The 63,961-nt window shown below is 43.4% G+C and overlaps 3 protein-coding genes across 7 annotated transcripts; 1 reads left to right on the top strand and 2 right to left on the bottom strand.

Moving 5' to 3' along the window:
• Positions 1-3,423: 3,423 nt before the first annotated feature.
• Positions 3,424-21,457, bottom strand: mtch2 (mitochondrial carrier 2). 2 transcript variants are annotated; one of them, XM_018092957.2, is made up of 13 exons: positions 21,380-21,457; positions 10,463-10,547; positions 9,734-9,840; positions 9,599-9,625; positions 8,812-8,862; positions 8,008-8,065; positions 7,425-7,476; positions 6,345-6,404; positions 6,140-6,233; positions 5,960-6,004; positions 5,081-5,148; positions 4,924-4,999; positions 3,424-4,011 (listed from the first exon to the last, which is right to left on the bottom strand). In XM_018092957.2, exons 1-13 carry the CDS (start codon positions 21,413-21,415, stop codon positions 3,925-3,927), a joined length of 846 nt encoding a protein of 281 aa, XP_017948446.2. In that variant the 5' UTR covers positions 21,416-21,457; the 3' UTR covers positions 3,424-3,924. The 2 variants fall into 2 exon arrangements, with proteins under 2 accessions (XP_017948446.2, NP_989114.1); NM_203783.1 differs by lacking the exon at positions 21,380-21,457 and adding an exon at positions 21,207-21,315.
• Positions 21,348-43,362, top strand: agbl2 (ATP/GTP binding protein-like 2). 3 transcript variants are annotated; one of them, XM_031900207.1, is made up of 21 exons: positions 21,348-21,446; positions 23,299-23,366; positions 23,877-23,940; positions 24,059-24,169; positions 24,830-25,018; positions 26,706-26,813; positions 27,200-27,341; positions 28,168-28,950; positions 29,440-29,599; positions 30,609-30,735; positions 30,926-31,026; positions 31,267-31,397; positions 31,598-31,664; positions 32,793-32,894; positions 33,373-33,459; positions 33,909-33,975; positions 34,202-34,288; positions 37,358-37,585; positions 39,283-39,334; positions 40,576-40,712; positions 42,337-42,681. In XM_031900207.1, exons 2-21 carry the CDS (start codon positions 23,331-23,333, stop codon positions 42,462-42,464), a joined length of 2,907 nt encoding a protein of 968 aa, XP_031756067.1. In that variant the 5' UTR covers positions 21,348-21,446; positions 23,299-23,330; the 3' UTR covers positions 42,465-42,681.
• A 1,590-nt stretch (positions 43,363-44,952) lies between these two features.
• fnbp4 (formin binding protein 4) lies at positions 44,953-59,472 on the bottom strand. Of its 2 annotated transcripts, XM_031900498.1 has the most exons (17): positions 59,167-59,472; positions 56,720-56,797; positions 56,403-56,539; positions 55,386-55,575; positions 55,075-55,222; positions 54,887-54,995; positions 53,643-53,978; positions 53,339-53,528; positions 52,333-52,445; positions 52,147-52,251; positions 51,510-51,643; positions 50,476-50,642; positions 49,802-50,091; positions 49,345-49,474; positions 49,009-49,259; positions 48,765-48,922; positions 44,953-46,393 (listed from the first exon to the last, which is right to left on the bottom strand). In XM_031900498.1, exons 1-17 carry the CDS (start codon positions 59,270-59,272, stop codon positions 46,303-46,305), a joined length of 2,733 nt encoding a protein of 910 aa, XP_031756358.1. In that variant the 5' UTR covers positions 59,273-59,472; the 3' UTR covers positions 44,953-46,302. The 2 variants fall into 2 exon arrangements, with proteins under 2 accessions (XP_031756358.1, XP_031756359.1); XM_031900499.1 differs by lacking the exons at positions 56,403-56,539; positions 56,720-56,797; positions 59,167-59,472 and having other exon boundaries at positions 55,075-55,211; positions 55,386-55,541.
• Between the last annotated feature and the right edge of the window lie 4,489 nt (positions 59,473-63,961).

Genomic DNA, 63,961 nt, shown 5'->3' with positions numbered 1-63,961 from the left:
GACAGATGAGAGAGTAGGAGAGATAGAGCGATAGATGATAGACAGATGATATAGAATGATAGGATAGATATTAAAGTAGATTGGAAGGAAGATCTAGAAAAATAGATATGACATAGATAGACAGATAGATAAATCATAGAGATAGATCGATAGATTATAGACAGATGATTTAGAAAGATAGGATAGATATGAGTAGATTGGAAGGAAGATGCAAGGGAGATACATATAGATTATAGTCAGATGATATAGACAGAGGGATAGGGTGAGAATAGATGATAAGTAAATAGAAACATTATAGATGATATAGACAGACAGATAGATAGATGGATGATATAGACAGACAGACAGATAGATAGATAGATGATATAGACAGACAGATAGATGATAGATGGATGATATAGACAGACAGACAGATAGATGATAGATGATATAGACAGACAGACAGATAGATGATGATAGATAGATAGATGATATAGACAGACAGACAGACAGACAGATAGATGATAGATGGATGATATAGACAGACAGACAGATAGATGATAGATAGATGATATAGACAGACAGACAGATAGATAGATGATGATAGATAGATGATATAGACAGACAGACAGATAGATAGATGATGATAGATAGATGGATGATATAGACAGACAGACAGATAGATGATATAGACAGACAGACAGATAGATAGATGATAGATAGATGATATAGACAGACAGACAGATAGATAGATGATATAGACAGACAGACAGATAGATAGATAGATGATAGATAGATGATATAGACCAGCGGTTCTCAACCTGTGGGTCGGGACCCCTTTGGGGGTCGAACTACCCTTTCACAGGGGTCAACTTAGACAATCGGAAAACACATATTTCCAATGGTCTTAGGAATAATTTTATGGTTGGGGGTCACTACAACATGAGGAACTGTATTAAAGGGTCACGCCATTAGGAAGGTTGAGAACCAGTGATATAGACAGACAGAGAGATGGGCCTATAATTAACTTTGAGTTTTATTGCTGTTTAGCACAGAGTGGGGGGCTGGAGCAGTTAGGCAGGGGCCCCCAATCATATTTTTTTTACACCATAAATAGAAATATTTAGAGAGGGAATGATCTGTGTGAGCCACAGCCCTGGGCTGGCAATCTATGGATGCTGGCAAATGCCAGAGGGGCTGTTGTAAGGTACCTTAGTCAATCACTATTTATTGGGCTGGGGGGGGGCTGTTTGGGTCTCTGTGCATTTGATATGACAGGGCCTATTTTGTATCCTAGTCCAGGCCTGTATAAAATGTGTGTCTGTCATGCTAAGCCTATGGCAGGACTCTGTGTAAGTAATGTTAACCCCCCCCCCCCCCAGGGTCAGACACTACAGGGGGGGCAGTGACCTGACTATCACTCAGTACAGCAACAGAGATAACAAAGGGCACTTTCCCAGCACTCTGCAACTCCCAAAGCCCAAGCTGAGAAGCCAAAAGACAAGGGAAGCTTTTATTATAGCAGCTCTGGAAACACACCGTAACCATGGCAACTGAACAGCGCACTCTTGCTCAGGCAAAATAGCCATTTATATGACAGGTACAAGGCAGAAGAGGAAAAATATCCTGTGAGGGTGTCCCAGGAGGAATTCGGAGAGCGCGGCCAATCACCAACAGGAATCACAGGGAGCAAAGAACAAGAAGAAAACTAGAAATATCTGCCCCAGTGAGAAAAATGTAACTGTTGGGGAAGCAAACCCTGTAACTGCTGGGGGGCATGGAGAAATAGGGGGCCCACTGGGGCACTGATTGATAAGCAGCTTCAATACATGTTAACGAAAAATAGCTGCCCCCCAACAATTAGCAAATAAGGGTTCAGGGGGTGTTTGGCCAAATCCTTTGTGGGGGTTAAGGAGGCCATACACGGGCAGATTTCAGCTGCCAATTTGAGCCCTTAATTCAAAAAATTGCCCAGATATCAATCAGACCGGCTTTTCGTTGGATTGGGGGCCACATCGGCTCATTGATGCAATCCTCGCTCTGACTTTTCCTATTCCCCCCACCGCAATCACATTAGCACAATATTGCGCCCCCCAAAAGGTAGCAGCCTCGCCCAATGAGCAAATCTTACCTTTACACATTACACTTATAGATGTATTACATTTTGTTAGGACCACCATTGTTAATCATGGGGCCCCATACTGAATTAGTAGGGCCCTCCAGTTACTTGGGTCCCAGGCTAATGGGCCCTGCCTGCAAGTACAATGAAACAAATGTATAAACATGCCCGGATCTGCTCATGAAATGCCCCAATTATATCACACCTGCGCTGGATCCACCTAAAGTCCCACAACCCCGCCCACTGGGGTATAAGGGCTGTGACTTTTGGTCATAATTCAGCTGGGGCCACAAGGTGGTGACACAGTCCTATCGGACCCCAGTTGTTCTGCGTAGAGGCGGCTGCTGGAAGCTTGGGCAGTACTGCATGATAGAAATAATGGGTTGCAGCAGCGCCCCCAAATACAGCCAGTTTTGCCCGACAGTCAGACAAGCATATCATTGGCTCGTTTGGCAACATGTCAGGTGGCCCCCAATACCAACCCATTACAGATCTTTTAGAAGTTACCCAAAATGCCATCACTGGCCATTTCCACTTACCAACAAGTCCAACCTGGATCCAGCTTGATGCCAGAACACCTTCTTCTGATACCACACCCCCCTTACCCACCTTTAGAGGGTGCTGAAGGGCCAGGGCAGCTAATAAGTGGTTCAACAGTATTGGGGGCCCTGTGATTTAGGAGACACCCAAATGTTACTGGACTATAACTCCCAGCATACCCAAAGATATAATAAAGGGGATGAATCATTAAAGAGTGGTGTAATTCCAACCCCAAGCTCTCTAAAGGCTCAAATAAACTGCTGTACAACAGGATTTTTAAATTTGTCCTACGTATATGTGGACAATTGTAACCAGATACCTGCAGCAGGTCAGGCTTGGTCAGGAGTGGCCGAGTTAGTAGGCACTATGTGCCATGTATGACCACCAACTCAATCTATTTGCAATTAGCAGAACAGGTCCAGTCAGTGGAAATCAGTGCTAATTTATGTAATGTTTCTGGTCCCATGTAATGTGTCAGTTAATGCAAAATCACAACAAATCTAGGGTCTGGATTCGGCTCTAAGAATCTTGGTATTGGATGAAATGCCTATAAACAATGGGTATACATGGGCGGAGAACGCCACCTAGTGGCCGCCCTAGAACTATTGCCTGTTCCTCTGCACATCTCCCCAGATTGAACCAGTGGAAGCAATTGCCATCAGTCCCATATAACCTATATACAATCTGGCATTCTCTCATCTAAATGTGGGCCCTGGAGGTCAGCTTCTCTGGTGGCCCTAAGAGCCCCTAGTCCAACACTGTAGCTCCCAACAACCACAGGCAGCTTTTTTTTTTTCTCCAAAGTTTATTCTCTGTACTTTTCTATGCATTCTTAAAAACAAGGGGCACAATTATCCCCCCCACCCCACCCCAAAGCGGCCTGTCGAGGCTGAGCAGAGAAATCAGCTTGGGAGTCGGAACCTAGCAGAGTCTGCAGCATTTACTCCACAAACAGACTTTTGGTATAAAGGTACAAACTGGAGATTTAGATGCATAGACAGATAATAGATCATAATTGACACTGTATTGTTAACCCTTTAGCTGCTTAATACATTCCTGGGGAAAGGTACGCTCCTCTCTGGCAGAGACAGGTTTAAAGGAGGAATGGCGCGACTCAAACACCTCATACAGATTTTACAATGCCTTGAGTTCTCGAGAATGAAGGGTCGTTTAAAAAAAAATATATTGTAAACCATCTGTGAACTTATTAAACGACTTTCCGCCCCGTCGGCCCCTCCCAGGCGGAACAAGCAGATCTGGTTGGCTGGATCAAGCGCCTTCTACCTTCAATAAAACCTCTTGTGTTCTACCACGTAACTCTTCCCTGCAGGCACCTTGCGGAAAAACAGGCTGTTCCCCCGATTCATGTTTCCCTGCAATTAGAAAGAGGAACATGGAGGGTTAAATAAATGTCTGTCGCCAGTATTATGTCTCGGTGAGCAGTCACTTGGCTTATTTAGCCCTACCTTACACAGGGCTGCCTACCTGCCCCCTTCCCCCACCATATGTTTCCCCACTAGCAATTGGCTAATGACAGAAGCTTACTGGCCATGTATGAGTCCCTCCAAACTGTTTGCTTGACCAATGTCTGGCTGTAGACCCCACTGTATATTTTTATTATTTGCCTGGAGACCTGAACAATCAGATCAGTCTGAACTGTCCGGTGCCTGTGTGGCCTAGTTGGGCACGATCTGCTCCTTAGCTGACCTCACCAAACGACTGAACCTTCAGGTGCATAACCAGCTTAATATCAGCAGCCATTACTCCTACCGAGTGATAACTATAAACAGGTTGAGAGAGCTTGTCAGTTCTTTATAAGTTAATGTAAAATTGATGAGAGTGCCTTTCTAAGCAAGTATGCAATTTACAAATTTTTTTTTAATTCTGAGATATTAGGGGTTAAAAGTACTGTTAATATGAATGCATTTTGTCACATTAGCCCCCCCTGCTGGTCACTTTCTGACCATGCTGTTGTGGAAGAAGTTGTCAGGAGAAAGAAAGAGGGCTGATCTGATGTTCTTCTGGTTAGGGAAACATTAGAAACCTCAGATAACTTTTCTCACATCTTTCCTACCCAGAAGAATATCAGAAAAAAATGAATGAATGTGCAAAAGTGTGTGGAAGAGCCCTCTCATCAATTTTACATCAACTTATTTAAAAGGCTTACTTATCCTTTGAAATGGGAAAAGCAGTGCTCTGAATGATATCCTCTCCAGCTAAAGAAAAATGAGATGTGTCTCTAGGCAAGCCCTGTACTGGATTTCCCCTAGTTGAGTTCAGCATACCTCTTTGCTAAGTTGTGTCCAGCAGTCTATCCAAGAGGTATATGGAGCAGCATAAGGGGGCAGCCCCCCGGCCAACCTGTAACACAAAGACAATTCTCAGGCACAGTGTGGTTGCTAGGTGCAAAGCTCTGTGTGGCCTCCTGTATGAAATACTCACCCGCAGTTATTCACAGCCATGATATTGGAAACCAGGACAAATGGGTATGTCAGGATACTGGCCAGGAACTACAGAACAAAACAGGAGAATATAGAAGGAATATTTGGAGATACAAAGCAGTTTCCGGGGGATGAAAGGACACCATGGAAGTCAGCTGCCTGCTACACAAGCATTCTTCTATTTGCAACAATATGGCTGCTCTCGTCTCTGCACTATCCAGCTTCAATCTATTCATGGCAACCATTAAATGGGGATATATTCACTATTCAAGTCCGCTCCTATTCATATATTTTAGTCTTTTTATTCAAATGACACCCTGGTTGCTAAGGTAATTTGGATCAAAGCAACCAAGTAGCTGCTGAAACTCCAAACTGCAGAGCTGCCAAACAAAAAGTGAACTAATTAACTATATAAAAAAAATGAAGACCAATTACATATTGTCTTAGAATATTACTCTCTACATCATAACGTTAATTCAAATAAGTTAAATTTTAGTATGTTAGAGAATGGTCAATTCTAAGCAACTGGTCTTCATATATTTTTTTTAATAGTATTTGTTCCTTCTTCTGCCCTTTCCATCTTTCAAATTGGATGGGGGGGGGGGGGGGTGCTTTACTGGGACTTTACTTTAGCTCCTGTTATTGGAAAGAATATGCAGACACTAGAGCTCCCACCCTTCCACCTGAAGTCTGCAGCTCACTGATAGCAGGGGGGTCCCGCTAATCAAGTAAATGCAGCACAGTCAGGGTTGAGTTGTGGGGAAAGTCTATTTATATCATTTGGTTTCGATAAAGAATTGCAACTGGCTTTCACCATAGCATTATAAGACAGGAGAAGATCAGGGCTGTGAATGGCCACAGACAGTGCAAATGAACTCACCCCAGTGAATGCCCGAGAATAACTCTTCATCTCTCCTCCGCTGGCCTACAGAGAAATAACACAGACACAATATGGTTTAGCAGCAATGGGAATACAGGCAGCGTACAGGGCCCCAGGGACCTCTGGGGTATAAGAACACTTTTACACATGTGAAAAGTTTAGGAACAGAGCAGCTCTTACCCCATTTTCCAGAGCATACTTGTTTATGAGATAAGCCGCCATGTTGCAGATCCACAGGGAAAAGATGTCCCCTAAAAGCCTTGGTATAAATCCCCTGGAGATGAACATGACATAATACACTCAGATATGTAAAATTGAGATGGAATGGGATGGGGGGGGAAAGAACTGGAAAAAATATTTGCAACAAATGAGAAATCAAACATACGCAAAAAAGCCGAGGATGCCTTCTTCTCTGTATATCGTCACGATGGATCCAAACACCCCGCTGTCGGAAGATGGAGATAAAGCGTTAACGTATAGGAAATTTAAAGTGAAAGGGTGTTACAGTACAAAATACGTGTAAATCAGTGTGCCTATTGAAGGGGACGACTGTGCTCCTGTTCATATGCCACTGGGGGGCACTCAGCTCTGGCAGGATGCACTTCTATGGCAACACAGCAGAGCTTTCTGTCTGTCACTGCAGAGTGCCGCCCACAGGCAAAGCACCTTGGGAACTGCACTGAAAGCTAGAAATCAGGAAAGCACGTCACAGGAATACTACTACTACTGCTACTACTACTACAGGTACCTGACTGCCGGTACTTTTCTGGGTTGTTCCTTGATCCATGTCTGGCACAGCATCCAGCAGCAAAACAAGTTAAGGCCTTACTGTTTCCTTTATTTCATTTATGCATTCAGTGTAGGCTGAGTTCTAATAATATGTCATGGATTTCATGTAGTGATGTGCGGGTATATCGGATATCTGCAGGACCCACTGGTAAACCTGTTGGGTGGGTAGTTGGTCCAGTTTTTGGTATTGCCACACCTGCTACCCTAAAGGTGGCCATACACAGACCCATAAAAGCTTTGTTAGCTTATTGGCCTGTGTATGGGGCCCTCTGAAGGACCTATCTGAAAACCAGCCAATGTTGATTGGGCAGGTTTAAAAATTCTGTTGGGATGAGGAGCACATGGGCACATTGATGTGGCTCCTGCCCTGGCAGACTACATCCTGTCAATCCTATATCGCCCACCTCAAGGTGGGCATATGGGGGGTAAGAGCTGCTCATCTGGCAACCTTGGCAAACCAACAGATCTTTCAGTGTATGGGCAGCTTAAGCTGTAGCAACATTAGTGGCAGGCCCATTCTAAGTAAGGGTCTGTGGGTTCCGGTAGGTTAGGGTCAGGTGTGGCCATAGTGTTTGGGGCCCACACATCCCTAATTTGATGCTTAGTTAGCTGGAAACTTTCAGCGCCGCATAAAAAAAAGGAAAAGAGGTTTAACCCTGGAAACAAAAACACTTACCTATATTTGGTCTCTCTTCCTATAAACTGCACCATACAGCGTAGTGTGATCACTGCCAACAAATAGCATATATACTGATCTGTTATACAGATGTTATTTAGCTATGCACCCTGCAACATTAGCTAACAACATAAGCCCATATTTTATATTAGAGAGAGAGACAGATGATAAAGATAGGCGATAGATAGATATATAGATGATAGATAGATAGATAGATAGATAGATAGATAGATAGATATGCAACTACAACATTATTGCTCTGAAGATGACATATATAAATAGTTTACATTAGACATTCTCTGTATATTTCCATATAAGTATACAGGTCTGGACTGGCATTCAAAATAGGCCCTGGCATTTCAAGTACACAGAGACCCAAACAGCCCCCCAGCAGCCCAGTCAATATTGAGGGTCTATGGGATCTTACAGCGGCCCCTCTGGCATTTGCCAGAACCCCCAGATTGCCAGTCCGGGCCTGTATGTATATGACCCGTAAAGGCTTGCCTCTACTAGGTATTCTCTGTACTCTATACTAATTACACAAAGCAGAGGTGCTGCGTCAGGTTAAAGCTGGGCAACCTACCATGTAAGGGATGTGTAACAAGGGCAGCTGCGGAACGAGCGACCATCTCCTGAGTTGTCTGCAAGAGAAGGACATTTGGTCAGTGGCAAATCAGTGCTTTGAGGTTTCGCAGGTTGCCTTAGAAGTCCAGGGAGCTAGAAGCAGTGAATCGCTTAACAACAGGGGAGTTCAAATGATTCTGTCTGCCATTTAAACTTTTATTCTTGAACCAACAAATGTATTTTTTAGCTGTAATATTGGTGTGTAGGCGCCATCTCAGTGCCTTGTGCCTGAGTCTGAGCTTTCAGAAGGAGCCAGCGCTACACATTAGAACTGCTTTCAGCTAACCTATTGTTTCTCCTACTCCCATGTAACTGGAGGAGTCCCAAGCCAGACTTGGATTTCTTACTATTGAGTGCTATTCTGATACCTACTGGGAGCTGCTATCTTGCTCCCTTCCCATTGTTCTGCTGATTGGCTGCTGGGAGTGGGGCGGAGATATCACTCCAACAGTAAAGTGTGACTGAAGTTTATCAGAGCACAGGTCACATGGCTGTGGCACCCTGGGAAAAGAAGAACATAGCTAGCCCCATGTGAAATTTCTAAATTAAATCAGATTACAATGCAGGATTCTGCTGGAAAAGCTCTATTAACTGATGGATTTTGAAAACATGTTTCCCAAGACAGTATTCCTTTAAGTACCCAAGGCAACCTTTTTTGTTTTATCAGCCCACAGCCCTGTAGCTAGACAGCCCCAGCTGCTGCGTCAACCAGCCCACAGTGCCACACACAGAAACACACACACCACCTATGATGCACACTTACCTCTTTGACAATAAGGTCCAGTGAGGCTGAACTATCTTTCTGTTCACTTTCCTAAAGACAAATACAATAAAAAGGAAATAAATATACAGGAATACAAGAAACAATACATACGATATGCACGTGTGTGCCAAAGAACTGGTCGACTGCATCCCCAACCTTATTTTCCACACATGCACATAATGAGCTAGCTGGGAGACTCATTAGCACGTGTAACCATACATGGCCCCCTGCCCTGGGACAAAACAGGGAGCTTTGTCGCGGCTGACTAATCTCCCCGTGTGCCAGAGCCCTAAGGGTGAAGACACACAGAGCTTCTAGTAGCAGCTACTTATCACAGCTACTAAAATAGACAATGCTAATAATTTACTGATAATTGTTTCTATGTGTGTTTTAGCAGAGGCAATTCTCAGTATTGTCTATGGCACGTAGAGACAGTTATCAGTAAATGATCAGCATTGTCTATTTTTGTAGCCGTGACAAGTAGCTGCTACTAGTAGCTCTGTGTGTCCCTTTGAATCAAATTCTCGAGTCTTCTTGGCAAAAAAAATTCAGGAGCTCAAACCTGTCAAAACCCACTCAAACCAATGGGCACACATGTGTTTGATTCACACAAAAATTTGACCAATTTAATGTTTTTTTCTAAATCCCCCCCACTGTTTCTGTAGATGCACATGAACCTGTGTGGCTTAAGGGTCTTAAGAATAATACTGCTAGGCGGAACCATATACACATACATGCAGGAAAATAACAATTGCTAAGGTGTCCAGACAATTAAAGGGCAACTTACTTCGCTAGAATTTGGGTCCTGATAGTTCTGCAGAAACAATGAGGAACAAAGATGAGGCAGTTGAGCACAAATCAAAGAGCAGTGAACACATGACTATACGGGCAGTTATAGTTCTGCTGTTACAGAGTAACTTACCTGCAAGACATGACTGTGAACAACAGTCCCAATGGCCCCCGCGCACAGTCTGGGAACCAAGCCCTTGAACAGGCCGCTCTTCCCATCTATACTAATGATGTGTTTGGCTGCAAATGATAAAGGCAGAAGATGTTCCATCAGAAATGACACAAATGACAGATAGTGATATATTCAAGAACAGGGATCCTTAGCTCTGGCTCGGGCAACCTGCAGCTTCCGGATGTCACCCTACCTTCAGAATGGGCTTCCAGAAACATCTAGGAGAGCAAACAGCCATTCTGCTCATATCTTCCAAACTGGCACCTTCCAGATTTTGTATTACAACTCCCTATACTCCCTATGAGTTATATATCCCGTGCAACAGGCATATTTTATAGAAACAGGCATATTTTAAAGAGATATAGTTATGCCGAACACATTCCTGCTTAGGTTTATAAGGCACTGATTGTTCATGGCCAGCGGTTAAAGTTTGGGGCTGCCCCCGCTTGGCAGAGTCCATTGAAGTGCCAGGGGAATCAGCTTAAAGGCCTTCTAAAGATATTTGGGAAGAATTCCCATTTGCTCTCCTATATTTTTCTGGAAGCCCACCCTGCACAAAAGAAGGCTCAGGTAAGGTAGCTTCTGTTTGAGAGATATTACACTTTCCCAGCAATTTCATACTGGCAACTATTGGCATTAAAATGCCAGAAAGTCGAAATTGTATATCAACAGTGAATTATCTGAACTCACCGTATGAGAAAAGACCTGGAAGTTGGTAGACCTGACGTCCAAAAAGGTTTCTTCCTAAAGTCGGTGGTAGAGGCTCATGTCCGACCTGAAACAATAGGATAAATTTGTCACTTGTTAACCAGAACTTCACCTGTACTTCCTTCTCTGTGCTACAGCAAACCCTATTCATTGCAAAAATAAACATTGGCAAGTCAAGGCCACAGTTTAGACCCTAAAGGCTGTAAGGACACTAAAGTCTAAAAATAAGGCTTATTGTACAGTGAATTTTTCCCTTGAAGGTCCCTATCGGGCATCTGTAGGTGCTTAATGGGCATGCTTCATTGCCGATTGGTCCAAGCAGTCATGGGGCACAGAGGTAGAGGCAGGGATTCCCACTGTGAAATGGTTCCTGTATCTAATGCTCAGTACATCAGCCTTATAAAGAGCATCAATTATTCAGTTAGGAAACCAACTACAATCCAGATTTAGACTTTTCCACCTACCGACTCAACCACAACATCTCCCATATTGGGACAACTGCTGGGCAATGCGTCAAACATTGGAAATCACGCACACGTAAGATATTTACTGCTGCCTTGTGATAAGGATGTACCCGGCAGTAAGTGGCCCTAAAACAGGCATTCAGGATCCTGAGGAGAAACTGAAACGCAGAGGTGCTGCTGCAAAGTAACAGCACAGAGACCCAGGAGCTCCACAATAGGATTTCACACCTAACTGTGCCAACACAACTCAAGACGTCACAAGGGAGACTTTATGGACTTTGCGGAGACCCTCTGGTGCAATAGGGAGAGAGTTCTTGTCCTACTTTTAGGCAGTAACCTGTTCAGCTGTCTAACAGGGAGCTGGGCTACCCGCTGGATGAAATAGATTGATGCTGCTTTCTCCATGAGTGCTGCTACCAATTTACCAATATGACTTAACTGCAATACCCCATTCCCCATTCTTCGATCTTGTTTTACAAGACACACAATTTCAAAAGGTCCAGTAAAATTTGCCCTCCCATCTATCCAAGCATGGCAGATATTGCTCCACAGGCCCACAATTACATAAGAGATAAATAACAACCCTGGTTTAAATGCCTTAGGATAAAACACAGAGGAAACAGCAACTTGGTTTTTGTTTGACATTGCTGCCAGTGGAAAAGCATTTGAAGAACATGCCTGCAGTGGAGGAGATTAATAGTGGGCGACCAATCTCCTCATTGCCCTCAGCCTCCAATGCAACCTACTCTTCGCAGGCATCCCTTTATACAACCTTTTTACCACTTCAGTTGGGCCCCCATGATATCCCTTCACAGGCTCCCAATGCCTTCTTAAATTAAATTCAAAATTCTAAAACTCGCTCACCTCCAAGGCCCTTACCAATGCTGCCAGGACCCTACTGGTCAATTGGAAAGCCTATACCACCAGTGCAGCTTAGAGTTCAAATTACGGGTGTGTGGTGAAGGTATTCTCTCGGGCCCTACCAATGAAACCCATCCCTAGATCTCTGCTACAAACTCATAACACTAATTTATGCAACCCATTCTCTGCTTCTCCCCTTCATCTCATTCCCAATAGACTTCTCTTGACCTTCTGCCTGTCTCTGGGACTCTCTACTACCCCCACCAAACACTCCCTACAGTCCCAAGTGTTGAGACTCATATTTAATGCAACTACAGGTATGGGAACCGTTATCTGGAAACCTGTTATCCAGAAAGTTCAAAATTGCAGGAAGACCATGTCCCATAGAGTCCATTTTAATGAAATAATTCAAACATTTTGCAATGATCATTTTTCTCTGTAGCAGTACCTTATACTTGATCCCAACTAAGGTAGAAATATTCTAGACTCAAGATATGGAGATCCAAATTAAATAAAGATCCCATATCTGGAAAGCTCCATGTCCTTAGCATTCTTACCTATACATTTCCATATACATATCCAGATACAAGCACCTCCAAAGGTGACTCTTGGCCTGGGGTAAAAGGGAGGGTTTTAAACAATGGAGAGAATCTTTTATCGCCTTTTTAAATCTATTTTTTTTTGTTAAGTTGAATTTAGTTTGGAAACCAACTGCAATACAGATTTAGACTCCTTTTCCCTGCCAACTGCACCCTCTATTGACTCCCTGATGGGTGCAGCACCCCGGGCACTGCTGTAAACACTAGGAATCACGCCAAGCCTCAAACTCAATATATATCCTGCTGCCTTGTGATAAAAACAAATAACAGCACTAAAAGAAGAAGAAATCATTTAGAATCATATGGACTAAGCAGTAAAACAGAACCAGAGAGGCACTGGGGCAGAATTACAGCACAGAGACCCAGGGGTTGCGGAACAGAAGCCATCCCTCACCAGAACACATACTAAAGAAAACACGTGGCACAGGTACAGCATAACCAAGTGTATATATGTTATATATCTTACAGACAGCTCCATATTCATATATATATATATATATATATATATATATATATATATATATATATATAGGCCCATAGGTGGGACCAGACCTAGAAATATGTTAAGGACTAGTGTATTTGTCTCTTAAAGTGGCCATACACTAAAGTGGGCAATACTGGAGTAATCCAATCGTTTGGCCCGAATTAAGACGATGGGAATAGGAGCCATTGCAGTGAGGACTGCATCAACGAGCTGATCAACATCTGTCTGATTTTCAGGCCCCATACACAGGCAGATAAGATGCCGAATAGGTCTGAAAGACCCGAATCTAAAGTCCTGAAATTTGCCCTTTAGGATTAAGATTTAGCCTCATCTGGTTGCTAGGGATTAATTAGTATTCATTGTCAAATGGAAGATTAAAAAAAAAAAAAAATTGCTCGATTGGTCGCGGCAACGCAGTTGACCGCTATGGGTGGTAAGTCGCCGCAACTCAGTTAATTAAAAGTCGCGCCGACTAAACATCCCATGTGTCTTCACCCTTAAGCTTCACAGTCTGCTCTTGTTGCGGGGTCAGTGACCCTGACAACAGGCTGTGTTTTCAAGTTGCAGACTGCAAAGTACTTTGTTTTAATGCCATTGTCGTTAGGTGTAGAAACAATATATGTATGAATATATATATATTTATTAGGGATGCAAAAATTTTGCACATGCAAATTAGGATAAGGAAGGCTTAAAGAGAACCACGCACTGAAGAACATTTCCAAATTCTGTGTTTATGTGACAAAAAGTCATGTGATGTTAAGGATTTGGATCGGCCAGGAGCGTAGATTCTGCCAAATCTAAATCCTGCTGAAAAAGCACGAATCTTGGCTGAATCCCGAACTGAATCTATAGAACATATATACTATTATTTGTGGCCTAGTTAGTGTTATAGTTCATCTGTGCACGTATCCTACATTGCAGTGACAGTTACATTTGCCTCTGCAGAAGGTTCCGTCCCATCAGCGCCAGTGCCGGAGTAGAAATGAGAAGCAATACAGGGATATGGCTGGTCAGCGTGCTGTCCCTCCTATACGCACACATGTACCACTGCCAACGCAACTTGAGACGTCACAAGCGAGATTTTGTGGACATGTCCAAAACCCTCTGGTGCTACAGGGATAAAGTGCAAATCTCTCTGTTTGCCATTAACCTGTACGGCTGTTTCTGTGGGATTGGTGGGTCGGGACACCCGCAGGACGAGGTGGATCGATGCTGCTTTCTTCACGACTGTTGCTATCAATTCACCAACGTGACTTTCAACTGTGACTCCACGTTCCAGGCCTACGAGTACGAATGCGCACGCTCTCGGATAAAGTGCAAATCGAGCAGCGTGTGTGACCAGATGACTTGCGAATGTGACAAAAAGTTTGCCGAATGCCTGACAGCTGCCAAACCTGTGGATGAACATGTTCTCTTTAACAGGGACCCCGCATGCAATAAGCCCACCGATCTGTGCCCTCCTGTCCATCCAAGCGTGGCAGCCATCGCTCAACAGTTAGGCAACTATGTAGGCGCAGAAAAGTTGAAAGTTTCTCTAGATTAAGCTAAATAAACACATAACAACCCCAGCACAAACCACTTGGGAACTGCCCCTGGGGGAAGGATTTAGAGAGAAAACTAAAGCCCTTAAACCTTTAAATTAACTTTTAGTATGATGTAGATAGTGGGGCTCATTTATTAACACCGGGCAAATTTGCCCATGGGCAGTAACCCATAGCAACCAATCAGTAATTGGCTTTTTTCAGCCAGCTGCATGTAGAACAATGAATGCAACAATTTGATTAGTTGCCATAGGTTACTGCCCATGGGCAAATTTGCCCAGTGTTGATAAATGACCCCCACTGAGTCAACTTGTGATTGGTATTCATTTTTTATTTTTGTGGCTATTCACTTAGTAAACGTTTTGTTCAGCAGCTCTCCAGTTTGGCAATTCCACAGCTATGTGGTTGCTAGGGTCTTATTTACCTTAGCAACCAGGCAGTTGTTTGAATGAAACACTAGAATATGAATAGCTGAGGGACCGAATAGCAAGATAAGCGATAAAAACGTAACAATAACAATATAACTGTAGCCTCACAGAGCAAAAGTATTGGCTGCCGAGGTCAGTGACCCCCATTTAAAAGCTAGAAAGAGGCAGAAGGGGAAGGCAAATAATTAACTATAAAAACGAATAATGACAACCCACTGCAAAGTTGCCGGGGATAGGACATTCTATGATATACTAAAAGTTAACTTAAAGGTGACCCACCCCTTTAAAGAAACAGTAACATCAAAAAATGAAAGTGTGTTCAAGTAATGGAAATATAATGTACTGTTGCCCTGCTCTGGCTACACTGGTGCGTTTGCTTCAGAAACACTACTATAGGTTATAATTATACACGAACTGCTGTGTAGCCATGGGGGCAACCATTCAAGCACAGGATACATAGTAGATAACAGATAAGCTATAAAGAATTATAGCTACATAGCTTATCTGTTATTAGCTATGTAACCTGTGCCTTTTCTCCTTCTTTCCAGCTTAAAATGGCTGCCCCCATGGCTACATATCAGCTTATTTATATAAACCAGGGGTCCCCAACTTTTATCACTCGTGAGCCACTATCAAATGTAAAAAGACTTGGAGAGCAACACAAGCACCATAAAAGTTCATGGAGGAGCCAAATAAGGGCTAAGATTGGCTATTAGGCAGCCTCTATGCACCCTTTCAGCTTACAGGGGCTTTATTTGGTAGGAAATCTTGTTTTTATTCAACCAAAACTTACAACCTGGTTTGGGGGCACTGGAAGCAACATCCAAGGGGTTGGGAAGCAACATGCTGCCCCCGAGCCACTGGTTGGGGATCACTGATATAAACTATAGTAGATTTTCTGAAGAAAACACACCAGTAGCTCGTACCTCGGGCTGGTGCCCCTATTAGGAGAAAACCGCAACTCTGTTAAAGTTCCACTATTCACTCTACTGCGCATGCGTGCGCGGCGAAGAAGGAAGGAGGAAGCGCTGCAGTTACCCCGGGCTGGGGCTGTTCTCTCCGTACAGGGGCACCAGCCCGGGTACGGGGTAAGCGATTCAAGTCACTTGGAGGTGCCTAACATTTTGGCACCCCCAAGTGACTTAGCTTTTCCTTCTCCTTTAAAGCTGTTCCTCCATTTGTGAAATAACTTTAGGGATCGGCCCCTGGGGCCACAATGTTTAAAGTTCAAACTCTTAAGTTGTTATTGCACTACAATTCCAAGCAACAGTCACGTCCTGACAGCATCATGCTTTACTATACTAGCTTCCATATATTTACATGGCAAGGAAATTCCGCTGTTCTTTTTGATTCAATTATGGCAAGATCAAAAGGCTGTATATTTTACAAAACCTGAATAAAATAATGCTTGTGACACCTATTAAAGATGATCTTTATACCATATAACACATAAGAATTTTCACCTCTCCACTCAACCTGTGCAAAGGAACAGCATTAGGGGGTTGTTTCCTCCAGGAGTCAGAATCAGCAGTGCAGAGAATGCAAACAGCCAGACAGACAGACATGCCTACCTGGCCGATTTATGGCCAATACTCGGGGACAATATGGATATATGGCCAACACTCAGGGACAATATGGATATATGGCCAACACTCAGGGACAATATGGATATATGGCCAACACTCAGGGACAATATGGATACATGGCCAACACTCAGGGACAATATGGATATATGGCCAACACTCAGGGACAATATGGATATATGGCCAATACTCAGGGACAATAAGGATATATGGCCAATACTCAGGGACAATATGGATATATGGCCAATACTCAGGGACAATATGGATATATGGCCAATACTCGAGGGAAAGGTTCACTCATTTGGCGACCTCACCAAATGAGCGCATCTTTCAATGTATGGCCAGCTTTAGGCTTGTTGAACTGTGCCCAGGCAATGCTAAGCAAATAATTGACTTCTGAGTGGCAGTGAGCTTTGGCTTTGGACTTTCATCCTCACATTGCTACTGAGTGCATCCTGCAGTGTAATCATTAGCCCAGTACTACAGTACAGTAAGGCTCAGTTCAGCTCCTGATCTCGTCTACAGTTATAAAACTATGTTTTTATCCATGTATCTTTATAAAGGTCAATGATTTCCGAGGGGACTTCTAATATCCTCTGATTATAATGGATGACATCACTAAGTAATTAGTACAATTTATAAGGATATGATTTACATGACATTCATTGCTCTTGTGTATTATATATAAATACACACACAACTGATACATGGGTAAACAAAGACAAATCACGGCCTTATAGAGCTTGAAATAACCCAGTATATTGCAAATATAGTCCATTCTTCCATTCTGGGAAGTCTTGGCACTGAAAAGAACTGTACAGAGTTATTTATAGGCAATCTAAGGAATGAATCCCATCACACTGTGCAACAGTAACAACCACCAACCCTACATGGCATCTATATGCAGCAGCAGCTTGGCACACTTCCCTACATAGAATCTGTACTAAAATGACAGCCCCTATTGCTTATACAGCACAACCTCAGAAAAAGGGAACGTGTCCATTCTCTTGTTTCTCTCTCTACAACAAAAGCTGCATTACGACGGTTAAGCGCATAAGTTGTAGGGCAATTTAATCCCACACAGAAACAATATTTCCAATTGATTTGTAAGCGGCTCCTCTGTTCCATTAGCTGTGTGACTCGGTGTAGGAACATCAAGCTTTTCCAGGAAGGCGTCTAAGGGTAAAAGCCACACACCCACAATTGCACCAGTGCACTTTCAATTTTATTTTATGGCAGCACTTTATTTTTATGAAGCCAAGGACTCATGTTACTCAGCTAAACAACTTACAGTAAGGGCAATAGCACACAGGGCTTGGGAGGAGATCCCAAAACACTTCCTTCTGCCTATTATGCAATTGGCTGACAGCACTGGTGCAAGCGCTTGTGAGGCATTTGCTACTGGAAATTGCTGCCTGCAAAAGCGCTGGCACAAGAAAAATTGCCACGGTTCATAATCTTTTCACCACTGCAGAATGACTTTTCTTTTCAGAAACCATTTGCTGCATGCTTAGTATTTGGCCTGGACTGGCAATCTGTGGGTTCTGGCAAATGCCAGAGGGGCTGCTGTAAGATGCCACAGATAGTCACTATTTATGGGGCTACTGGGGTGCTGTTTGGGCCTCTGGGTACTGGAAATGCCAGGGCCTTTTTGGAATCCTAGTCCAGACCTGCTGGACTGCAAACTTCTGGTCCTGACTCACTTATATGTGCAGGGAGTTGGCTATGCCCACTTTGCTCACTGATTTACTGGGAAGCTTGGTTGTTAGCAACAATTAATTTGCATCCAGATTTATTTTGTTTCTCTATTACAAGCAGCTGAACTGCAGTTCTTTTACTGTCTTCCTTGTCTAGCATGAAGCCCCACCCCTTTTGCTTTCCGAGCACCCCTTTGCTCTCAGACTATGATTACCTCAGGTTCTAACTGCGTATGTCTGATTTTAGTTGGAACAGAGGCAGTAAGCATGCCCAGTAGGCACCACTTTAAGGTCTTCGTAGTAGGAGTGAGAAACAGGGCTCAGAAAGCATTAGGGGTGGAGCTTCATGCTAGACAAGGAAGTAACTAAAGGAACTGCTGTTCAGCTGCCTGTAATAGAGAAAAAATTAAATCTGCATGCAGTAAGAAAGTTATGTTATTCTAGGGGATGTGCAGAGAAATTCACACCCTGATGTTACCAAATATAGCCTGAACCTAGACACCCACACCAAGACTCAATCATCCACTCCAATCATCTTTGCTACTAATATGTGGAAAAATGGCACAATAGATTACCACTAGGGTACCACACACCCCCATGTGCCTTTGTGCTGTATTACTGGGAACCATGGCCTAGGTCAGGGCAGTCCAACTGCTAGCCCTCAAAGAGATTGTCCCCTGGCATCCCCAAGATGTCCATAGTCCTGTTTGTATGACATTGTTCAATAATAATTCAACTGTCAAAAGTGAAATAGTGGATAACTATCCCGCGGCACCGCAGGTAGACCATTCGTTTTGATTTCATTTGAACTTTATCTGCGCTCTTCCGAGAATATAAGGGTACAGGAGGCTTTTAGTTCTGCTCTTTTTGTTGGAATTCCTTCCCATTTATGTAGTCTCTATTGGCACAGCCCCACCTCTGTGGCACTATAACTTCTGTCTGTCGCAGACAAATAAATACAAATAAGGAACTGTTCCCTTTCGATACAACTAACATGTGGTCCCAGCATCGGCACAACTGCTGTCAATGGCATGATTCAACAAAAGCTGCCCCAGTCCAAATAAAATAGTATACAACTGTAGTCTGGCCACCCCTTCTCTCCACAGTGGCAGCTTGGGAGTATGTGGGCCCCACAATAGAGAGTTTAAAGGTACATTTAATTATTTTGTAATTATTTCTAACTTGCCAGCTAAGAGATCCCCCTAATTCTCTGTCTATTTGAACTTCCCCATTGTCACACCTCAGTCCCCTCCCTACAGGGTTGGGGTACCTACCAGTGAGACAATATATACACAGGCCTTTTTGACCATGTAAAGGAAGATCCTGTGGGGGCCACTTATGAATAAATGGCACAGGTATGGGATCCCTTATCTGAAAACCCGTTATCCAGAAAGTTCTGAATTAGGAAAGGCCATCTCCCATAGACTCCATTATAAGCAAATAATTCTAATTTTTTAAAAATGATCCCCTTTTCTCTGTAATAATAAAACAGTACCTGTACTTGATCCCAACTAAGATATAATTACCCCTTATTGGGGGCAGAACAGTCCTATTGGGTTTATTTAATGGTTAAATGATTCCCTTTTCTCTGTAATAATAAAACAGTACCTGTACTTGATCCCAACTAAGATATAATTACCCCTTATTGGGGGCAGAACAGTCCTATTGGATTTATTTAATGGTTAAATGATTCCCTTTTCTCTGTAATAATAAAACAGTACCTGTATTTGATCCCAACTAAGATATAATTACCCCTTATTGGGGGCAGAACAGTCTTATTGGGTTTATTTAATGGTTAAATGATTCCCTTTTCTCTGTAATAATAAAACAGTACCTGTACTTGATCCCAACTAAGATATAATTACCCCTTATTGGGGGCAGAACAGTCCTATTGGATTTATTTAATGGTTAAATGATTCCCTTTTCTCTGTAATAATAAAACAGTACCTGTATTTGATCCCAACTAAGATATAATTACCCCTTATTGGGGGCAGAACAGCCCTATTGGGTTTATTTAATGGTTAAATGATTCCCTTTTCTCTGTAATAATAAAACAGTACCTGTACTTGATCCCAACTAAGATATAATTACCCCTTATTGGGGCAGAACAGCCCTATTGGGTTTATTTAATGGTTAAATGATTCCCTTTTCTCTGTAATAATAAAACAGTACCTTGTACTTGTCTATGATGATTTTCATTCATCCAGGTCATGGTATATCTAGTATAAATAAATTTAAAGCAACTGGACTTGTTTGGTAATCATTGAAGACGTTTCACTGCTCGGATGAGTAGTGAAACGTCTTCAATGATTACCAAACAAGTCCAGTTGCTTTAAATTTATTTATACTAGAAGTACCTGTACTTGATCCCAACTAAGATATAATTACCCCTTATTGGGGCAGAACAGCCCTATTGTGTTTATTTAATGGTTAAATGATTCCCTTTTCTCTGTAATAATAAAACAGTACCTGTACTTGATCCCAACTAAGAAATAATTAATTCTTATTGGAGGCAAAACAATCCTATTGGGTTTATTGAATTTTTTAATGATTTTTAGCAGACTTAAGTTATGGAGATGCAAGTTACAGAAAGATCCCTTATCTGGAATAACCCGGGTCCCGAGCATTCTGGATAACAGATCCCATACCTGTACAACCACAGCATTCTTGGACCCTATAAATGATGGAGAACCATCATTATTAACCCTCTACTCTCCCCTACAAATACATCTGGTTATAACAACAAGCTTCACCCCCAAACTACCAAGGCTCAGCTGCCACCCCACAACAGTGAACTATAATATTAATACAATATAATATAATATATCCCCTCCAATGGCACTGCCTTCCTTAGCAGCGCTAGTTGCTTGGGACACCATGACAAGCTGCATTTTCGGATAAAGCCAAAGCACTAAGGCGCCTATACGTAACGCCTCCTGTGACAGGAGAGATAAGACCCTCGGCGGCTCCCGTAGCACAATACAGCCTCCCTTAGCGCAAAGGCTCTGGTGACACTGACAGTGGGCCTAGTGACTCTGCGCCACAGGCCGAGCCGAAAGGAGCACTGACCTGCACCAGCACCTTCACATACATCATCGGGTGCGACAAAACTGTCAGGCCGGCGCCCAACATGAGCTGACTGCCCGTGTCCGCCATGGTTACACGTCACGTGATCGGGTCGCGGCTTCAAGGAGAAAGCATTCCCCGGCGGAAGTCCTGCGGGGACACGTGATCCCGGTTACCTGGCAACCTGGAGAGTTTGGAGGCGGAGATTCCATGAAGCGCTGGAACCGCAGGTAGAGCTGCCAGGTGAGAACGGGGGTAGGTTATATAGTATATGTAATATGTATATATATATATATATATATGTTATAGAATATATGTGTGTCCCTGATGGAGGAGCAGTAACATTTAGATATAGCATGCCAGTGTCCCTTACTGGGAAGCAGTATTACTCACATATAGCATAGGTCCCTCTCAGTGCAACTGCATATAGGTGCCCCTCACTGGGAAGCAGTATTACTCACATATAGCATAGGTCCCTCTCAGTGCAACTGCATATAGGTGCCCCTCACTGGGAAGCAAATAATAACACTTAGATGTGTCATACAGAGCTTTCAAACCAGCCCCATGAGATAATGATCCACTCCTGTTTTTTTAAGCCTGAATTCCTCTCTCTTCACGCTAAATAAAAATAAATTTTTTGGGGGGGGGGGTGGTATCACTCAGACAAGTGCTTCTCACTAAGGGGCAGTATTACTCAGATAGTAGTGTCTCTAACTGTGGGGCAATATTACTCAGATGTTAGTATTCCTCACTAGGGGGCAGTATTACTCAGATAGTAGTGTCTCTAACTGTGGGGCAATATTACTCAGATATTAGTGTTCCTCACTAGGGGGCAGTATTATTCAGATAGTAGTGTCTCTAACTGTGGGGCAATATTACTCAGATATTAGTGTTCCTCACTAGGGGGCAGTATTACTCAGATAGTAGTGTCTCTAACTGTGGGGCAATATTACTCAGATATTAGTGTTCCTCACTAGGGGGCAGTATTACTCAGATAGTAGTGTCTCTAACTGTGGGGCAATATTACTCAGATATTAGTGTTCCTCACTAGGGGGCAGTATTACTCAGATAGTAGTGTCTCTAACTGTGGGGCAATATTACTCAGATATTAGTGTTCCTCACTAGGGGGCAGTATTACTCAGATAGTAGTGTCTCTAACTGTGGGGCAATATTACTCAGATGTTAGTGTTCCTCACTAGGGGGCAGTATTATTCAGATAGTAGTGTCTCTAACTGTGGGGCAATATTACTCAGATATAAGTGTCCCTCACTAGGGGGCAGTATTACTCAGATATAAGTGTCCCTCACTAGGGGACAGTATTACTCACTAAGTAGCAGTTTTACTCAGATATCGATATCCTGGGGATCAGCAGAACTTATATGGAAGTGTCAAGTCCCTTTTTAATAAATTATTATTATTATTAACATTTATTTATAAAGCCCCAACATATCCCGCAGCGCTGTACAATAAGTGGGTTTCATACATTGGACATACAGAGTAATATATAAAGCTATCAATAACCGATACAAGAGGTGAAGAGGGCCCTGCCCAAAAGAGCTTACAATCTACAAGATATGGGCAAAAATGGGCATTTTGCCAGGGCCCACCATCGGACCTTACATATGCTATGTCTTTTGACTGGAGCATCCCCTTGAAATGGCACACCCTTTACTTTAATCGACTGGGAGAGGACACCATTAATATGTTTTTTAATAAAAGACAGCGTTTCTAAATTTTTTTATTTTGCTTTAACCTTTTTGTAGTTACAGTTTTTCCGCTGCCGTGGCTGTTAGTTCTAGGGCCATGCACCGGGACCTCCCTCCTTATTATATTCTGGTTCACTTGCTTAAGCGTAGTTCTATTGTAATCTTATTGGGGCAGCTGCAGATGGCCTACCAATGATATCTTTGCCCAAGACCCACTGGAACCTTAACAGGACCCTGGAAATGTCACTGCGTGGGGCATTATCATTTAGATAGAAGTGTCCCACTCTAATTCTGCACCCAGTCTTGCTGCCATAAATGTAATTGTGTATACATATGAACCATTGTTTACTGGCTCTTTAAAATATATTTGGCTGAAATTTTTTTTCAAGGTTGCCTACAGATAGCTGGAACTTCATCCACCATGTGTCCTGCTCTGAGCACAGACTTAAAGCAAGAGGTATGTAGATAAAGGGTGTTATTGCAGGGGCCTATGTAATATACCAATAAGCACAACTGCAGCATTATATAAGAATTTATGGGAAAAAGAAAGGCAATCCTTAACCAGGGGTCCTCTGTATTGGCTTCCCTCTTCCCTTCCAAGCTGCAGCATAGGGATAGGGAGGCTTGGATTAAAATTAGGGCATGAAGAGACGATAGACTGGGCTAGAGAACACACTTACTGTCCTCAGGAACCACTCTAGCAGTGCTTTAAAGTAATCCAGTCCTGAAAATCAGGATTCCTAAATATCCAACCTGTAGAGAGCCACGTAGAACCCAAAACACATTATTGGCAAACGTTATTCTCTGTTTATTTGAAGAAAACTGGAGACTTGATGATATTCTACATAGCAGAATTTGCAGGTTTACCTAGGCAAATTAATACACAAGGACTTACATGGAATTATGGGACCCTTATCTTTAATAATTTTTTTATTTTTTATTTTAACATGTATGTTGTTTTTTCTAGGTTTTAACAGACCCATATGAAAGTTTTATGCACCATCATCTGCAGTATTATGGCTATTTCAGAGGTGAGATTATATATAAGACTAAATAATTATTGTTCTGTTGTGGGGATAAACCACATATCTACATATGTTTAATGGATAAGTAATAGGATATAACAGATACTGTTTTGTATTCGTTCAGGCCTGGAACCTAGAGAACAATTTAAACTGCCAGTCCAAAGATGCCGCAAAGTGGTTACAGACAGTGATTCAGATATGCCATCCTCGCAGGAGGATCAGAAAAAGCTAGTCTGTAAGTTTTACACACAAGTGGCGTGATTTATACCTACACACTGCTGCATTCAGCTTGATAAGAAATCAACATTTTTACATGGTTACTACTTAAAGGAAAAATATACCCTCATGTTATTCCAAATAGCTACACTGTCATTGATTTTAGGTATCTGTCATTGATGGCTATGAGAAAACCTATGAAATTGTCCCCACCATGAAAAGTGGCCTTCATTATAAGATTGACAGATCATCTAGAACAGTGCTGTACAACTGGTGGCCCGTGGGCGGTGACCCCCCTCTGTGTGGCCCTCCACCTGTCTGCTTATTTTGTATCCCAGTCCCACTGTAAATGATGCAATGTGCTGCCCTCCTGTATACAGCACTGCATACAGATTGAGATGCTCTGTTTACATCCATTCTGGTAGCATGTGTATATGAGATGGCAGGGTCTATTATGACTTTCAGATTTATTTTCCAGATAACACCTAGCACATCCTAGATCAAAGAGGAGACCAGAAACAATATATGCCATTGGCAGTCAGGTATTTGACAGCCAGACAGTAGACTATGCAGTCTGCAGCAGACAAGTGGTTGGGCTGCATTCCATAGCCCAGCTGGTGTACTGATATATTCACATGATGGTATGTATAGTAATATTTCAACTGTTTGCTTTTGTTAGATTCACTATTGCTGGACAGCCCTGTTTTTAAGAGCAGGCAGCTTGTTTTTGAAGATCAGGAGGGGAAAATCATCCCACGACTCAGAGAGCCAAAAGATCTGTATGGCAGTTCCAGTCAAGATGGCTGCTGGCAACAAGCACGGTGGCCTAGTGAATGTGAAGTCATCAAGCAAGATATCAGCCACATTGGTAGCTGTAAATTAAACAGATATTCTGATTAAAACAAACAAGCTTTGTTTCTGACAGTGTGTAATGCTGACAGGTTACATAGCAATTGCTGAACTACCTAATGTATCTGCCAGTACAGCCACGTCTGGGAGGGAATAAAACCCATCATAATAAGAGTCTTAAGTGATGCCCTTAAGTAGTCAAGTACTGTATTTCCTCTCTGCCAAATTAAAAGCAGTCTGTTTTTTCATATGGACTTTGACATGTGACTCGTTGCACTGCAGTAAGTCGGTCTGGTTAGAAAATGTAATGCTCCTTTGGTGAATGTGAATGGTAATTGGCTAAAATTAACGTTATATGGGCATCCTCTCCCTCCCACTTAATTCTACTGTACAAACACATGAGTGTAATTTGACAATCTGCATTGTGCGGTCACAATGCCCACAGTCCAGCCATTCAGTTTGTAAACCACAAATATTCAGGAAATATTCCGAGAACCAGACATGTATGTATACAGCCACTTGCATTAGAAACAAAAAAGTAATTCTAAGCAATCTAAGCAAAGTATAAATTAATGAAATAATTGAAATTGTGTTCAATGACTTTGAAGTTATTTGTAAATGTTATTTCTGTTTTAAAAAAGTCGTATGTCCCTTACTGTTCTCTGCACTGCTCCTCCTGACTACTATTAAAACAAGATAGCAATTTATTTCTCCTCCAGACAGGACTTTAATTGCTACAGTCCTTTCATGTTATACAATTAACAGACTTGTGCAGTTGTCGACCTGCACCCTAACCTGCCTGCTCCCAACTTAAGGCCAACCTGACCGGTAATGCACCTCTGTTTATAGACCAGTGTTCTCCCATCTCTAATGTCACAAAGGGGGTATTGTGCGGCTGGGCAGTTGTGCGGCTATAAATAGAGGCGGAAGATGAATATCGCCTATATTGTGCAACTGTCAGCCCAAAACCTCCCGACCCACCTGTAAACCCTCAGGTCCTGCAGACATTGGGCCGGTTAGTGCATAGCTATTGTGCAGAAGGAAAATAGAAGGGAAATAGAGTCTTGGCTGGATGAGAGCTGACTGTTCCTACATTGTTTTAAAGGAGAAGGAAAGTCATTTTGGCATTTTACTGCCAATAGATCTGCCACATTAGTGCCACCTAGAACACTATATTTATTCTACATAAACCATTACCATATCTGAGTAAACAGCTTTAGAAGCTTTTTCCGTTTGCTTAAGATTGTAGCTGCCATTATAAGTAGCTTCCTGCCTGCAGTCTAGCAATTATAGCTGAGAGGGAGGGAGTTCTTATCATTCTTATTAATTTCAACTGCAATTTCATCTACAAATTGCATTTACAAATAGCTTTGTTTTTATTTTGGGGTGGTATTTTTTGGAGTTCCGCCTCCAGTGATGTGATGAGCACATTTTATCTAAACAGCAGCAGTGCCTGCCTCCTTCTGTCACCCAAGCAATTGTTTTCCTAGCATCAAAGAGTAACATTTATATTGTTGTGATCGCACCCACTATATGATCTCAGTATGGAAAGGCTCTGGTGCTGCTGCTGGTGGATGGATGGCAGGGACAGAATGGGAATTGATTCACTGTAATATATTGCTTTTTATTTTACTTTTACACATGGCACACATGTAACATTCATTACAATCAGGTCCACTTTATGCCCTTCTTATGTTTGTCCATAGAGTGGGATCCAACAGACCGAGAAATCTTTTACAAACCCACAGGAAATGAGCCAAAGCCTCCAGTCGTTTCTGAAGGAACAGGAGCTGTGGTATATGAAATCAGTCCAGGTAATGCATACAGAAACCTATCCGACAGGGAAACACAACTGATCTATGTTGCACTGCATCTGCATGAGTCTCTAAAGTGAAGCGCTCAGGTTCCACTGTGCAGGATGCACCACCACTATGTTCCCACTAAAATAAATGAAAGGAAATAAACCTTTACAATAAATGAATGTAAAATTGATGAGAGTGCTATTCTAAGCACTTTTGAAATTTGCATTTATTATCTATTTTTTACCCTTACCCTTTAGTATCTTGGAAATAAATAATAAATGTAAATTGCTTAGAATAGCACTAGCCTAGATGATGTGCTCCCCAAACAACAACTGAAGCCAAGGAAGGTAAGGCAGATCATCAAGCGTCACGTAATCCTTTATAATATCTCATTGCAGCTCATAAGGGGTCTTACTTTAAGGGGTCCCGGACTGGTGGGCGCAAGTGTTCACACAGAAAGAACCAGAAGGTGCAGTGTAACAATGACCTGCAGTTTGAATCTCGGTTTGAAAGTGGAAACCTCCAGAAAGCAATGAAAGTGTGAGTAGCTGCTATTATTGGCCAATAGTGAAAGGAAAGCAGCAGAAGATTAATAGTTCTGTTCCTAAATGAGGATTACCCCCTATTCACAGGGGAATTCAGATGTTACATGTTATTATGTTATTTATGTTAAACCCATCAGTTAATAGAGCTTCTCCAGCAGAATCCTGCATTGTAATCTGTTTTTCACAAACACAAACAGATATTTTTATATTTAATTTTAAGATTTCCCATGGGGTTAGCCATATTCTTCATTTACCAGGGTGCCACAGCCATGTGATCTGTGCTCTGATAAACTTCAGTCACACTACAAGTTGGAGTGATATCCCGTCCCCCCGGGGATACAGCAGATTATTAAGAGCGCCATAGAAGATGCTGACTGGTTGCTAAATAAATACAAGAAAGAAAGCTGAGCTCCTGGAGTAGCACCCAGTCAGCATCTTCTATGGCCCTCTCAATAATCTGCTGTATCACCCCACCCCAGCAGCCGATCAGCAAAACAATGGGAAGGGAGCAAGATAGCAGCTCCCAGTAGGTATCAGAATAGTACTCAATAGTAAGAAATTCAAGTCCGGCTTGGGACTCCTCCAGTTACATGGGAGTAGGAGAAACAGGTTAGCTGAAAGCAGTTCTAATGTGTAGCGCTGGCTCCTTCTGAAAGCTCAGACTCAGGCACAACAGCGCCTTCACACCAATATTACAACTAGAAAAACATTTTAAATTGCAGAGGGAATTTTCTATGTAAACTATTTGCTGTGTAATTTAGAAATAAAAAATATTCCATTGAAAATCATGATCAATCAATTTCTTTTTAATCTCCACACAGTGGCATGTATGAGTATGAGCTGACCCTACGCACTGACCTGTACACCAGCAAACACACCCAGTGGTTCTACTTTCAGGTGAAAAACACAAGAAAAGGGGTTCCGTACAGGTTCACTATCACAAATCTGATGAAAACCAACAGCTTGTACAATGAAGGCCTGAAGCCTTTGCTGTACTCCCAGCAGGATGCTGCGCTGAAAGGCATAGGATGGAGAAGGGAAGGTAAAGACATTAAATACTATAAGAACACCAGGTCCCTGGATGGCCGCTCTCTGTACAGCCTAACATGGACGTTTGAATTCCCACATGATGATGACATTTGCTATTTTGCTCATTGCTACCCATACACATACTCTGACTTGCAAAGAGATTTGAAGAGCAAGATCAGTGACCCTGCGTGCTCACATTACTGCAAACTGCGCACTTTGTGTAGGAGTTTAGCCGGCAACAGTATTTACCTGCTCACCATCACTTCTCCCTCCACAAACCTCACAACCGGTGCCAAAAAGAAAGCCATAGTGGTAACTGCCAGAGTGCATCCAGGAGAGACCAATGGGTCATGGATGATGAAAGGTTTCTTGGATTTCATCCTGAGTGATTCCCCAGATGCTCAGCTTCTCCGGGATACTTTTATCTTCAAAGTTGTGCCAATGCTTAACCCCGATGGGGTCATTGTTGGGAACTATCGCTGCTCTCTGTCTGGAAGAGATCTGAATAGGAACTATAAAAGCATGCTTAAAGATGCCTTCCCTTGCATCTGGCACACTCGCTCTATGGTGAAAAGGTAAGAAAAAACTGAGCAGAGGTCACATACAGCTGTTAATGCATGGTTAGCTGAAACCTATGTTTTTTATAGCTTTATATCTGGGATCTGTTATCCGGAAACCTATTATCCAGAAAGTTCTGAATTACAGGAAGGCCATCCCCCATAGACTCCATTTAATTTTTAAATGATTTCTTTTTTCTCTGTAATAAGAAAACAGTACCTTGTATTTGATCCCAACTAAGATAGAATAAATCCTTATTGGATGCAAAACAGTGTTATTGGGGTTATTTAATGTTACATGATTTTTTTTCTAGACTTAAGGGAGAAGGAAAGGCGGGCCCAGATTTGTGACGAGGCCACAAAGGATCGGGCCTAGGGCAGCACAAATTTGGGGACGGCATGCCGCCCCGCTGCAACAATAGTTTAACATTTTGCTCATAATTTACAAGGGCAAAAGTAAATAATAGTCAAAGTGATTCCAGCTTTGCTCTTCCTCATGTCCATCAGGCTTCTTACTGAGCGAGAAGTTATCCTCTATTGTGATTTTCATGGACACAGTCGGAAAAACAATGTCTTTATGTATGGCTGCAACAGCAAGGGACATCCCCTCACAAAACTGCACGAGAGAATTTTTCCCCTGATGTTGAGTAAAAATGCACCTGACAAGGTAACATTGTATTTAACAAAGTAAAATTATGTATTGCTGCTATGTAAGAGGATGCAACACTTTTACTGTATAAACTGCAGCAAAAACAACTTTTAATTCTTGCTTTAAAGCTCTAATAAAAGCTGCTGAGCCCAAAAAGTTAACCAGATATCAGAAAGTTTTCAAAATCCCAATGAGTGAGGACCTTATTGACATTTTCATTGGTATAACTACTCAAACTAAGTGGGTAAAAATCAACTTTGTAGTGACCTTGCCACTTATTTGGCAACTTTGAAAGCATTTAGCACACTCCCTTGCCCATACAATACATATGTTTGATGGGATAATAAGGATGTTTGCTTACTTAAGTAATAATTACACAGTGTACTCTTCTTACAATTGTTCCAGCACAGTACGTTAGTGTCATAAATAAATCCCATGATTGTTGAATAGTGTAATAAATCTTAGTGCCTATGTTTTTTTTAAAGGGATACTATCATCAAAATAAGAAGCGTTGTGTAGTATAGTGCATTTTTTCGGGAAAAAATAATTTTCGTTTTTTAAGTTACATAAAATCCATTTTCCCAAATTCTGTGCTGATGTGTATCCTTTGTTCGATTTGGCCACACACAAATTAGTTCAATCCAATCATTTGGTCCCTAGACCAATGGTTGGATCCTAAGCCTACACAGACCTGCCTGGATAGGACTGCATCAACGTGTCAATGCTGCCTTTTTCTGATGAAATTATCTAATCTGCCCAACAGCCCAGTTATGAGTTGGGCAGGGCATCAGGAGGTCCTCATACCTCCTATAAGATGTCAGTGGGTCTGAAGGTGTTTTCGGCCTATGTATGGCTGCCTTAAGAACCATATATTAGTTGCAAGGCTTGAACTGGTGCCTCAAATATTATATTCAGTGGACTTTTATAGATGCCTGTTCTCCAAAATGATTTAAAGATGTGTTGTGTGCTGAGGGTATATTTGCCCTGCAGATTAGATGTAGGATTCTGAAAGTCTCTTTTCCTCTAGTTCTTATTTAAGGGATGTAAGTTTAAAGTGCAGAAAAGTAAAGAAGGAACCGGTCGAATTGACATGTGGAAACAGGGAATCCAAAACAGCTACACCATGGAGGCAACATTTGGCGGATCTACGCTTGGTGAGTACAAACTTTCTCCAATTTTTTTCAGTTCTATACTAATTGCTTCCTCCCTGAAGCTACAGGGTTAAAAGTTTGCCTATATTCAGGTGTTTAGAATGGCAGTTGTTGTGTATAGAGTCCTGATTTATATACCGGACGGTTTGTTTGTGGTTTTGTACATGTAAACATTAAGTATATGCTTCTCCAGGGAACAGAAAAGACACGCATTTTACAACACAGGACCTAAAGTCTATGGGGCATCATTTTTGTGACACATTGCTTGATTATTGTGACCCTGATAGTTCCAAGGTAAGGACCCAACTGGTAATTTCAAATTTATATAATAATAATGATTACAATAATAATAATACTATTACATACAGGATTTTCCTTGTGCTTGTAACTATGTGCATTCACCATGGGGGGTAGGGGTAGGCATTAGGGCTCAAGGGGCCAGATAAAATAATGATAATAATAAAAATTCATGTGTATCTGACTTAGGTCAAATAATCCAAACTATTATCATGGCCCACTACCTCTCTCCTGCAGTTTAAGTTGTGCTTGTCAGAACTACAAAGGTTAGTGGAAGAAGATATCAGAGAGAAAATGAAGCAGCTCGGACGTGACATGGATTCTGATTTCACATTAAGTGACATTACTCTATCTGACTTGGAATCCAGGTAAGTGTCCTAGTTATGATTTCTACAGTGACCCTTGCTTGGTTTTACCCACTCTGTTGGTAAAATAGGTATTTTAGCAACATTCATGTAGATTGCTTATAGTCTGTGAATGATGATCCCTACAGTAAAAACCTAATTCCCTTCTGCCTATCTGCCTTTAATTTCTTACACTTTATAATGCAAATATCTTATTAACACAGCACCAGTGGATCCAATAGCTCAGAATCAGATGGTCTGCCAGCCCATTTAGTGGACATTGCCGAAAAGGTGAGTTTCAGCAGGTCACACAAAGGAATCTGTTAATCATACTTACCAAATTCTACCATTTAGGTCAGGCAATCACAATTTATTGACCCCTAAAAAAACCTGGATCTAAAAGCATGCAGGGTTTCAGGTAAACCCAGGGCTTGGCATAGGGATAACTGGGGTCATGTTGGATCAAGGTGTGTCCTAAAATATACAGCTTTTCCATTTTGGAATGTGTAATTGTGGCTGTGCATAACCAAACATGTTAGATTTTCTTGTACCATAAGGATACATTCTCTAAGTATGTTTTTCTTGCACGTGTTTTCTTTAACAAGATTAATGAGCATAGGTTTATTAATTCCTTTCCTGCAGCTCTGTAGGTATACATATGAAGTAGAGCTGAGGCACTAAACATTGAAACTAATTTAGGCAAATATTGCTCTTTTGGTCTCTGCCTCAGCCTGTACAAGCAATACAGCAGATTCAATTGAAAATGGGAATTTTTGAGTCTAGTCAATTCCCAGTGCTGTTTTCTACCTTATCTGGTCTACCCCAGCCCCGGACTGGCAGATGCCAGAGGGGCTGCTGTAAGATGCCATAGACTATTAGGGGGCTGGTGGGGGGCTGTTTGGATATCTGTGTACTTGGAATGCCAGGGCCTGGTCTACACTACAGTCTGTATTTATAGTCAGGATTCCTTATTGTTCTATAAACTATGTACTAGGTTTAGTCACTCTTTATAGGTGGTTATACACGGGCAGAATTAAGATGCTGATTTGGGCCCTTCAGACCAATTTAACAGTTTATCCCATGTATGGGGCCCTCCATCAGGCCTCCCTGACCAATATCTGGGTAAAAATCAGGCAGATTTCCATCGGGCAGGCTTGTCGGATGTGACCTCACCAAATGTCGTACCTTACCATGTACGGCCACCTTCTCATAGATTTAAGTATCTAAAGCTGGCCATATACAGGCCAATGACAGCTGCTGCCTCTGCCCCTAAAGACCAAGTTGGCTTCTAATTTGCCTGTGTATGGGGCGCTCTGGACTGCCTGATCGACAGATATCTGGACAGATATCTAAAATGATTAATTTAATGTATTCCAGCAACCAGTGCATACTATGTATAAATTTATCCCTTTCTACTAGTTTTATCAGAAGAAAAAGAGACGACTCCGATCGAGAAAGGAGAGGAACAGCTTGTATCAAAAGCGTAACGCCAGGCAGAAACAAAAGTTACATGAAGCTGTGGTAAGCTGAGCCCTAAATCACCTTTATACTTTAGCACTGGGCTTTCTTTAGAACAGTGATATCCAACAGGAGGCTCAGGGGTTACAAGGATTCATGTATAGTCAGCTGCAGCCCCCTGCAGCGAGACCCACCAGGAAGGCCTCTTTCAATACTGTGCAGACTTTATAGAGTCGTCTTAAATATTTGTTTTCATGCACCTAACGTAAAATAATCCACATTGCCACATCAACATGCTGACACACACAATGTAACTTTTGAGAGGGATGGCACGACACCCATTATTTCATACTGCTTAGGGACCCAGACAGTATAGCTGAAAGAGCTGGGATAAACATTGCCAAGTGGCATATAATAGGAAAAGCCAGTATGTTGATCCAGGGACCCAAGTTCCATCCCATCCTTTCTGACTAACAAATATAAAACAAATAAATATAAATCTTTGTGATAGCTTACAAGGTGTGTCCTTTTATGTTTGTAGGAGGTTTCCGAACCAGCTGCTCATATTGTCAGAAATGAACTTACTAAAAGTTCTGGGAAGAGGAAGAAGGAACAGAAAGTCGCCAAGGTAAATGCAGCCAGTAAATACTCAGTAGATAGGTTCTCTTCCCTTACACACACTTGCATCCTATATTGTGCATTTAGAACAATTGCTATTCCATATTCCATAAACATTAAGATATGCATGTAATTCTAACCAACCTTCCACTATACATTCATTACAATTTTCCAATGGTTTCAGACATTTGTAATTGCTATTGCTAGTGATTGCAGTATCTTTTTCTCTTGCTATTCTCTGAGCTGCTGGTTCAGACAGCTGACACCGTGTAGCAGAAGCCAGCTGATTAACAGACCTGCAAAGAACCAAGCGAGTAGGGAAATGGAGTCTTGGTGGGAGGAAACCTGGGTACACCTGGGTACATTTAGCCAGTAAAAACGTGTAATTAATATATACTAGAAAGGTGCTTGGAATTACAATTTTGTTTTAAATGTCTTCTGGTGTTGAATTGATTTTAGCAGATAAAGTTTCAGGAAGATCTGGTGCCTCAGACTGAAGAGAATCTAACAACTGCAGCTCCAACAGGCAAGGATTTTCTACACGGAGACTTTTCTCCTAATACAAACATAAGCCCCTGTATGTAATAAACGGCACTAATTTTGCCCAGGAGCAGTAACCCATAGCAACCAATAAGATGTTTGCTTTTGAACAGGTGACCAGTAAATGCTTCTCTGTTGATTAATGCTGGGCAAACTTTGTGCCTTTTATTACATAACCCCCTAAATCTCATTTGGTTTGTGGTTATTCTTAGAAAAGTCATCCATGTTGTATTCACGGAAACCAGAATCTGTCTCCATGAAGACTCAGATGATCAACAGTCTCCCAACCTCCTGCGTTAGTGAGTAAAACATCCATGCATCTAACTCTCCAGCAAGTATACATTGCAGTTAATGGCCAAAGGACAAGTTCCCCCATGAGTAACTTTTCTAATCTTGAAGACACGGTAGTTCAAGAACTTTTGTGATTGGTTGTTTTTGATTCTTGGAATTTTTTGCTTTATTGGAGAATAGGAGCGTAAAGATGGAAATGATCCACATGAACAAATATATATGAGGCCAATACAACTGCCCTGTTCACTAGTATGTCTGTCTAGAGGGCATAGGAAAGAATCATATACAAATCCTATGGGCTGGAGCCCTAAGGGGTTCAAAACTGCATCGTGGATGCAACGCAGCCCTGTACTGTGATAGGCAGATGGTAAGTACAGGGCTTCCTTGCATCTAATCCAAGGTGCAAATCACAGGCTGCACTAGTGCAAGATAGGGGGCCATCCAATGGGGACACCCATGTACCAACTTATACAACCACTTCTGGAGTCAGAAGGACATTATCCTCTTCTGACACAAATTGGGGACAATGCCAGGTGTTTTGTTTTCCACCTTGGACAAAGGTTGAACCAGATGGGTATTTGCCCCTTTTCACCTCTGTATATTCTTCCCCTCTCCGGTTAGGAATTCTAAGGGCTAGGTTTTTGTTTGTGTGGTATTTTAATTACTTATCTTTCATATATTTACACAAGTCTGGCGTTCAGACCACTGCCTTGTCCCTAGGGTCAGCTATATGGTTACATGTCCTTGAAACTCGTATAAACTCAACATGGTATGAATTCGAATTAAACATTGTTGTATTTATAAAATGTGTACATTCAAGTGTACATTCAAAAATCCTAGATTTTTCAAGTATAAAGTATTGTAAAAACTCGAAAGATGTGTGAAATAGAAAACAATGAGGATTCATTTCCCCTTGAAACCGGGTGAAACAGAAAGCAGTGAGGGGATTAACTTCTCCTTGAAACTGAGTGAAACAGAAAACAGTGAGGGGATTAAATTCTCCTTGAAACTGAGTGAAACAGAAAACAGTGAGGGGATTAACTTCTCCTTGAAACTGAGTGAAACAGAAAACAGTGGGGGGATTAACTTCTCCTTGAAACTGAGTGAAACAGAAAACAGTGGGGGGATTAACTTCTCCTTGAAACTGAGTGAAACAAAAAGCAGTGAGGGGATTAAATTCTCCTTGAAACTGAGTGAAACAGAAAACAGTGAGGGGATTAACTTCTCCTTGAAACTGAGTGAAACAGAAAACAGTGAGGGGATTAACTTCTCCTTGAAACTGAGTGAAACAGAAAACAGTGAGGGGATTAACTTCTCCTTGAAACTGAGTGAAACAGAAAACAGTGGGGGGATTAACTTCTCCTTGAAACTGAGTGAAACAAAAAACAGTGGGGGGATTAAATTCTCCTTGAAACTGAGTGAAACAGAAAACAGTGAGGGGATTAACTTCTCCTTGAAACTGAGTGAAACAGAAAACAGTGAGGGGATTAACTTCTCCTTGAAACTGAGTGAAACAGAAAACAGTGGGGGGATTAACTTCTCCTTGAAACTGAGTGAAACAGAAAACAGTGGGGGGATTAACTTCTCCTTGAAACTGAGTGAAACAAAAAGCAGTGAGGGGATTAACTTCTCCTTGAAACTGAGTGAAACAGAAAACAGTGAGGGGATTAACTTCTCCTTGAAACTGGGTGAAACAGAAAGCAGCGAGGGGATTAACTTCTCCTTAAAACTGAGTGAAACAGAAAACAGTGAGGGGATTAACTTCTCCTTGAAACTGAGTGAAACAGAAAACAGTGAGGGGATTAACTTCTCCTTGAAACTGAGTGAAACAGAAAACAGTGAGGGGATTAACTTCTCCTTGAAACTGAGTGAAACAGAAAACAGTGAGGGGATTAACTTCTCCTTGAAACTGAGTGAAACAGAAAACAGTGAGGGGATTAACTTCTTCTTGAAACTGAGTGAAACAGAAAACAGTGAGGGGATTAACTTCTCCTTGAAACTGAGTGAAACAGAAAACAGTGAGGGGATTAACTTCTCCTTGAAACTGAGTGAAACAGAAAACAGTGGGGGGATTAACTTCTCCTTGAAACTGAGTGAAACAGAAAACAGTGAGGGGATTAACTTCTCCTTGAAACTGAGTGAAACAAAAAGCAGTGAGGGGATTAACTTCTCCTTGAAACTGAGTGAAACAGAAAACAGTGAGGGGATTAACTTCTCCTTGAAACTGAGTGAAACAGAAAACAGTGAGGGGATTAACTTCTCCTTGAAACTGAGTGAAACAGAAAACAGTGAGGGGATTAACTTCTCCTTGAAACTGAGTGAAACAGAAAACAGTGAGGGGATTAACTTCTCCTTGAAACTGAGTGAAACAGAAAACAGTGAGGGGATTAACTTCTCCTTGAAACTGAGTGAAACAGAAAACAGTGAGGGGATTAACTTCTCCTTGAAACTGAGTGAAACAGAAAACAGTGGGGGGATTAACTTCTCCTTGAAACTGAGTGAAACAGAAAACAGTGAGGGGATTAACTTCTCCTTGAAACTGAGTGAAACAAAAAGCAGTGAGGGGATTAACTTCTCCTTGAAACTGAGTGAAACAAAAAGCAGTGAGGGGATTAACTTCTCCTTGAAACTGAGTGAAACAGAAAACAGTGAGGGGATTAACTTCTCCTTGAAACTGAGTGAAACAGAAAACAGTGAGGGGATTAACTTCTCCTTGAAAATGTGTCAAGGACAGGCTGTTACTGACTAGTCTAGTCCTTTACTGTTCTAAACCTCCATAGGACTCAATGGTACTCGACAGATCCAACCTGCTGAATTTTTTTTTTTGACAAACAAAAGTTAACTGAACATTAACAAATCACACATTATGGGAGTTATTTTTGAAAAACTCTAAAAAAACTCAAATTTTTAGAGAAACAATATCCGAAAAAACAAGTACTGGCAAAAACCCATTTGTAAATCTCGAAAATATCTAAAAATTGCTTAGTAAATGTGCATTATGTGTTACTTTAATGTGTACCTCGCCTATTAATCCGTTCCATTACTATATGCACTACGGGAAAACCCTTTCTCCACAGGAGACTTCATGGATCTCGATCATGTTTGTGAGCGGCAAATGACCATTAGGCCCCGCCCAAGTGCGAATGGAAACCGCCTGCCGCTGATTATAACCGTGGTTCAGCAATCCACTTTGCCGCCAGTTCCCAAAGGCATTTCCGCACTGAAGCAGCACCCGCCTCCTTTCCATTCTATACTGGATCAGAGCGGTGATCAGCTGACAGTTGCAGATCATGTGTTTAGAAGAGGTAAGTGAAGAACCTGGACATGCAACCACTGGAACTCCACTCCATTATCTGTACTGGTTATAGGGGCAAAAACATGTTATGGGTTAAACATGTTATTTGGGGTTCTCTACCAGCCCAAGGTCCTCACAGCCCTTTAGCAGGGAAGATCTGTACCCCTGAAGATGCCCCCAGTAGCCCCCCATCTTCCTTTCTACTGGTTTACACCACATGCTCTGGGCTGCTGGCATTTACCTGAGCTTAGGGACCCACTCACAATATACTGTATATATAAGGGATGCATCGAATCCCCGATTTGGTTCAGGATTTATCTGCAGGATTTGCCTAAATCTTAGTTTTTGGCTGAACCAAACTTAAACTTTTTGAAAACTAAACATCATTTCAAGCAACTTTACAATATACATCAATTACAAATATGCAGCCTTTTCATGATGTTTAATGTAATAATGGGGTTTGGAACAGTTCCCTAAGCCCCGCCCCCTGTTCCCCTGCTGATCCGGCTGACTACTTTGAGACAGTAGTTGCCTGTCCTCAGCCTGCTTTCAGTCAGCTTCCTCCCAATCCCACAATTCCCTGCTGCATTTGTGATGTCAATAAGGAAAGGAACATCCCAGTGCAATGCATTGTGGGTTATGTAGTTCCTGCATGCTGTCTGTAAGCTGTGGAGAAGTTGTTACAATGTGTAACATCAGTGTTTTAGTCCCTCCTCCCCTGCCAGGATTTCAAATGATGCAGAAAGAGAAGAACTGTTTTGCAGCTGGATTTCAGCATATTTATTGATATTAAAGGAACAGATTACAGGGATAGGTATATTAGGGCTTTCTGTGTTGTGTGGGACTCTTTAACAAATGTTGGTTGCCCTTTAAAATCAGATGACTTTAGATCATGTGATTACATACATTGCCGTTTTCAGCTTTTCACCTGGAATATGTATATACTCGAGTATAAGCCTAGTTTTTCAGCACCCAAAATGCGCTGAAAAAGTCACCCTCGGCTTATACTTGAGTCAGGTGCCATGGGTCCCCCCAGACTAGCACCCTCTATCTTTTGTGTGCAAATTAGGCCCCCCGCAACCAGACCCTCCAGTGCCCTGGCCTAGGCTCCCACTAGCAATACTTATTCCCCCCTTACGTGTCCTCCGGGACTGGGTCTGCTGCCAGTTTGCCAATGCACAATGAGCATGGGGTAGTACTCATATTGTTTTTGTTGACCCTCTTCTCCACTTACAGAGCTAGTTTACGGTTTTTCTTTTAAATAAATATTTAAAAACCTATTCCTCACTGATGCCTCAATTTATGTAATTTACTGGTTTTTATTTTGATTATTGAAACTTAGCAGTATCGGCTGCATTTCCCACCCTAGGCTTATACTCGAGTTAATAAGTTTTTCCAGTTTTCTTAGGTAAAATTAGGTACCTCGGCTTATATTCGGATCGGCTTATACTTGAGTATATACGGTATATGGAATATGAACATTTGCAGATTAGGATTCTGATTGGGATTCAGCTGAATCCTTTTTGGAAGATTCAGTATTCAGTGCACCCCTATTAAATATACATTATAAAAGTCATTATACAATTCTAATTAATAATTAAGATTAAATACCATGGCAGCTCGTAAACCAGTGCATTCTGCATGTAATTGTAATATCCCTGCTGCGCTCTATATTCTCCTTACGACTCTCCCTTGTTTGTTCCCCAGATAAATCCGTGGCTAAGCGAGGGTTTTCTTCCGCAGGGATAAGGCCATATTGGTAAGATAACTGATCTAAACTTGGGAAGCTGAAATTGCTTATCAGTCAGTGCCTCACTGCCCCCCCCCCAGCAATCACAGGGGCTGCTAGCTCTGTAGTTACCCCCCTGCACAGAGGAGTCCTTTCTCCACTAAGGGCAAGAACTTAGTCACTTCTTATTTTACATTTTATTTTATATTTATATCATAAGCACTAATACACAGGCCCGGACTGGCAATCTGTGGGTTCTGGCAAATGCCAGAGGGGCTGCTTGTAAGGTGCCACAGACAGTCACTATTTATTGGGCTGGGGGGGGGGCTGTTTGGGCCTCTGGGTACTGGGAATGCCAGGGGGGCTGTAAGGTGCCACAGACACTCACTATTTATTGGGCTGGGGGGGCTGTTTGTGCCTCTGGGTACTGGGAATGCCAGGGGGGCTGTAAGGTGCCACAGACACTCACTATTTATTGGGCTGGGGGGGCTGTTTGTGCCTCTGGGTACTGGGAATGCCAGGGGGGCTGTAAGGTGCCACAGACACTCACTATTTATTGGGCTGGGGGGGCTGTTTGTGCCTCTGGGTACTGGGAATGCCAGGGGGGCTGTAAGGTGCCACAGACAGTCACTATTTATTGGGCTGGGGGGGGCTGTTTGTGCCTCTGGGTACTGGGAATGCCAGGGGGGCTGTAAGGTGCCACAGACAGTCACTATTTATTGGGCTGGGGGGGCTGTTTGTGCCTCTGGGTACTGGGAATGCCAGGGGGGCTGTAAGGTGCCACAGACACTCACTATTTATTGGGCTGGGGGGGGCTGTTTGTGCCTCTGGGTACTGGGAATTCCAGGGCGGCTGTAAGGTGCCACAGACAGTCACTATTTATTGGGCTGGGGGGCTGTTTGGGCCTCTGGGTACTGGGAATGCCGGGGGGGCTGTAAGGTGCCACAGACACTCACTATTTATTGGGCTGGGGGGGCTGTTTGTGCCTCTGGGTACTGGGAATGCCAGGGGGGCTGTAAGGTGCCACAGACAGTCACTATTTATTGGGCTGGGGGGGCTGTTTGTGCCTCTGGGTACTGGGAATGCCAGGGGGGCTGTAAGGTGCCACAGACACTCACTATTTATTGGGCTGCTGGGGGGGCTGTTTGGGTATCTGGGTACTTGGAATGCCAGGGCCTATTTTGTATCCCAGTCCAGGCCTATATATGTGTGTGTGTGTGTGTATGTGTGAGCAGAGGTGTAAGGTGCTAACTGATGTACTGACTCTGCAGCTCTGGAATCAGTGGAGAAAAACAGAAAGTCCTTGATGGCTCCATCGTCCCATTGGATCTACATCTGAGTCTTAGCCCAGAGGTGCACAGGCAAAACAAACCACGCCAGGAGCCTCTCATCACTTTGGGCTCTACAGGTAGGACGGGTGCTTGCTCTAGAGCGGCGGTTTTCTTTTCAAGCCCCATGTTAAGGTCCATTATCAGCAATAGTTCCAAGAATATCTATGAAAGCAAATAAGTGTTCACCCCAAGTTTAACCCTAATTTGTATTATTCCCAAGCAAACTAACTATATTCAGGCTGGGCCACCCTTGCCACTGCTCCGCACCCTAACTCAGCGGGCCACCCCACAGTTTGGGAGCGACCAATCTAGAAGGAACTGAACAAACCCTATGAGAACGTCTGCAATTTAATTGCCATAGAGGAAGGTGTCTCCTTGCATGGTATTTTACAGCACCCCCTTGCTGGGGGAGGTACACAGCAGTTTCGTACTGAATACCACTAAATGGATCAGAGGGTGCAGGAGAGTCCTAGGTAGGCCATAACTGATCTGGTAGGGAAGAGGTAAGAGATCCATAGGAAGGATAGACAAGCCCCAACCCTTTCTGCCTCTCTAATCTTCCTCCACTGCAAACTAACAAGTTGTAGGGTTGCTCTCAGGGCTGCCATCAGGGGGGCAGAGGGGTACAGTTGTGCAGCTCTTCCTCCATAAGGGGACCTGGTCACATTGCGAGGGTTACGCCAAAACGTACACAATTTACTTAACTTCTGCAAAAACTGAATAGAAACTTACGTAACTTGTGTATCAGGCAAAAGACAATGGGAAGCTCTGCTGGGACAAACTCCACTGACCCCCAATGAATTAAAAAAAAATATTTTATTCTACTGCCCCCAATGAACTGACTGACTTATTAGCACATTAATTATTTATTTTAACTATTTATATGAACTGCTTATTATAGAGAAACATCAGGCTGTTTATATTGGGATCTAATTACTGAATTATATCAGTTTCTTGTACATGAACTTTCCAGCAAGGGTTACTGAGCCCCAGAGTAACATCATTAGGCCCCTACGCTTACGCAGTTTACGTAACTTACGCAAAAACGTTACTTTCATAGAAACTTACATACATTACGTATTAACTCCACTGACCCCCAAATCACATTATTAGCACATGAACTATTTTTAAGAACTACTACTGACTAGTTATTGTGCCCCACCGCAATATCATTGGGCCCCTAAACTTACACAGTTTCCATAACTTGTGCATAAACGTATGTAACTTCCATATCAGGCAATGACAGAGCAGGGCAGGTAGGTGGGAAGGGGTTAAACGTAAGACTGACCCCCAATTAACTGAATGACTTATTAGCACATTAATCAACGGGACTCTTTATATAAACTGCTTATTATAGAGTAACATCAGCTGTTTATATCTCACACACAAGGGGCGTGGCCAAAATGTTGGTACTGCGTGCTTGTGTTAATGGGGGGACCCCATATAAATGACTTGTTGGGGGTCCCCAAAGTTTCTGATGGTGGCCCTACATTATGTCCATAAGTCTTTCTCCTGCCATTAAGCAGCACAGTTTACACACCGGACTGAACCATTAGCAGCAGGGGAGCCCCACAAAGGGCCCATTTCCAGAGCACATGTATTGTCACTGGGAAATCACTTGATTTACGCGACATATATTTGTATAAAGCAGTGGCGCAGACAAAGAGTTAATAACTCTGTACTTTTTTTCCCCAATAACAGAATATTTCGAGGGCTTTCTACCAAAACCAAAAACCGACCCTATAAGGAGATTTCCCGGTATATCCAGTTCAGAACCCCATTTCCCTAACTCCTCAGAAGATATAACTGTAAGAAATACGATGAAGTGAAGAATGCTGCTATGGATTCACGGATAATTGTTAAACATTGGTTGTTGATGGTCATGTGACTTAGCCCTATCACCAATGGTGCATTTTTCAACTGAAGACACAGTGTTATTACATGGGCGCAGGCTGGCGGAACGGAGGGGCTCATTTCTACTACAAGGCGAAGGGGTAGTTCACCTTGAAGCTAACTTTAATTATGTTATTAAATGTCTTATTCTAAGCAACTTTTCAATTGGTCATTTTTATAATTATAGTTTTTGAATGCTTTGCCCTCTCTTTCCAGCTTTCAAAAAAGGGCCCAAATAACTATTGCTCTGTGTGGCTCTTATGTTATTGTATACCATTCATCTTCCAGTCTCTTATTCAAATCGATGTCTGGTTGTTAGGGTAAATTGGACTCTAGCAACCAGCTGGATGTTAAAAACTCACTGGGCCAACGTGAGCGATGTACCTTCATCTTACTTGTCTTGGATGAAGACACACGGAGCTACATAGTAGCAGCTACTTGTCATGGCTACTAGATGCCAGAAAATACCCTGCCATAGACAATACTGGGAATTGCCTCTGCTAAGAGAAAATTATCAGTAAATGATCAGCATTGTCCATTTTAGTAACCACAACAAGTAGCTGCTACTAGTAGCTTTATGTGTCTTCACCCTTAGTGACCCTTTGCAGTAGCTCACAGACCAGTACCCTTCTATCTCTCTGTAGCTTTCAAATTGGGGTCACTGACCCCGGCAGCCAGAAAACTATTGCTCTGTGAGGCTTTAGTTTTGTTGTAACTTATTTTTCTATTCAGGTCTTCTCCTATTCATATTCCTGTCTCTCATTTAAAACACTGCCTGGTTGCTAAGGTAATTTGGACCCTAGCATCCAGATAGCTGCTGAACAAACGCTGAAATAATGAAGAAAAAAAAAAACTACAAATAATAAAAAAAAATGAAGACCAGTTGCAAACTGTCTCAGACTATTACTCTCCACATCATTAAAGTTAACTCAAAGGTGAACAACCCCCTTTAATTAGTGACTTTAAAGCTGCATAGGAAGGCTGGCTGCCTATTGGTGCACTCATTGCTGGGCGGAAAACAGCTGTCCAATGGTTTAACAGAGGCGGGCCCGATCTTTGCTGGTTGGTTTTAAAGCTTAAGGTTACAAGTTATTCACTCGATAGCTGATACATAATTGTTATGTTGGAGCTGAATAAAGTCGCTGCAGCCTTTTTCTTCTGTATTTATAAGGTTCACACAATAATGGGCAGCCTTTATTTCCCATGGTGCCTGCTAATAAAATTACATTAAACGTTTTTTTTTTTTTTTAACATGAACTAAAGTGTACTTTGTGGGAGGGGCATGGCTGGGGGAACAGGGTGTGTCCATACGAGTGCCAGCATTTGTTTTCCATTGGTGCCAATTCTACATGTCGGCAGGGTCTATCATGCAACAAATTGGGGTCTCATTAGTGCAGGGCTACATGATTACTGATGGCAGCCGGGTCCTTCGCCCCCTCCCCTTCCTTTCTGTTTCCATCTTTTCAAAGAACAAGGAAATAGGCATCAGCTGTGATTTTCTACCAGGTATCCTTTGTACCCCCCCCCCCCCCCCCAAGGCTTTCTTGGGATTATAGTCAGCCTTTTCATCATGTGGTTTCTGAAATAACTAAGCCAAATAATTGTGCTGGGCGATTCTTCAAAGGATAAGTAAACCTTTAAAATAAGTTCATGTAAAATTGATGAGAGGGCTATTCTAGGCACTTTTGCAATTTACATTCATTATTTTTGTTTTTAATTACAAGAAATTAAGAGGTACTGTTAATATAAATGCATTTTGTTACAACAGCGCCACCTGCTGGTCACTACATGAAGTAGTCATGGTCGTTGTCATGAGAAAGAAAGATGTTCTTTGACGGCTTCATGTTCAGAAAGTGACCAGCAGGTGGCGATGTTGTAACAAAATGCATTCTTATTAAAGGAACAGTAACACCAAAAAAATGAAAGTGTATAAAAGTAACTAAAATATAATGTGCTGCTGCCCTGCACTGGTAAAAGTTGTGTGTTTACTTCAGAAAGACTACTATAATTTATATAAATAAGCTGCTATGTAGCCATGGAGGCAGCCATTCAAAGGAGAAAAGGCACAGGCACATAGCAGATAACAGATAAAACACTGTTGTATTCTACAGAACTTATCTGTTATCTGCTATGTAACCTGTGCCTTTTCTCCTTTTTTCCAGCTTGAATGGCTGCCCCCGGGGCTACACAGCAGCTTATTATATAAATTATAGTAGTGTTACTGTAGCAAACACACCAGTTTTACCAGTGCAGGGCAACAGTGTATTATATATTTATTACTTTAAAGCTCTTTCATTTTTTGGTGTTACTGTTCCTTTAACAGTACTTTATCCCTTAATATCTTGGAATTAAAAAAAAAAAGTGATTGTAAAAGTGATTTACTTTACTGCAACGCTGGGCATATCTAAAGCGCTCACACAAGTCTTTAGGTAAAAATGCAGTTTATTCATATTTACAAAATGTACAAGGAGGAAAGCAAAAACACAATTTAAAAATACAAGTTCCTTCTTCCCTTACAAGCAGCCACTTTAAATCACTGTTCAGGCTCAGATATGGGGGCTTCAAACCATTATTCATTCAACATGGAAAATGCCATTAGTTGTACACATCCACCCACAGATTTAGGGACAGTCCATTTGCTGAACATTTCAGCCCAAACAACCTCAGGTGGGATTATTAGCCCGATCCAATGATACAAACAAGAAAATAAGTTACATGTAGGTCTAAAGCCAAGAAAGTACCCCCCCCCCCCCAGGTGGCACCCAAGTGCCCGGCCTAGCACAGGATGCAGATACATACCCAATGCTGGCACATTCTGAGGAGTGAAAATGCATCCCATATTGGATTTTAGGTTTCACAGTCAATGATTTGTTTGTTGTGCAAGGCAGCTTTATTCCAGAAAGGGGTTTGGGGGCTAAACATTTTACCTGGGAAGAACTACATTGCGTAATATAACTGCAAACACCAATCATACATTTTTTTTTTTTTAAATTCAGGTTTTTAAGTTGTACTCGTTACAAAGAGAATAGACTGTACTTGAGGTAGTTTCCCTTTATCTTTGCTTATTGAATAATGGAAGCCAACACCCTCAGTTATAGGTCCCTTTACTCGACTGGGGGCAGAATGGAGCTCGGGCAAGCAAAGAAAGTTAGAAATAATGCTCTACTGTCCCATCACCGGGGATTTATGAATAAAAATATGTTTAGGAATAAACTATTCTCCCAGGTCTTTGGGGGGTTTGTAGAATATATAAAAAAAACCTTCTAAAGGGGAAATATGATTTTTAAAAAAAAAATGTCACGCACAGGGGATTTTCCACCCGTAAAGAAACGCCTGCAATCGGCTCACATTCATTTTAGTAGGAAAAACATGGAGGCGTAGGCTGGAGCACTAAGCATTGCGCCTGCTTTTCCTGCTGAAGTCACACTCCGTAGGAAGCCGGCGCTTCTCAGCTGGTGGAAAAACTGCCAATGGATAATCTGCTACAGGCGGTATTAACAGTGAGTGCGTTTGTGTTGCATTAACTTAACCCTTTGCTCAGAAGGTATCACAACAACTACAAAAAAGCAGCTGTTTGTAGTGGGATTTCCCCAGTGGCTTCCCAGCTGCAGAGAAACGCACACATAAAATCCTGGGACTGAACGGACAAAGCTGAACCATTGCGTGTCAACAAATGTAAGTGCTACTCCACCTGGAACACATTAACACTGGTATAAAAGGGGCAGAAATTACAGTATCAGTTGTGGGAATATACAGTTGTACAAAACAGGAGGGTCACGTGCTTGGAGCCATTTTTCGCCTTTTCAGTCTGTCCCTCCAGTCTTCCGGTAGCGCCTCAAAATTTGCGTTTTTCTCTGCCATGCCACTGGGATAAAGAAATACAGAAACATTAGAACTTAATAAACAGTACGTGCATTACAGTGGGACATGCTGGGGAGGGAATTCACATACTAAAGGGCCAAGGGAATGGAGCTGAGCTGTTGCTACAGAGACCCCGTCCCCAAGTAACACCCTGGGTGTCAGTGCTATTTACCCACTCATGTTGGGTCTCTCTAGTCAAACCAGGAGGTGTTAGGGCTCTGGCACACGGGGAGATTAGTTGCCCGCGACAAATCTCCCTGTTCACGGGCGACTAATCTCCCCAAATTGACATCCCACTGGCGACAATGTAAGTCGCCGGTGGGATGGCACACACTGCGCAGGCGATTCCGGCAAATCGCGCCGCCGCGTGTGCCATCCCACCGGCGACTTACATTGTCGCCAGTGGGATGGCAACTGATGGCAACTCGGGGAGATTAGTCGCCCGCGAACAGGGAGATTTGTCGCGGGCGACTAATCTCCCCATGTGCCAGAGCCCTTAGGGGTAAAACTAGAGATTCCTGGCACGCCTCTTCTGTTATTCAAGTGTCCTGCCTCCTGGAGCATGGAGCTTAAAGGGCATGTCAACCCCAAAAAGTTTTTGCCTCATAAAAGAAAACAATTGTAAGCTCTTTTGGGCAGGGCTCTCTTCCCCTCTCGATCGGTTATTGATTGCTTTATATGTTACTCTGTATGTTCAATGTATGGAACCCACTTATTGTACAGCGCTGACAAATATGTTGGCACTTTATGAATAAATGTTAATAATAATAATAATTCTTAGCAACCAATATGGATCTATTAAATATTTCGCGTTTTAAAGTTATTTGTAAATGCAATTGCTATTGAAAGCTGCACTCCTGGCTGTTTTGCTGATGGAGACTGCTGCATTGTTTCAAAAAACAATGTTATAAAGGTCAGTCTCCTTCAGCAAAACATGGCTGTCAGGCTGCTGCCTTGTGTTACACTGGTTTAAATGCCAGAGCCCCCAGGACAGAGAATAGAAAAGGACAGACAAACACTGCTTCTAATAGCAGTCATGTATACAAATAAGTAAAAAAACAATAACATTTTGTAATAAATGTACTGTATATTGCAACGTTGCTTAGAATAAGGTTTTCTTTTATTAGGCAAAAATTGATATTCTGGGTTGACTTGTCCTTTAACCCCACTGGTCTGTCTCTCCCAGGAACGCCAGAGTAATAAACCCAGGACTGGGAATCATTAAGAGCATGAATGGTATAATTACAGAGCTGTATAGCGACCCAGCGCACTAAGCTGCAATGTATACTTCCTACCTACAGTCAATACTTCTGTTCTATAACTAGTGCACCCACACCCTCATCGTTTATCAGAATGCACGTACTACACTAATGTGCACCCATGACACAATTCCTTATATATACACATACCTCCCAACATTTGAAAAATGAAAAGAGGGACAAAAAGATTTGGCCACGCTCCAATTACCACACCCCATTTTAAAAAAATACCCCTTTTATATAGATGAAATGGCGGGAGCAGACGAAAATGTGCTATACCCTCATACTGAACGACCTAAGGAAAACAATATAGCAACTCCTACATTAAAATACAAGTATAGAGAGAAGGCAGTCAGTTATAACTAAGTACCAGTTTTGCCCCCCCATACACAGTACCCCCATACACAATAGCCCCCCCATACACAGTAGCCCCCCATACACAGTAACCCCCATACACAGTAGCCTCCCATACACAGTAGTCCCCAATACACAGTGCCCCTATAAACAGTAGCCCCTAATACACAGTAGCCCCCCATACACAGTAGCCCCCCATACACAGTAGCCCCCCATACACAGTAGCCCCCCATACACAGTAGCCCCCCATACACAGTAGCCCCCCATACACAGTAGCGCCCAATACACAGTACCCCCCATAGATGCTTCGTCTCCGGCTTCGTTATGCCTCTCCTTGCGCTGCGCGACAGGCCCTTTTATAAGGTTGCGCCCCCTGCGTAATGACGTCACACCCACAGGCGCAACCTTATAAAAGGGCCTGTCGCGCAGCGCAAGGAGAGGCATAACGAAGCAGCCGACGAAGCAAGAACATCCGGCTACAGCAAGCGCATCCCGCTGTGCCGGATAGTTCCATGAATGTCCCGCATTATCCGTGACAGCGGGAAGCGCCATAAAAAGCGGGACAGTTGGGGGGTATGTATATATGCACAGCCAAACACAACTACAGCTCTAAGGAGGCTTCCAGAAGTTGCACAAAGAAAGCCCCAAAGCAAAGTTTGCTTTTACCGCCACCACTCCATTACAACACAGCTCTGGAGGAGAAGTTTCGCTGATTATTTTGAGACAAATGTCTAGCAAAAATGTCCTGCGAGATTATAGTACCTTGTTAACTGGTGGATTTTCCATTCTTCAATGCGTTTCTGGTTGACAACATCTCGGTCGTCATCACTGGAGCTGGAGTTTTCCTCCTCATCCAGTTCCCTCTGTATGCTCTGCCATTTCTGGACCAGGGACGGCATCTTCACCTTGCTCTTTTTAACCTTCGGCCGAGAATAAACATGAAATTACTAAGACCACAACAGAGGAAATGAAGCAAAGCGGACAAAAAACAGATTTCATAGGTCACCTTTTCTTTTTTGATCTTCTTTGTTTTTTCTGAAGGTTGAGACTTGCTCTGGGCCGTCTGAGATGGAGGCAGCGGTGGGGCTGGTTGCTCCGGTACAGAGGTTGCAGACATAAGCCCGTGGGTCATTACATGGGGCAAGGCAGGTACCAGGGCATTGCTTTGCATGGTATAATCCATCGAGCTCATGACCACAGGGGCACCGACCTGAAGCGGCAGCCCCATATAACTGGCTGAAAGGTTCATTGTTGTTACTGTGGGAGAGGACATAAAGATGTTGCATGAATACAGGGAAGCACAGTTAGAGACATTTCAGCTTCTGTTGATTGGCAAACAAACCTGCAGGCAGGGCCTGTTGAGTATAGAGAACTGGGCAGCTGCCAATGGTTACGCTTTGTTCTGCAAACATGTCCGTGGTGACTGCCTTCCTCTTTGTGGCTTTGCCAGAAATGACAGACTCACTTTTAGCCTGGCAAGATAATGATAGAAAGATGTTATTATATTATATACAACCCCCTCCATTTTATTGGAAGGCACTCATGTTGCCTTTTTGTCTTTTCCATCTTCCCTATATCCTTCCACACTGTCCCATACTCTTCATGTGATTTGAGCATTCCCTGATTGGTAGCTTCCTTACCTGTGCTTCTGGTAAACTTAAAAGTATAAGGCCAGGGTCGGACTGGGCCCCCGGTGGGCCCTTCACCCCCCAGTCCGACCCTGTATAAGGCTATTCTTTATCTACCTAACTCTAACCTTTACAGAGACAGTCAGACAACATTCTGTGCATGTTTTGTACCTTGGAGATTTGTGGCTCTGATTCCACTGATTTCACGGGGGGTTCTTCCGTTCCTGGCGCAGGCGGCTCGTTGCCATTATATTCTTCCATTTCTACCTCTTCGATCTCACCATCCTCCATGGGAGGCAGGGGTGGGGGAGAGGGAGGCGGAGGGGGCAGAGGAGGTGGAGACTCTGGTGGTGGAGGGGGCGGGGGCAGAGGTACTTCCAAGGGCAGAGGAGGCTGAACGAGCTCCCAGTATGGAGTCACTGGTACAGGAGGAGCAGTCGCTGGTTTGGTTGAGGCAGAAGCTAAAAAACATTAATCATGGCAACAGGTTCACAGACCTACTATACATTTGTTTTCTACATCCATGAACAGACACTGATGTTACAAATTTTAACAACTTCTCCACTGCTTACAGGTAGCATGCAAGAACTACATAACCCACAATGCATTGCACTGTGATGTTCCTTTCCTTATTGAAATTATGTGAGCAGGGAATTGTGGGACTGGGAGAATGCAGGCTGATGGCAGCAGACTACAGTTACATTTTGTAGTCAGCTAGATCAGCAGGGGAACAGGCTGCATATTTTTTTAACTGATGTTCACCTTTCACTAGTATGTCACTGCGTCACAATGTTTGTAACTATAGCGTTTACTTTTTTGCCCTTTTAAAGGTTTCTTCCACATACCTGAAAAATTCTCTGTTGGTTCCACAGGAAGAGCCGGGGCACTTTCGACCTTAATGCTTTCAGATTTGCTTTGGGATGCTGCACCCCCCTCTTCCTCTTCCACTTCAGGAAACTCCCACTGGGATTCTCCCGAGATTTCGTTAACATAGAAATAGCGCCTATGATCCCTGAATCACAAAAAAACAAAAACAGCTTTCAATTTCTACCCCCCGGGATTTCATCACCTCATTTGGGCAATCTCCTATGGAAGCAATCAGCTCATAGGAGGGAACCCATAGACAAGTTGTGCACAAAAGCAACTCCATCCTGCAAATAATCGAGCACTTTCATGGCAATATATAGTGCTAACTGTGGTGGCCTGGTATGGCCTGGCATCATCAATGACTTTTTTTTTTTTTGTAAACAGTGATTTATATTTGGGGTGGGGTATTTAAAAGCACCATAGGGAATTCAGATTTTTAACTTCGTTTTCCCCTCAAAAAGGGGGAACTAGGCAAGTCTGTATATTTTCAGAGCTGAAAGATAAGAGTAAACAGCTTGAATTAAGCAAAAGGTAAATAAGGACAAAAAACAAACTGAAAAAAGGCAAAATGTAAAGAAATATTTCGGTCTGACCTGCGACAGGAGGAAAGTATCTTGTTCTTCGCGGACACTTGACGCCCTGAAGCTTCGTTAACCTCCTCTTGTTACACAGGCAAGGAAGGATCCCGAAATCCTGAAATGTTCACAGAGCTTGCGCATGCGCTTCCCCCCTCTCCCTCCCAGATCAGTGCACTTAACACCTTGCTGTGAGTTTTAACACACTTTCTGTCCAATCAGGAAACTTTACAAGGAGACTATATATGAAACTGTGTGTTTCTCCAATGTGCTGGCACAAATGGTGCGCGCTGCAGGATCTGCCCACACAGAACCTTATTGGCAGCTGCCTTGAGTCTCCACAGAGGTGAGGTCACGAGGTCAGGTGGTGATGTCAAAAGTCATGTTTTTTTTTTTTTTTGAGATGTCAAAGGTGAAAAATGGGGGAATATTCGTACCTGTCCCAGTGGCAGGACCAGCCTTTAGGAGTGGCGTTAATTTCATACTGTTTTATTTGTTCCGTTGCATCTTGCAGTTTGCGTTTCAGGTAGTTTCCACTCAGTGCTCCCTCTCTCCAATCGGAGATCCGTGTCTGGACGGGAGACAAATATAAGCAAACGGAATATTTAACAGGCTGAAGGTTTTAGCTTTTTGGGGCCATGCGGGATAATACAAGTGGCAAAGAAATTCCTATTTGCATGGTGCCTGGCCCTATAGGGGTAAAAGCTAAGTCTTAAGCTCATGTGAACCCCAAGAAGTTCCGGTACATTTCTAAGGATTTGAATCAAGCAAATGCTACCAGATTTGGTGCACACATACTTATAACTGTTATTTGAAGATTTCAGCACAAAAGACTATTTGGGGTATCCAGAATGTGTGCTGAACGTATCCATAATCCAAGTCATTTTGATTTGGCTCTGGCCTATATCCTTTATACTCCTGTCTTTCTTCCTTCCTACTCCTCCTTTGAAGTCAATTGACCTACACACCTATCAAGTGCTCCTGCTTCCAAACATCCCCATCCCCTACAGCTCAGCAACCCGTCTACAAACAAAACATAGGTATGTAAAAAGGAAATGGACAAAGTGAATTTACCTCTGTTTGAAACAGCAGCACGTGGAAATTAGACACAGACTGCCTGTTAATACCAAGGAATTCTAGCTTACTGATCAGACTGTTAGCCAGCTCTCCAATCTGGAACTATAAAGGAAAAAAAATGTAAGTAAATGACTCCACTTGCTACTCATTCAAGAGTAGTTACCAGGAATGTAGCAGCTTTACCTTTAAATCATCATTTTCCTCCTCTATTACTTTTGGGGGCGCTTTCACCTTTAAGTCTCCATTCTCCGGCTCCTTTGCAGACACAGAGCCCTCTGGAGCCTCTGCACCAAGTTCTGCAGTAAAAACATGAATTTGTTTGTAAAGAGATAACAGCTGTGTATGATACTTACTTGTTTGAAAAGCAATGAACTTGAACAGTTTATAAGTATCTAAATTTCACTTTAATGTTAACTTAAATGTTAGAGGTGCAGCATATTTTCATAAAAGAGCTGATTTATCAGTATATCCATTAATCTCTTTTTCTTATATAAAAGGTGAAACACGCAGCCAACTGACAGCTTAAAGCAGTTATGTGAAACTTTCTATTGGTCAAATTGTCGTACTGCATATTAAGATTGTGATGTCAACAAAGACAACTACGGAGCCCCAAAGACGGCTTTGGGGGGGGGGGGTGAAGGTGCACAAGTCCCTCTTGGAGGTTCCCATTCATCCCACTGGCCTACAGTTGGACAGCCTCATCTTAGGGGCTGATTTACTTACCCACGAACGGGTCGAATGGAGTCCGATTGCGTTTTTTTCGTAATGATCGGTATTTTGCGATTTTTTCGTATGTTTTGCGATTTTTTCGGATTCTTTACGAATTTTTCGTTACCAATACGATTTTTGCGTAAAAACGCGAGTTTTCGTATCCATTACGAAAGTTGCGTAAAGAGTTGCGCATTTTTCGTAGCGTTAAAACTTACGCGAAAAATGCGCAACTTTTCGCGTAAGTTTTAACGCTACGAAAAATGCTCAACTTTTTACGCAACTTTCGTAATGGATACGAAAAACTCGCGTTTTTACGCAAAAATCGTATTGGTAACGAAAAATTCGTAAAGAATCTGAAAAAATCGCAAAACATACGAAAAAGTCGCAAAATGTTCGTTTTCAAGTCGGAACTTTTCCAATTCGGGTCGGATTCGTGGGTTAGTAAATCAGCCCCTTAGTGTCAGGGCTCTGTGCTTACCCGTCTCAGGAGACTCTCGGCCAGTTTTGCTGGAACTGCGGCTTGTTGATTCAGGACTGGCTGTGGGAACAAACACCTTCCACTTGCTTTTTGGTTTTGCTTTTTGAGCTTCCTCTGATTGACTGAAATCCGAGCATGGACTTGACCCAGATACACTCATATCTCCCTCCTCCAGCGCTCGCAGTTCTGCCTATTGGTAATTAAATGCATATGTATTTGTGCCAACATCCACTTACATAACCATCTATATATTTCAATGAACAGTGTATCAATGCTCAGATTATCAGATAATCAGATTATGTACCTTCTTCCTTTCTAACACCATCTCCAGCTCTAGGGTGTCCTGTTCTTCCATCTCTTCATCACTCTCCCCTGACTGCACAGTGCTACAGATGTCTTCCTGTGCAGCCTCGTCTGCATTCTGTCCGGATAATGCTTTGTCTGTGCAAGAGGTGGGCAGGTCCTCCTCATCTTCTTCAGAAGCAGCTTCTCCGATATCCTCATTAAGGATAACTTTCCTGCGCCACCGTTCTTCCTCTTCCTTTACTGTATCAGGTAAAAGTGGCGCTAACAGAGCAGCAGCCACACCCACCTTTTCTTCCTCCTTGTTGGAAATGGCCAAAACTGCCTCATTCACCTCCTGAAAACCAAGGAAGCCTATTACTGAGCTTATTCACTAATAACCGGACAGCATTTTAATTACCAGGATTAAAAAAAGGCTAGAAAATCAGAAAACCTGACCAAAAAATTAAGCACAACTAGATTTACCTATATCATTTGCAACTTTCAGCCAATTCCTTTCCTGGTGTCTTACAGCAGGGGTCCCCAACCATCGGGCCGGGGACCGGCGCCGGGCCGTGGGCTGTGCTAAACTGGGCCACCTCTGGTCCTAATTACCTGTGATCCCAACTCCATGACAATTGCTAGGCGAAGCCCAGGAAGCTTTCTACTGATTGCAAAAAGGACCAAAGTACTCCATATTAAGCGTTAGGGGATGTCACCACTTAGGTGGGAGTAAGAGGAGCAAGGGGGCTGGGTGCATCTAGTTGCATGGAAACAAGCTCAGGTCTATACCCACAACCCCTGGTCCTCAGAAAAATTGTTTTGCTTGAAACCGATTAAGATGTGCTTTTCAATACACTGAATAGAAGAAAGCAATGGCACTCAAGAGCTACAAACGGGACTAGCCCTCTAGATACTTTATTACGGAAGTGCAACGTTTCGGGGCAAAACAACCCCTTTGTCAATGCTTGACAAAGGGGTTGTTTTGCCCCGAAACGTTGCACTTCCGTAATAAAGTATCTAGAGGGCAAGTCCCGTTTGTAGCTCTTGAGTGCCATTGCTTTCTTCTATTTGGACTCTTTTGGAGGGTGCCGATCCCTCCGCAGTGAACTTTTGAGGAGAGTTAAGGGTGTGCGTATAAGGTCTTTCGTTTGTACTTTTCAATACACTGCCAAGGAAATAAAGCACAGCCAGTCCCTAATGCCACACTCGATGATCAATATTTAATATTCACTGTCCCAACAATTCCCTATAAAGTATACACACCTTCTTTACTTCTTTCTTAGTAATGATGGGTAAACTGATGCTTCCTACGGTTTCTTCTTTCGCCTCCTTAGAGGGCCCGCTGGAAACCTCAGAGGCCCCAACAGTAGCACTAAAAGCAAATACACAATCATTATACCTCAGAAAAATTTTACCAAAATAAATGGGTTAAACCTGAATGATGTCGGCACCTGTTTGTGTATCCTTGAACCCCTTGAACTTGTGTGGCGAGACACTGGGGCAGTTCCCAGGTCACTTCATTGGTCTGAGTGTTCCAATAATAATGACAGCCTGTATTTTCATCCCATACTTCCTGCCAATCGCCCATCTCAATTGCAACTGGGAAGAAATGAAAGGGTATATAAGAAACAGTACCATCATCCAACAAATGGAAAACTAAAGACAAACTGCTACTGCGGTTACAAAGAAAAAAATGAAGACACCTTTATCAGTTTTGCATTCAAACACAGAAGTCAATGACAGCCATCACAGGAAATCTCACCTCCAGCCAGAGAGCACTGAGTATCAAACTGCCACGCATGTCCTGCCAAACTCTGGTCTCCTCCATTATGTGTGGCGGTGGTTAAAGAATGAGCATCTTTGGGATCAGGCCTTGGTGGTGTTGGAGGCACGGCAGATGTAACAGAGGCATCGCCATCAGGGGGGGGTGGAGCAGTGATAGCATCAATTTCCTAAACAGTAAAAGCAAAGACATCAAAATATCAGTAAATCATGTTTTCTATTGCCTTCATACTACACACTCACCATAACTCAACATTAGTCATTACCCTGTGTAACTAAAGGTGGCCATACACTGTAAGATCCGCTCGCTAAGCAAGGTCGCCAAGCGAGTGGATCTTCTTCCGATATGCCAACATACAGTAAAAATCAAACCTGCCCCATCAGGATTTCAGGGTCGTTGGTGCCAAATTGGTGTAAAGGACCGATATGGACAGCTAAAATTGCCCCGTGTATGGTCACCTTAACATTCCACCCCCAAAACTCTAGGCTCCCTCAGTTCTTTCCTTAATCTCATGCTTATCCAAATTGTTCCCATTCCTCTAACATCTTAAACCACCTACAGTTAATTGCCCTTATAAAAGGACCCAGATTCTGGATTTTGGCTGCAAGAATACACTATAACACACAAAAGCAAAACATGCTCTGCAGGCAGAACAACTGGGAGATCAGAGTTTAATGCACTGCTGTTCTGACCCCTGAACCACTTGCAGAGCAGTGGTTGGATGAGGTGAAGGGACACAGTGCTCTGACACGGCTCACACAGCAGGGTAAAACATAATCCAACAGGCAGGTAGAACAGCTATAGTAGTCACACTGAGAACCCCACTGAAGATTTACACCAATGGCCTATCATTTGCAGCCCTGACCCTACTGCTGGATCTGCTTCAAATGATCATGGTCAGACTGTGACTGCATTTTAATAAAGACCCGCAGAAGTGATTACAGTACTCAGATCATTAGTACAGTACAGTGGTTCAAGTACAGCCAGGTTCCGTACCGCAAGGAAATTAGCCAAGGTGCTGTCAATATCTGCAGATGTGTTGGCCTTTGTAGAAGATCCTACTGAGGCTTTTACAGGAGAGTCAGTTTCTTCTTCATCGCTATCTGTGTATGCGCCCAGCAAACAGAGTCCACCTGCAATAAAAAGGCACAAATTAAATGCCAGTATATATATATCTATCTATCTATATATATATATATATATATATATATATATATATATATATATATATCTATATATCTATATATCTATATATCTGTGTGTGTAAATACCTATGGAAAACAGAAAACATGTTGCCCCATAAAGATTCTTACCGGTGGGTTTAACCACTGCGGGCTGCAGTTCAGTGATTCCGCCTGTAGGAGGTGCCATTTTCTGGGCATCACCATCGTCTAAAAACAATAGGGAAATGTGCATGAATATTTTAGAACATGGAATGTCATTCTTACGAAACACAATATCAAGGAAATACCCCCCACACTTTTATTTCTGTGGATGTGCCACGTCAACTGGCCTGAGAGATAGCTGCGTAGCCCCCCCACAAAGTAACACATTATGACTGCGCTGTGTCCCAGCTTAGCGGCTGCACAAAAGCATTTCTCTATGGGATGATATTGCATTATAGTCCGTTTCCCCACCAAGCCCCCACTTGAACATTTGAGGACATGCACAAACAGTAAATGTGGGTTCCCCACAGAACAATGGTAATTGCTTTTCAGCCCCCTATACACCCACCATACTGTCCCCCCCATGCGCCCATACTGAACCCCATACAGGCCCCCCTATGCACCCATACTGCCCCCCATACAGGCCCCCCCTATGCACCCATACGGCCCCCCCCTATGCACCCATACTGCCCCCCATACAGGCCCCCCTATGCACCCATACTGAACCCCATACAGGCCCCCCCTATGCACCCATACTGACCCCCATACTGTCCCCCCTATGCACCCATACTGTCCCCCCCATGCACCTATACTGACCATTATACAATCAATCCAACCCCCTATACACCCATACTGCCCCCCCTACACCCATACTGGCCCCCCCATACACCCATACTGGCCCCCCCATACACCCATACTGGCCCCCCCATACACCCATACTGGCCCCCCCATACACCCATACTGGCCCCCCCATACACCCATACTGCCCCCCCCCATACACCCATACTGCCCCCCCATACACCCATACTGCCCCCCCACACTCATACTGCCCCCCCCATACACTCATACTGCCCCCCCATACACCCATACTGCCCCCCCCATACACCCATACTGCCCCCCCCATACACCCATACTGCCCCCCCCATACACTCATACTGCCCCCCCCATACACCCATACTGGCCCCCCCATACACCCATACTGCCCCCCCCACACTCATACTGCCCCCCCATACACTCATACTGCCCCCCCCATACACTCATACTGCCCCCCCCATACACTCATACTGCCCCCCCCATACACTCATACTGCCCCCCCCATACACTCATACTGCCCCCCCCATACACCCATACTGCCCCCCCCATACTGCCCCCCCATACACTCATACTGCCCCCCCCATACACTCACTCACACTTACCGGGGCTGGGGGGAGCAGGGAGGGGGGGGAGCAGGGAGCCCCGGGGCTGGGGGGAGCAGGGAGCCCCCAGGGCTGGTGGGAGCAGGGAGGGGGGGAGCAGGGAGCCCCCAGGGCTGGTGGGAGCAGGGAGGGGGGGGAGCAGGGAGCCCCCAGGGCTGGTGGGAGCAGGAAGCCCCGGGGCTGGGGGAGCAGGGAGGGGGGGGGAGCAGGGAGGGGGGGGGAGCAGGGAGAGGGGGGAGCAGGGAGCCCCGGGGCTGGGGGAGCAGGGAGGGGGGGGAGCAGGGAGGGGGGGAGCAGGGAGGGGGGAGCAGGGAGAGGGGGGAGCAGGGAGAGGGGGGAGCAGGGAGAGGGGGGGAGCAGGGAGCCCCGGGGCTGGGGGAGCAGGGAGCCCCGGGGCTGGGGGAGCAGGGAGAGGGGGGAGCAGGGAGCAGGGAGGGGGGGGAGCAGGGAGAGGGGGGAGCAGGGAGAGGGGGGAGCAGGGAGGGGGGGAGCAGGGAGGAGGGGGGAGCAGGGAGGAGGGGGGAGCAGGGAGGAGGGGGGAGCAGGGAGGAGGGGGGAGCAGGGAGGAGGGGGGAGCAGGGAGGGGGGGAGAGCAGGGAGGAGGGGGGAGCAGGGAGGAGGGGGAGCAGGGAGGAGCAGGGAGAGGGGGGAGCAGGGAGAGGGGGGAGCAGGGAGGAGGGGGGAGCAGGGAGGAGGGGGGAGCAGGGAGGAGGGGGAGCAGGGAGGAGGGGGGAGCAGGGAGGGGGGGGGAGCAGGGAGGGGGGGGGAGCAGGGAGGGGGGGGGAGCAGGGAGGGGGGGGAGCAGGGAGGGGGGGGGAGCAGGGAGGGGGGGGGAGCAGGGAGGGGGGGGAGCAGGGAGGGGGGGGGAGCAGGGAGGGGGGGGGAGCAGGGAGAGGGGGGGAGCAGGGAGGGGGGGGGAGCAGGGAGAGGGGGGAGCAGGGAGAGGGGGGAGCAGGGAGGGGGGGAGCAGGGAGCCCCGGGGCTGATAATACAGAGTAACTATTAGACCCGCCCCCTAAGGGCTCCTTATAAGCCGAGGGCCCCGGGCACATTCCCCCCTGTTTTACCCTAAACCCGGCAGTGGGTGAATCCCAATGACTCCCTTACCAGGCCGAGCCCTGTCCCTACCCCAAGCCGTGTGGAACTCCCCACCCAACAAAGGCCCCAACCCTTCCCCACCTTCCGATCCAGATCCGGTCCCTTCCCGACTCCCAGTACGCGGTCCGGGAGGGGAAAGCTGCAAAATGGGTCTTCGGCCCGGTGCCCCCCGCGTCTTCTTCCCCATGAGGAAAAACCCGCAGTCGAACGCCTCACCGATTTCCAGCGGAGGCGCACATTGGACGTCACTTCCGGCGGGGATCTGGAACGTCACCAGTAATCGTCATTTGGATGTCGGATACTTCACGGAATGACATTAGTAGTTGCGCTAGGGTCCTGACTTATGCTACTGAGTTAGTGTGATGAACACTTACCTGCCCATTAGAAAGGTTTAGGTAGCTATTCTGATAAACCAAGTATGTGGAGAAAAAAGGTATCGAAATGTGGTTATACCCCCACCTAATGGCGGGAGGAGTAACTGCAATTGTAGATCTGCCATGTCAATAAAGCCTTTCTGAAATGAATCCTGAGATGAGTGTTGTTTAAATCCCATGGGTTATATTTCATCAAAACTCCTATTGGCTACAGCAATATTTATCTTTGATGCCCCTGTGCCTTCTGTCAACATGGGGAACTGTACAAATCCACTAATGCAATATGTTGGCTCCCCTAGTGATTTAAATGGCTAACCTTGTGGCCCAGGAAGGGGTGCACCTTCCATAATAATTGTACCAGCCTGGGTTAGGTTCTTAAACACCACCGTGCTGCCCTGTTTGATCCCGGTCCCACTGGGCAGGCAGTATAGTACATGTTTTGGTTGGACTAAAATGGGCGCCAGTGTGTTGTAGTTATACCACTGCCAGTCTGTGTAATGAACTAAAGCAATGACATCCCCGCCAGTGTTCACTATGGGGTTTTTCACTATCCAACATCCTGCAGCTCCCTAGCTGATATTATACTACTCCCAGCATCCCTGAAAGCCTTCAGCTGGATATGTTCCTCTCCCAATGGGTTTGCATAGGGTGGAGAAATGAGTACATATGGATATATGGATGAAGAAGTGACATTGGTTACTTGGTGGGTGCCCAGCGCTTGGAGCTGCCTGTACACAGAAAGATCTACAGACATTCCGGTCTTTTAGTGTATGGCTGTATTAAAGCGCCGGGCACCCACCAAAATAACCCGTTTTTGACACACAGTAATTGGGCCTGCAGCACAACATAACATAAAAATAAATATCAAATCTAGCTTTATAATATATCCGCTTTCAAGTTGCCACGGTGATGAGTCCAGGTTTAAGGGAGACAAAACTGCAATGAAAATAATTCACAAAACACAAAAATGATCACCAAATATTTGTGAAGAGAAAAATTTCATTTGCGGTATTTCTGCATTGCTTTAAATAAAGGCCCTGTATGGGGCTGGCGCAAAGTAGAAACTTCCTGCAGTTGGTCTGTGTGAGAGAAATCAAAGAAGAACATTATTATAGGTGGTTCCTTTAATGTAACCCTAATATATCCAGAGAGGATCATAGAAGCTCATTTTCAGTTCTGGAAAATCACTGGGACACTGGGTAGCGCCTGGGGTATCAGCCTTGGTTCTCATTTCTCTCTGTAAATTACACTCTATTTACAGCACAAAATATGACCCCATCACTGTTAAGTTGGTTTATACTTTATTTCAGTGTAAAACATGGCATTTCCTAACATAATCATTATGTTATATATGTCAAATAATATTCTGTGATGCTCAATAAAAGAATTGTTAAAAAAAAGTTACACTGTATTTAAGTGTCAGAGCTAAAGGGTATTGGGATACAAGTCTCAGAGCTGCCCTATTCCCAGCCTCCAACTGGCACTGCCATAAGTCTGACGCTGCCATAAGTCTGACGCTGCCATAAGTCTGACGCTGCCATAAGTCTGACGCTGCCATAAGTCTGACACTGCCATAAGTCTGACGCTGCCATAAGTCTGACTCTGCCATAAGTCTGACTCTGCCATAAGTCTGACGCTGCCATAAGTCTGACACTGCCATAAGTCTGACACTGCCATAAGTCTGATGGCTGACGGTTGGTATTGCCTGGGAGAGACCACGGGCTGAAGTAAGGGAGACAGTAATGATTGTCTTTAATTGCTCTGCTCCCCAGTTTAGTTTTAACTGTCACTTGGTTGCTAGGGTCCCACTTACATGTGTAGCAAACTTTCAGCCAATCACAGTGGGAATAGGAAAGCACATTGGCCGCACGGCTTACTGTCAGTTAAAATAACGGTTTTCTCACTTTCATTTCTGGCATCAGAGGTAAGTGGAGCGCGCCACACGCTGGGGGGGGACATTTCAGGAAAATAATGGCATAAATGCATAAAATGGCTATGTAATTGCATCACTAGGTAGCGCCTGGGATATTGGCGTTGGTTTTGCACATATTCTGTCAGTTTAATAAATATAAAATGGGATTATGGGAGGGTTGGGGTTGGGGAGCAGGGAGACTACAAACCTCTCAGGATAAATACATAAAGTATAAAATAATATTTGGGATTTAGATTCCTCTTCTAACATTCACATTTTTCTGTATTTTACAAAGTGAAAGTTTGAAAATGATTAAGGGAAAAGTCTGAAATCTCCCATTGTCCCATCCACTAACGGTCGCTCTGACAGTGTTTGAGTGACAGTTGGACATTTGGTCTTCAGGTTTCTCGCTAATGCTATTAATATATTTCTCTCTGTATCTCACTCTGTATATAAAATTGCCTTATTTAAAAGCTTTTTAGGCAAAAATCCCAAAGTTGTCACTTCCCAGCCACTAATGCTCCCCCTGACACTGCCTGGGGCTGGTGACAGTTAATGACAGTTAATGACAGGCAGCCATTGCTTTCGTCTGATCTGAAACTTACAGTGCTCCCAGCCTGCAGCCTGTAGTCCTATAGCTGTTAATATAAATCTTATCCGCGCTTAGGTCCAACTATAGGACTGTAGAGAAGAAAAAAAAACAAAAAAAAAAACGTGTGTAATTAACTTAATTAAATATGTGATATTGAGCAAAAGCAGCCCTCCTCTTTACTAATCCTTTAGTGCCCACAAATAAAATTATTAACTCAAATAGAGTTGGAGCTTGCTTAATATAGTGGAAAAATAATCAGTAAATTACTTACTAGAACAAAAAATCAAGTGCTGAAACAAATTTATATTTATTGAGATAAGTAGATATATTACACCATAGTACAATCAATTAAATAAAATAATCAATCCAGTGAATAAAAAAGATTAAAAAGTAACCAAATTAATTTTATATACAGGAGACATTAGGTAGAAATTCATTAATTACAATAAAGGACAGAAGATACCTACAGATAATATACCCTAGATTGCCTATCTACTAGAATTCATTCAATCAGTATAGATCAGAATAATTCAATCAAAAGGAGAATTCAGTTAGCAGACTCATATTAAAAACAGAGAAAATCAGTATATACAGTACTGCATTTTTTAACTGTATATACTGATTTTCTCTGTTTTTAATATGAGTCTGCTAACTGAATTCTCCTTTTGATTGAATTATTCTGATCTATACTGATTGAATGAATTCTAGTAGATAGGCAATCTAGGGTATATTATCTGTAGGTATCTTCTGTCCTTTATTGTAATTAATGAATTTCTACCTAATGTCTCCTGTATATAAAATTCATTTGGTTACTTTTTAATCTTTTTTATTCACTGGATTGATTATTTTATTTAATTGATTGTACTATGGTGTAATATATCTACTTATCTCAATAAATATAAATTTGTTTCAGCACTTGATTTTTTATTCTAGTAAGTAATTTACTGATTATTTTTCCACTATATTAAGCAAGCGCCAACTCTATTTGAGTTAATAGTCCTATAACTGTAACTGAACTACATGTCCCAGCATTCCCTATCAGACCTGCAGCCTGTAGTCCTATAGCTGTCACTGACCTACATGTCCCAGCATCCCCTATCAGACCTGCAGTCCTATAACTGTCACTGACCTACATGTCCCAGCATCCCCTATCAGACCTGCAGTCTGTAGTCCTATAACTGTCACTGGCCTACATGTCCCAGCATCCCCTATCAGACCTGCAGCCTGTAGTCCTATAGCTGTCACTGACCTACATGTCCCAGCATCCCCTATCAGACCTGTAGTCTTATAGCTGTCACTGACCTACATGTCCCAGCATCCCCTATCAGACCTGCAGTCTGTAGTCCTATAACTGTCACTGGCCTACATGTCCCAGCATCCCCTATCAGACCTGCAGCCTGTAGTCCTATAACTGTCACTGACCTACATGTCCCAGCATCCCCTATCAGACCTGCAGCCTGTAGTCCTATAACTGTCACTGACCTACATGTCCCAGCATCCCCTATCAGACCTGCAGCCTGTAGTCCTATAACTGTCACTGACCTACATGTCCCAGCATCCCCTATCAGACCTGCAGTCCTATAACTGTCACTGAACTACATGTCCCAGCATCCCCTATCAGACCTGCAGCCTCTAGTCCTATAACTGTCACTGGCCTACATGTCCCAGCATCCCCTATCAGACCTGCAGTCCTATAACTGTCACTGGCCTACATGTCCCAGCATCCCCTATCAGACCTGCAGCCTGTAGTCCTATAACTGTCACTGGCCTACATGTCCCAGCATCCCCTATCAGACCTGCAGCCTGTAGTCCTATAACTGTCACTGGCCTACATGTCCCAGCATCCCCTATCAGACCTGCAGCCTGTAGTCCTATAACTGTCACTGACCTACATGTCCCAGCATCCCCTATCAGACCTGCAGTCCTATAACTGTCACTGACCTACATGTCCCAGCATCCCCTATCAGACCTGCAGCCTGTAGTCCTATAACTGTCACT

The sequence above is a fragment of the Xenopus tropicalis genome, chromosome 4 (assembly GCF_000004195.4).
Source record: "Xenopus tropicalis strain Nigerian chromosome 4, UCB_Xtro_10.0, whole genome shotgun sequence".
NCBI lineage: Eukaryota > Metazoa > Chordata > Amphibia > Anura > Pipidae > Xenopus > Xenopus tropicalis.
This window is presented reverse-complemented; position numbering and strand designations above follow the sequence as displayed.

Bases quoted from the DNA above. Each gene is read 5' to 3' on its own strand.
- mtch2 (NM_203783.1), bottom strand. From the start codon at position 21,293: ATGGCGGACACGGGCAGTCAGCTCATGTTGGGCGCCGGCCTGACAGTT. The intron at 9,626-9,733 runs GTAAGTTACTCT...TTGTTTCTGCAG, and splicing joins TTCACAGTCATGTCTTGCAG to AACTATCAGGACCCAAATTC. The intron at 7,477-8,007 runs GTAGGTTGCCCA...ATTTGTTGGCAG, and splicing joins TGTTACACATCCCTTACATG to TGATCACACTACGCTGTATG.
- agbl2 (XM_031900207.1), top strand. From the start codon at position 23,331: ATGTGTCCTGCTCTGAGCACAGACTTAAAGCAAGAG. The intron at 26,814-27,199 runs GTAATGCATACA...ATCTCATTGCAG, and splicing joins GGTATATGAAATCAGTCCAG to CTCATAAGGGGTCTTACTTT. The intron at 32,895-33,372 runs GTAAGCTGAGCC...TTATGTTTGTAG, and splicing joins AAAAGTTACATGAAGCTGTG to GAGGTTTCCGAACCAGCTGC.
- fnbp4 (XM_031900498.1), bottom strand. From the start codon at position 59,272: ATGGGGAAGAAGACGCGGGGGGCACCGGGCCGAAGACCCATTTTGCAG. The intron at 55,576-56,402 runs GTACGGAACCTG...TTTACTGTTTAG, and splicing joins CCTTGGCTAATTTCCTTGCG to GAAATTGATGCTATCACTGC. The intron at 49,475-49,801 runs GTACAAAACATG...TTATCTTGCCAG, and splicing joins CAGAGCCACAAATCTCCAAG to GCTAAAAGTGAGTCTGTCAT.